Raw genomic sequence first — 72,089 nt, forward strand, 5'->3', positions numbered from 1 at the left:
GTTCTTAACAATGTAATGAGGAGAAATAAATATGTTATATATTCAGTTTTCCACTACTTTTGTTTCATTTGTCTTTTCATTACCTCAGCATTCTATGGTGTGTGCATGTGTGATATAACAGTTAAAAATAATATAGTCATTTCAAGAATGATAAAATATATGAAGATTTCATAGGAAACTTACTGAGTTGATAGCAGCAATTTTTTTTTAATTTTTTGTTTATTTATTTGAGAGCAACAGACACAGAGAGAGAAAGAGACAGATATATATATAGAGAAAATGAGCACGTCAGGGCCTCCAGCCACTGCAAACGAACTCCAGACGCACACATCCCCTTGTGCATCTGGCTAACGTAGGTCCTGGGGAATTGAGCCTTGAACCAAGGTCCTTAGGATTCACAGGCAAGTGCTTAACCACTAATCCGTCTCTCCAGCCCTGATAGCAGCTATTTATGGCTATAGTTAATTTAAAATAAAATAGATTTCAGGTTGCCTGGTAATGTCATGTGAAACTTCAAGTAACTTGGAATTAAAATATTTTCTTCTTAAGGGAGAAGGGAGTCAAGAGGTCAGCAACATGGAAAAGCTAAAACTTAAAGGTTTATAGGACCACTACCAAAGGCTATAGGGACAGTAAACAAGTGTTGAGGGGCAGATTCTGACCAGAGTTGTGTAGCAGTTGAAACCTTTCTTTGAGGCATTCAGAAGGGGAAAATCAGGAGATTCCAGAAGTCTACAATCTGGGAAAGGGTTGCAAGACTCCTTTATAAGGTTATATGAATGGTAAAAACTGCTTGGGAACATGCTTTCCAGCTAGCACAGCTGTCTGCATGTTGTGATGCATGTTCCAGAGATGCAGTTTCCAGGAGTAGTCTCCAGACCTGGGTGCATTTTTCAGTGATGCAGCTGAAACTGAGTCATTTATGCTCTTGTAAGCAACTTCTCACTCTGCTCCGTAAGTAACCCCAATAACCTCATTGGTTCACCAAAACTGGTTTTGGTATAACCATGCTTTAGTCTGTTGTCTGTATCTGGGATAAACATGCTTGTGTTGCTTCAGGTAAAAGTTTCATGTGACTCTTAGGGTCCAAATAAGTACGCAACAGGTAACTTATGATAAGGAATGATTTGGGAAATAAATAAAAATAGTACTAGAAATTAAACCTAAGTCCAGGAAAAAACATGATTTTTAGTCACACAATAATATTGTAGTTAATTCAAAGTTATTTATGGATAAATCCATCCCTGTAAATACATAGAGGTGACATACTGTATATATTTGCATGCCTTAAAGTTTTGTGTTCATAAGTAAAGAAGATTTCTTTATTTGAAAAAAGGAGCTTTTGGGCTGGAGAGCTGGCTTAGTGGTTAAGTACTTGTCTGTGAAGCCTAAGGACCCTGGTTCAAGTCTTGATTTCCCAGTACCCACATAAGCCAGATGCACAAGGTGGTGCATGCATCTGGAATTCATTTGCAGTGGCTGGAGGCCCTGATGTACCCATTCTCACTCTCTCTCTCTCAAGTAAATAAACAAATAAAATAAATTTTAAAAAAAGATGAAGAAACAACTTTAATAAATGAGCTTTTGAGACAAACCCGGTTACTCATCAGAGTCCAATGATGTATCTTTCTCTTGTTGAGATATTTACCAATTGTTTGAGATTACAGATATGAGTAAACCAAGTCATGGAAGAGAAAGAGTCAGTTTTCAAGAGTATGAAAAATGTTATGGTCTGTAACAGTTTTCTCAGAATCCATGAGAAATAAATAACATTGAGGCTTTGTTATTTATTTGAACAATTGAAAACATATGTCCCTCATGTGCTAAAAGCCTTGGGAATCTGAACATCAGTCATGAAAGCAGCTTGGATATGCCATTATCTGTAACCGGGTGTCCTGGTTGCCTGTCTCAAAAAAGACAAAATAAACTTTGATGGAGTGATTCAAAGTGCAGGAGGCAGTGTGACTGAAATTTCTCATGTCTCTAATGCCTGGTATTGCATGTGTTGCAGAAAGAAAGGACACAATGACTGATATGATAATTTAGCTAAACTTTACGAGCTTGAGTAAGCATGGAGTTTTTTTTTTTTTTTTTTTAATTGAAGAGAAATGATCTTTGAGTTAGGGTTTATTTCTTCATTAAAACTCAGGTGTTTTTTTTTTTTTTTTTAATCTTTCCAAGAGAATTTGTAACAGGAGAGGAATTCCAATAAGATCTTATTTCAGAATCTTCCATTATTTTTATTATTAAAACAGTGTTATTTGACTATTTTGTAAGTTTGGAACTTAATAAGCCAACTAATGCCTTCACCTTTTAATGTGAGCACTTATTGGTTCTATTATGAGACAAAAATATTAACTTTTACCTAATCAATAATATATTTTTGCCAAATTATGCTACTTTCATTAGAAAGTGACTAATGAAATATTCATGGACAAAGTTATGTAGGTAAGAAGATTTCAAAAAGTTTAAAGAATATTTAAAATCAAAAAGAAAATGATACAGTTTTTTCCAAAGGCTCAGAAAATAATTGATTTGGATGTTTATATATTTAGTTCAGAGTAAACTGCATCTAAATAAATTAGCCTAAATACCTGCAATGTGTTTTATACTTTAAACTATTCTGATAGTTTGTATATTCCATTCAGGTATATTAGTGATTAATAAATTATTGTTACTGTATTTGAAAGCAAGATATAGATAGGTAAATAGATGATCTATTAAAATAAAATAGATATAGTGATTAAATGATAGAGACTTGGGGATATATTCAATACCATTATTTTACATGTGAAGAATGATTTAGTAAAAAGAAAGATGTGTATAATACAATTGTACAATTTCATTTTATGACTGGTACATCTAGAGTATTTCCTTGCATTGTGCATTATGACTGACAACAAATCATTGAAAACATGCTTTATTTTTCTCTATCCATTAGAGATTTTTGGAAATAACTTGAACTTTAGTGATGTTAAATTTTTAATGCCAGCTTATTGAAAAACTTATATTTAATTATTTTTTCTGTCAGATATAAGCAAAATAAATAATATTCAAGATTAGTTTTGATTGACAATAGATATTAGAAAGTGTGCATATTTGCTAGAAACTAAACTTAAAGAAGGATAACAGTCATGCTTAATTTCACAATGATTATATTTACAAAAATACTTACTTAGCTTGACAATAGAATAGGAAAAAGTGAAACTTTTACAAATATCAGTGTCTTACTAAAGAACAAGATAATTATATTTTGGAAAAAAATACACTATCTAAGGATTTACTGAGAAAAGCATTGTTGTTTGCACATACACAATTATAAGTTTAAAATCTATATTGCCTATGTTCTGGAGGTAAAGGTAGTCATATAATCCAGTTATAGAAAGCTATTTTTCTATAATTTGTTAAATTTTCACATTTTTGTCACATCATGTGATCTTGGTACATTTACACATGATATAATTTTGAAATCAGTTTAAATTACTTTTTCAATACTTAGCATTTTTATGCTTAAAAGATTTTAAATCATTTGCAATAGCTTTTGGAAATATGCAATCAGAATTGTTATTCATAATTACCTTAAGTTAACATGTAAGTGCACACCAGAAGGTTTTGCTTCTGTCAACTCTAACTTAGGACCTGTTGAATAGATTGGTGTAAATTGGCAAGAAGTTTAGGTTTTTTTTTTCATTTTGATTATATGTGTTTTCAGAAAAAAACATATTAGTCTATTTAATTTGTAATATTTCTCCAAATCTAGTAAAAAATATAACCAATGTAAAAGTAACTGCCATTATAATATTTAATTATATGTAAGTATTTCTCTTACCCCAAACTGGTCTCAAATGCAGAATGTTTACCCCATTTTGATGGTGTGTATAATAGTCACTTGGCAAGAATGAAACTGGTTTGGGTAGAGACCCTGACAGGAGAGTAATTAAATTTTCTTTCACTCTTACACATGCCTTGGTTATGTTCAAGAACTAATGTTCTCTCCAGCTTCTGTGCTGGGGAGATGCCATTATTCTTTTAGTCTCCCCACATTCCTTGAGCAGATTCAAGTATTGGGACCTATGCCCAACTGGAAGAGTAGAGACTCCAATGTCATTTGTACATTAAAAAAAAAAAAAAAAAGATATGTGTGTGTGTGTGTGTGTGTGTGTGTGAGAGAGAGAGAGAGAGAGAGAGAGAGAGAGAGAGAGAGAGAGAGAGAGGGGTTAGGGAGAAAGGGAGTGAGGGAGAAAGAGAAGGACAGACAGAGGAAGTAGGGATGTGAGTGTAGGCTGTATATGTGTGTGTATACATGAGTAAGTAGTACACTGTTAGGCAGGTATACTCCCAGGAACCTGAAGGACAGAGGAGGATGTTGGGTATCCTTCCACTATCATTCATTCTCAAATGTTCTTCAAATGGTGTGTATCTCTCTCTCTAAATCTGGTCATGTGGTTTTCATGAGCCCCAGTGAGTCTTTGGTCTCTGCTCCCCACAGGATTTGGTTCACAAACATAGTTGAACACACCCAGAATTTTACATGGGACCTCAGGAATGGAATTCAGGTAGTGTTAGGCAGACTCAGGTACTCATACTTATTGTAAGCACTCTTACCCTCTGAGCCATCTACCCAGCTTATAACCAAAGCTTTTAAAATTTGCAAATTAATAACTTAAATATGAACTTATATTTTTGTAAAACACTGCATCATTTGGGTTACCCTATAAATTCCTATAAATTGGGAATGAAATCAGACTTTGCAATTCACCAAGAAAATGTGGAAGCTTCACAAGTCAGTGACACAAAATTCTGAAGCGACAGGAGACACTCCTGTTCTCATGTGATCTACAGTGCTATTGAATAAAATTTTATTAAATGCGGCATAACTTCCAAACATGGGTAAAATATACTTCCTTGTGGATCAACAGTCAGTTTTAAAACAAGGCAAGCTCTGAGACAGCTAGACATCTATCTGTAGAAAAACATATTGGACAAGTTTTAATAGGATTTACTGCTGTCAAAACAGGCATTTTGAGTGCATGCCAAATTCACACCCTCTCTAATACTGCTGTAACTGTGGGAAAAAATAAAAAAAGCTCTGTGAAGAAAGGATATTTGAATAAGAATATGGAGAGACTGAGGTATGTAACTATGGTGCTGTCTCATATGTTTCCACTATGTTAACCTGATAATGTACTTTTTGGTTATTTCATTCATTTCTGAGGTTTTGTTTTGTTGCTAGATTTTGGTCTCTACAGAGGTTACATTTCAATAAAATTCAAAATTATTGCTTGTCTTCACACAGACTGTTTTCTAAAACATCATAAACTGACCATCCCTTCCTAAAACAAGTTGCAATAAGCCCTGGGCAAGTATCTGCTGCTAACTTCTGTTCAACTTCAATCTGATAAGGTGTCACAGATGTATTGCTAATATGGATCTGAAAGAAGTGCCCTGACAGACTTGCCTGAACAGATGAGCAGTCAGGGAAAGTTTAGAAATTATATAATCCACAATATTTTCATGACCTTTATAAACATCATTGATTAATCATCAGACCTAGAACTTCTTGTGAAGTTATTATTAAAAGTAACTGATCATTATTAAAAGTAATGGCTTCTCTTTAAGAAGTGGCTTGAATATAGCTCACACAAATGCAAACGAATTTTTCCAATGAGTTACTTTTCTGATTTCTGACAAAGAAAATATTTTTTACCAGGATTTGATTTGGCTTATTTTATTTAGATATAATTGGGAATTTCTAGAATTTTTCTTGTTAAATTTCATGCTCCCATTAAAATACATTATGTATCCACTTGTGGAAAATGCTAACATTTTAGAGAATAAAGCAGATGCTCAAAATATGAATTAGAATAATAATTCTCATATATCTGATTTATTTTTTCCTTTTAGAAAACATGAAACACCAAAATAACATTTCTTCTGGATGCTTTAGTTTGCTGTGCAGATTGTCCTATTCCATGTTCCATTCCCACATTGTAACTAGGACAGAGTGTACATATGTAATTTGAAGAATGAATTCAAATGTTTGTTCAGGCTGAAGGCTGTATGTATTTAGATAAGAGGTACAAGTAACAGGGGAAATCATAACCTTGGAAAGTATCTTCCATGTTTGTTAATTCAATATAATAACCTAAATCAAATAACTACTGTCATGTTTTCAATTTCTGCTTGACATCAAAATACTAGGAAGATATACATATACATATACATACATACATATATATATCAGGTGGGAACATACATATATATATATATTTAGTGCAATAAACATGCTATTTTGTCATCTTTACATTACAAATATGAAAATAAGCATAGAGGAGGGCACATACATAATCTATTTTGAAAAAAATTGGAAACATTTCATATGTAGTGTTAGGTCAGTAAGCATTGGTTAGTTTAAGGGATTAACATGAAACCTTTCCTAATACAGAATGAATAATTATTGTGTAACAGCTACTTTGAATTCATTTTAATCCTAAAAAAACTGATTTTAATATAAAATACTTTATGTTGAAGTGCTAAGATCTATTATCAGAAAATTAGAGAATAATTATTATAAGAATATATGCATAACTAACTGGTATTAAATAATTCTGATCAATAATATCTCAAATAAATATTGATGAAGAAGAGCTTAAAATTTAATTAGACTAATTTTATCATCTAAGATGTTAAGATTGTTAAAATTATTCATTGATCAATATGAATATTTAGCCATGTTTTGAACCTGACTCAGAAGAGCAGCATGTCAGTGGCCTTTTCAGTTTAAGATGTGATCTTAATATTTTTATGTTTTAGAGGTGGGCATGGTAGAACTTAGATGTAGTAGGATCTTTTCTTTACTTTGTTTGTAGAGACTTTCCCATGTAAAGGATATGGTTTTCTCTTCAGAAGAGTTATTACTCTTGTGTGATTTTTTTAAATTTTTTTTGTTTATTTTTATTCATTTATTTGAGAGCGACAGAGAGAGAAAGGGGAGAGGGAGAGAGAAAGAGAGAGAGAGAGAGAGAGAGAGAGAGAGAGAGAGAGAGAGAGAGAGAGAGAGAGGAGAGAGAATGGGCATGCCAGGGTTTCCAGCCACTGCAAAAGAACTCCAAAATCATGCACCCCCTTGCGCATCTGGGTAACGTGGGTCCTGGGGAATTGAGCCTTGAACCAGAGTCCTTAGGCTTCACAGGCAAGCGCTTAACTGCTAAGCCATCTCTCCAGCCCATTGTCTGTTTTTACATGCAAGTCTCTCAATGGAGTTATGCAAGTATATAAAGCAAATATTCACTACCCTCATGAAAAGACTTATTTCAATAGCCAATTTCTCTCCAATCTAAGCTAATGAAAAAGCACTGTTTTTATTAAGATAATGTGAGTGATTTTTTTTTCAATGTCTCTTAAATATTTTCAATATAGAGGCCTAAATTAGATTAATATTAATGAGCATTTTGTTATAATTCTTGATGCTGTGTACTTTCAGACTTACAGACAAATTATTTTCTGGTACTCATGCCAATAGGTATTTCATGAAGTATTTCAAGCCATGCTAACTAGCATAATCATATAACTTGTAATAATCAAATGCAACATGCTACTACTTTCAAATACTGTTCAAGCTGGCCATGGTGGTGCATGCCTTTAAATCCCAGCACAAGGGAGGCAAAGGTAAGAGGACCACTGTGAGTTCAAGGCCACTCTGAGACTACATAGTAAATTCCAAGTCAGAATGGGCTAGAGTAAGATACTACCTCAAAAATACAAACAAGTGAAAAACACAAAACAAAACAAAACAAACACACACATACACAAGCTGTGTTCCAATGCATCATTTATCAGACGCCCTATGGGTCCCTTGGTTCTTGGGGCAGTGGTTCCCTGAAGGCATCCAGGCAACCATGTAGAGCAGGATTTTGAGCTGCCCTGAGCACTAGGAAAGAACCATTTGGTGGAGGCATTCTTAATACAGCTCAGTTTGTTAGGGAAATAGGTTTACAAGCAATTGAGAGTGGGAAGAGGGTACTAAGGGGATTGGTGGTTTCAAAAGTTGCTAGCTGATGCCTAGGGATGTTCATTCCAGCATGTAGGGAAAGGGTTTGGTGCAGAACATAGGGAGAGAGTCAGATGATCTACATAGTGGTGGGAAGAGGGTCACAGGGGGATGGGCTGTGTGAAGGCTGCTGGCTGATAAGGAGTTTCCTAGGCAACTGGCCAAAGGCCATAGGGCTATGAGCAAAGCCTAAATTTAGGTGTGCTGGGCTTGGAGAGGGAGTGGCTTCCTGTAGCCCCGGGGTCCTTACCCATGCCTGGAAGCTCAGGCCTTTCTCTTGAAGGCTCTAGCCTGTGCCTGGCAGTGCCTAGCAATGCCATACATGGCTGGTATTTTTTTTTTTTCTTGTTGGTTCAAAGTTAGTAATATATCAACTTGTTTATTTGCTTTTGTATAAAATTAAGAATAATGATTCTATTACAGTCAGCTTTCTCGTTGCTTGGACAAACACCCACCAGAAATAGCTTATGGGAAAAACTGTTTATTTTAGGCTTACAAATTTCAGGGAATTTCCATCAATGGTGGAAGAATCTGGCTCATTCTGTAGATCCAAGCAGAGAGACTCCCCACCAACAACCAGCATCACAAAATAGCCAGCATCAAGAACATCCAGAATTCAAACTGCCTCGGAACACCTATAGTGTTCAGATCTGCCTCCAGTGAAACTTCCTCCAGCCACACCGCTGGAGACTCAAGTTGCAAAGTTAATGTGAGTCTATGGGGCAATATATTCAAAACACCAAAGATGCTATGAGACAAGTCAATGTTTTAGCTCAAGGTGATTTAATAGTGGTGATTTATATTTGTGCAAGGAACACATGGTGTAGATAAAAGGTATCACTAAATACTTATCTCCAGAAATCTTTAATTATATTATTTCTTTATGTTTGATTCCCTCTTAGATTTTGTTACTATTAGAGTTAAAAGTTTTGGAAACATCACAAGTCACTCATTTGATAATGTTACTTGTTGAAGTACATTCCTACATAACTTTGAACATCACTAGTAATGATGACTTCAGGATTTGCTGTTAATTTTTATTTATATGACATAATAAGCACTTACTGTCTTCTTAGGTAAAGGAAATAATCAATTATCAAACATTAGATCATTTAATCAATGGTAATTTCATTTCAGTAAATATGTATTTCAAAGGCATAGAATATGAAAAGTAGACAATATGATGTTCTCTCTTGATTTATTGATACTTTTAACATCAATTTGAAAGGATGCTAGGCCAATAAGGTTTTTTCTTTGATTTTCTTCTCTCTCTCTCTCTCTCTCTCTCTCTCTCTCTCTCTCTTTGTGTGTGTGTAACTAGTTGGCTTAAAATGCAGTACCAGCAATTGCAAACATAGTCTTTAACTTAGTGAGTGTGATGCTGTGGAGGGATTTCCTATGCTACATTCTATTTTCTAAAGAATCAACATATTAGAGTTTCTAAATGAGAAAGAGTAGTCAGTATTAAAGCCCACATTCCTACAAGAAACAATAGTATAAGGATTTCACTGTTATATTTGAAAGCTAGAGGAAAACGAAGTGGGTAAATTATGACTGAGAAATGAATGGAAGTAAAAAGCTCTATGGACAATATAGCTCAGTAAATATGTGTCATCTTTTAAATGTAATGACATTTTTGTCATTTATGTAAAATTCCAGTTTGTTTTTATTGTTCTGTATGTTAGCATATGAATTGATGGGTTTTGTTATCACACACATGATTTTATTTATTTTAAATTTTCATTCCCCTCTCTTTGCTCACTATATCCTTTCCATATTCCCCTGATGTTCTCCTTCTACAGTGCCATATAGAGTCCCACCTTTTTACATGTCTATGCTTCAATCAAAATTAATCTGAAGAAATTACAAGTACTACACAGGGAAAAGCTCACACCAAGATGGGAAGTGAGAAGCTCATTGCTACAATTACTATTTATAGGGTAACAAATGCAAAATTATTCACAATTATTAATAAAAAAAACATTAAGGGAAGTAATCAAGATCTACAAGCAAGGAGTGCTGTGCAAGATGAGGAGATAGTGTTCATATTGTTGGAACCCAAATGTGAAGCAAAATCATTGCGTCAGAGAGTAGACTGGTATTTTGTTTGTTGAGATAGAGTGTGTGATAGAGAGAGAGAGAATGGCCATGCCAGAGCCTCTAGCCGCTGCAAATGAAATCCAGATGCATGTGCCAACTTGTCACCTGACTTACATGAGTCCTGGGGAGTCAAACCTGGGTCTTTTGGCTTTGAATGCATGTGGCTTAACTGCTAAGCCATCTCGCGGCCCCATTGGGACCTTTTAAGCTGCAGGCACATGTGGGAAATAAAAGTATATCTCACAATGTGAGCAACATACTCTAAGCAGCCCTGACTGTAGTAAAAAAAAAAAAAAACAAACAAACAAAAAAAAAAAAAAAAACAGAAGAGTGGTCAGGGAATTAGAGGCTTAGAGGTTCTCACCAACCCTCATCCGAGCCACACCAGAGAAGACCCACAATGATCATAGGAAATCTGTGAAGGAACTCACTTTATTTAACAAAATACAGAAAGAACCAAGGTAAACACAAATGGCAGATCCTCCCAAACAACAATGATGCACTGAAAGATAGAGGAGTTTATTACCCAAGGGCCAAAAGACTTGAGGTAGCCCTCCAAAGAAACTTAGCCCCAAGCACAGATTTTAGTTCCATTTTATAGTTTTCATAACTAAGGAAATGGTAAGGGAACAAACAATATGTGACAATTTGCATATCAATTATTTCTGTAGTCAGACCACCCTAGCAAAGAGCTCTATTTTACTTTGTTTTAGCCAAACTATCTTTTCTTCTTATCATCCCTTTGGGCCCTTTCTGAATAGTTCCTTTTTGCGGATTTTTCAATCTGCTGACAAAGATGAATTTTAGCTCCTAAGCAATTAACTCTTACAGTAACTCAGTGAATCAATTCAACTTTTAACTTCATTTCTACCACATTCCTTCCTGATTTTCATCATAACACTTTATGATTTTGTATGTAAGTATGTAATGGCTGGTATACCTGGTATATCACCTGTATTTTAGTTATTTCTGTTCTAGATTGGATGAACTTGCGCAGAGCATTTAGTACATAGAATTTTTAACATGAGTTCCAGCATAATTATTATAAGAGGTTCCATTAAAGGAGCTAGCCAGTGTCCTCATGTAGTCCACATAGGGATAGGCTCAATGTCTGGGGTACATCAGCTATACTAGGTACATCAGCTATAAAACCTCCAAAGTTTTGAGTATGCATGACCTTGAGAGTCAAGCATGTATCAATTGTCATTAGGAATGCTGACACTGTTACCATTAAATCTTGTTTTTATTTCAGTATCAGGAAATGGTTCATGATTATTGTCTTTGAAAATATGGATGACAACATAAGAATTATTACAATAAAAGAAAGAGAGCCAGGAAGGCCTTTTCTGTAGAAGATGAGTCAGTAGAAGTGACTGTGTCTAATCCTGTTTTAAGGAGGAGAGCACCAGACATTCCTTCAGTAAAGTAAGGGGTTGTACTACATTCCTCAAAAAGAAAAAGATATTTCTGTGGAAGGAAAGGGATGTAATGAGACAATAGTAAAGAGCTGTATTTCTTCATGAAAGACATACATCTTTTAGATACAAAGTTTCTCTATGGATCCCACAAGGTTATTAAGTAAGCTGGTTTGTCCAGCAAATGGAAGGGGTTAGGATCAGCCATGTGTTGGATTTTTCAGGATCTCATTTTGCAGTCCTCATGCATGGATCAGGGCCACATCTCTTTGGCAATGGCAGATATCCTCCAGAGATTGACTTTGAGGGGACCCTCTGGGTCCCTGGTGACCTGTTAACTGTTACAATTGGCTGAGGATACCATCTTCTTGATTCTAGTGTGATGAGTTTATATCACTTGACTGATGGAGAGGGCCAAATTTCTCAAGGGTATGATAGTCTCCTTGTGTTAAAAATTTTAAGGAAGCATCACCAGTGGCAAGAGAACCTGGCTTCCCTCTATAAATATAAGCAAACAGATATCATCAAACAACCAGCACCACTAACATTAGCAAATACAAACAGTCAGAACACTAAATTGTGTTTATGTCTTAGGGCTAGGCTTTATACTTACCCTAAATGTATTTTATGGCTTGGCTCTGAGATCTGTCCTTAGTCATATACCTCCTTTTAATAAGACATGTCAAGGAGAGGTGGGACTACTACAATCAATAAGTATCACATAAATGTAATCAGTGAGGACAATTTTGGATCTTTGATTTAAAGGCAAACAGTGGCTGACTAATTAGGGCCAGGCAGAGGCAAAAGGCATGAATTAATAATTTAGTACTATAAGCCAGCATCAGGCAGTGCAGTTTATTTGTCTGAATATTGATTTCTATTATAATATCTTATAGTTATACTCTCTTACTATGTGTTTAAGACCATATAGGCAGCAAAAATTAACTACGTATTAGGTTTTAGAGGTCACTCATCACTCTGTAAGAGAGACTTTAGGGACCTGTGAGGAATTCTATGACTCTCAGCATTGTCATATACTAAGATAAGTCAAGGCCATGCTGACCAAGTGTCTATCTCTCTTTTGGGAAGTCTGGAGGGCTGATTTTCCTCCAATGTGACTTTCCTGTTGCAGATACATTGATTTGGAGTCGATCTGTGAGTCTCCATGTCTTCCTTGATCAAGAAGATAGTAAGCTTACCAGAGGCTAGAAGTTTGAGAGTGTCTCATCATCTTCTGTGGCCTTTTGACCTGGGAGCAGGAACCAAAATATTGGCTATCCTTTTAACTCCAATGTTTTCAATTGCTCTTGGCTTCTACATATGCTTGTTAACTACATAGAGAGACTATAAATGTCTGATTAGTAAAATGAATTTAGTTAAAAGGGTACAGAAAATATCTGGGAAACAAAGCAGATCTGGTCAGAGTATGGTCCAAGAGTCTAAAATCCTTCTGATTAGCATTTGAGTTTAGTTGTCCAGTGATTGTGTAAGCTATATCTGGAACATAGAAAACATACACATTTTATCTTTTAAGTATCTGGCAGTTATAAGTATAGGCAGAACATGTTAGCAGCCCTAGACATAATATTATATCCACAACTTTAAATCAATTAATTTGATCTAAAATCTGTGTGTCAGGAAAAGGCAAGGCACTATTAAAACTTGTCATCTGTGTTTGAAAACAATTTTGACTAGTTTGTATACCTATGTAGGTACCAATTACCCCACAAACTGGAAGCAGAAATGCAGCACTTAATATCATTTTTCTAGAGCAGGGAACATGTCTTAAGTATCAATATATCTATAAGCAGTGAACTTCAAATATAGGAAATGAGAAAATTACTTTAGTAAAACTTTGACTGAGACTTCCAGCCAAGATGGCAACTGCCTAGCTGTGCTGCAAATACCGGGGAAAGAAAGATGCAGATCCTAAGGAGAGAGCTGCCCCAACATACCTCAAAAGAGGCCTGACTGAAACTAAGGATAATTGGTAAAACAAGCAAGGGTGATGTTTTCCTGATGAACCGGATACCAGCACAAAGGGGAAGGAAACCAGCATAGAGAAAAATCAACTCCTACCAAATCAGAGAGCCAGAGCCTCAGAGGCCCCCAAAACCTAAGCATTGAAGCAGACCAAAAATGAACCCAACATGGATCAGGGAAATTTTGCGGAAGAGGGGGCGGAAAGAAAGTCAGAGCCACATGTTGGGTCATGATATGCAGAGACATTTATCGTACCAATAACTGTGGGCTAACTCCACAATGCACGACCCATTTACATCAACAAGAAGGGTCCATTGGCCTAAAAAATGGTACCAAACTGCCTGTATTTGCTGAACAGAAAACTAATAAATTAAATTTTAAAAAAGTAAAAAAAAAAAAAAAACTATTGTAAACAAACAAACAAAAAAAAGTTTGACTGAGACTGATTATGAATAGCTTAAGAATAAAGTCAAACCTGGCCATTATTGAGCTAAACAAGTCTGATTTTAACATACATTAAAGACATTATGATAGACATACAGTGATATCTTCATCAAAAACCTTTAATATTGAACATTACTAAGTTTAACACAATGCACTATTTATGTCTAGTAGAATATATGAAACTTAGACAAACTATATTAATATTGTGTATTGCAGGCTTTCCAAAGGGCAACAGGAGTTTCTTCAGCTTCCCTGAGAACAAAGTGACAATGACTCAATCATCTTTTATAAGACTTAGACAATAATCTCAGTGATAATCACCCAGTAAAGCAGCATAAAGGAGACAAGAACCATCTTAAGGTTACAGTGTTTTTAAATATAATAACCTTATTAAATATTGAAAGGTTGACCAATAGAGGAACATAGTAAACTTAAACTTGGTTGATAGCTTTAAAGCCAGTCTTTTAAAATCTTATAATTGTTATTATGATCAGATTAACATCAGTAAGTTAAAGTTTCAAATTTACAGCCTAAATATCATAACATCCTGTAACTAGTGAGGACCATCCTTTGTTAGTGGGATATAAGCTCTAAGATAATAGACATCTAATCTCAAGTAGCCTTTACTCTGATTAAGCACTTGAAGACTTAATCAACTTCATCTTTAAGCCTTCTATTTAAGTTTGCTCATACTTCATCTACATACTTTAACCTTACAATTTGTCTAACTATTCTGTGACAATCTTCTTTATCAAACTAATATCCAACATTTAAAGTTTCTTCTTCAGTTTATCCATTTATCTAGTTTATTTCATTATAATTATCAGCAAAACTTTTATTGTCTTATCATTATACCTTTCAATATGATCATTTAAGTATTTATTTCTTTTGCCTTCAAAAGGCTCATTGAAATAATCTTTTATAGAAATGTAGACTAGACTTACATTATTTACTCAGAATATACATATAAATTGTATCATTTGTTGACTTTTGGAGCCTCTTTTTATCAGCTTTCTGAAATACTTATTTTAAAAAATATGGAAGCAGATTAGAACATTATTAGATGTTTTAGAAATTTTCTGACAAATTCAGTATTGAGTGCTTCTCAATCTGAAGAAAAACCTTGGGGCTATTGTCTGTGAGCAGTTTCATAGAAGCATAGAGACATAAAGTAAACTTAAAACAGTTACACATTTCTTATAATAAGTCCACATCTGTCTGCAGCAATTTGGGATTCACCTATCATCATGTTGGGACCAGGACCCTGAGATTCCCTGTGTCTGTAGCTCCCACTGGCTGTGCAAGGCAGGGAAGCAAAGAAAGCAGAGCCATCAGGGATTTCCTTGGGGTGGCATAAGCCCAGAGAGGTTTGTGCCTGGTCTTTCTGTCCTACTCTAGGGCGATCTGGCCATCATTGTAGGTCAAGCCCTGTTGAAAAGGACTAAGTGACACATTGTAATTGCAGGTGTCTGCTCATGTGCAATTCCCATTTTATATTTGCCTTGGAGAGCTGCCCCAGCTGCAGCATGTGAGGAGAGCAAGACAAATGAGTTTTCCCAAGTTTATAGCTCTTGCCTGGGACTGGCCCCCAAATTTAGCTCTTTCTGATTGACCTTTTTGCCCCTGGGAAGCACAACAGAATAGCATAACCCTTCTCTGAAAGTGTGGAGGGGCTTCCCTCCTCTTCGGGTAGGAATACAGTTGGGTTTAGATCTTGAGTGACTTTCATCATATTTATTTAATTCAGAAGCATTTATAAACCTTGCAGTGAGACTTTTATCTTGGCTTGATTTTTCTATCATTTAATGTTTTCTTCAGTGTCAGGCCCCAGAGTGTTGGAATTCCCCAGTAGCCCAGACAACATTATCTCCTTTTACCACCACCACCATCTCCCCTTCTGTGGGCTTGGGTTTTGCCAGTTTTAAGCTCTGCCAGCCAGTGCCTCATTACTGGAGCGTGAGCTAGGAGGCAGCTGTGGGGGGGTGAGCTCTGGCCTTCAAGCTTCGCCTTTGTTCTGACTCTAGTTCAGTGTTTGATTTTTTTTTTTTTCTTTTTCCCTGGAATAGTTTTGGATTCCTCTCTGGGCTACAGGGCAGCTCCCTGCTCTTGCCATTTTTTAACTATTAGGAATAGAATTATCTTGCATTTTTCTCTGTGTATAATCTTAGTTACTCTCAGTTCTTCCTCTGGGGACCATTCAACATTAAAAGCTGGTCTTCCTAATTTACAGAGGCCTTTAATTTTTCTGATGTCATCTTAGTATTATAATCTCCTGAATATTCCCTTCTGAAGTATGATTTGTTTTTGGCTATGCAGCCTAGGACACTGGGCTTGGTGCAGAAGTTCCCCCCCAATTAATTTCCCACTGTGTTAGTGTTGTAGAACAGACACAAAGTCATATGCATAGAGCTCACAGCCCTATGCATAATTGTACACACATTCATATCATGTGCACTTTTCATACAGATTCCAGATGGCCATCTCCCCCTCGCATATTCATTCATTCATTCATTCAGAGTTTCAAGAATATTTCTTATCTAATCCCAATCATAACCCTGATTTAGCTCGTTATAGAGACTGAACTACATCTTAATGTAGCTAGTGAGACCAAATACCATCGGTCAACCTGACAGAAAGAGGGCTGTCACCCTGCAGCAGTATCAAGGCTCAAGGATTCTTCCTTTTGTGAGGATCAATCTGCACTGGCTCCTACGACCTGACTATTCAGTTTCCAGTTTCCCCCAGGAGTTCTTGTCTGGTCCAGAAGTCTGGCTCAGGCACACCTTCTTATAATCAGGAACTCTGGTCTGAGGCTTCACAGTATCCTTGGAGCACCTGGAAGGGGACCCTGCAATCATGTCAGAATATATTTCCCAGCTCCAGGCACCTTTGGAAATCTGGAAGGCCAAGGAGCAGCAGTCCTGCATGACCAACCAGAGTCATGGTGAAGGAAAAATTGCAGGGGCCTTCAGAGATGTTGTAGAAATGCTCTGGAAAGATCATTCCAATTCCAGGATGAGTAAAAGTAAAGGAGTTTATTACCTAGGTGCCAAAAAGCTTGAGGTAGCCCTCTAAAGAAGGCCCTGGACAGAGATTTTTATTTCTATTTCATAGTTTTCATAGCCAAGGGGAGGGGTAAGTGAACAAACAGCATATGGCAATTTGCATATCAATCATTCCTGTAGTCCGGTTACCCTAACAATGTATTCTATTTTACTTTGTTTTAGCCTAAACTATATATCCTTCTTATCATCCCTTTGGGCCTTTTCTGGACAGTTCCTTCTTTGGGTTTTTTTCATCTGCTAACAAAGATAAGTTTTAACTCTTCAGCAATTACCTCTTAAAGTAACTCAGTGAGTCAGTTCAACTTTTAGATTTAACTCTTCAGCAATTAACTCTTAAAGTAACTCACTGAATCAGTTCAACTTTTAGATTCTTTTCTACCACAGACACAGAGAAAGGAAGAGAGAGGATGGACATGCCAGGGCCTTGAGCTACTACAAACAAACTTGATGCATGTGTTACTTTGTGCATCTGGCTTATGTGGGACCCGGAGAATCAAAGTTGGATCCTTAGGCTTTGCAGGCAAGCATCTTAGCAGATAAGCCATTTTTCTGGCCCTTGTTTGTTTCTAATCTTTATTCTCCTCTTGAAAAGCAATATGAGGGCTGGAGAGATAGGTTACTGGTTAAGGCATTTGTCTGCAATCCAAAGGATCCTGGTTTGACTCTGTAGGACCCATGTTAGCCAGATGCACAATGGAGTGAATGCATCTGGAGTTCATTTACAGTGGCTGGAGGCCATTACTGCATTCATTCTTTCTCTGTCTTTCTCTCTCTTTCTCTCAAGCACAAAAATAAATATATTTACAAAAATATAATTTGAAATTTCAATGTTTTGGTTTTTTAATTTTGTATCTACATTTTTTAATTGAAATATTCATTTGTGGGGCTGTGTTGCAGTTAGCTTCATATTGCTGGCAAACAACATCCACCCAAAAGCAGCTTGTGGGCGGAATGGGTTTATTTTGCTTGCAGATTTGAGGAGAAAATTCAGTGATAACAGGCAAAATGATGGCATGAGCAGAGGCTGGACATCACCTCCTTGTTAATTATCAGGTAGACAATAGAAGCAGAGGAGTGTGCCAAATACTGGCCAGAGGAAGCTGGCTGTAGCACCCAATAGTCTGCCTCTAACAACATAACCCTCCAGGAAACTCCAATTCCCAAATTGCCCACAGATGGGGAGCAAGCATTTGGGGGAAACCTAATTTAAACCATGAAAAGCTGTAATTTGTATCTTGTAGAAATATAATTTTATGCCTGTTCTTCCTTTTCTATAAATCAAGTATGTGATATTTCCCCTACTACTTTTCATACTTAACCACATATTTTCCTTCTCATTCTTACTTTATCCCATTTGTATCCCTTTGTCATTGCATCTCCACATTACTGCTAATATATATTACTACTCCTGGCTGTGAAGAGATTAAAACTACATTATTATAACTAGTATCCTGATCATACCCAAGTGAAGTATATGCATCTCCCTCCTACAGAACCACCAGGGCTGTGTTGATAACCATACTTATTATTGCAGTAACATCTCTCTCTAACACAAATTTAGGTAAAGAAAACCCATCAAAAGGCTCTCGTCAAATATATCAAACAAACACAAACAGTGGGAAAATGGGGAAAATTATAAACATGGGAACGTGTACGTCCCAACCAATGTGCAAAATACAACAACGGAATACAAAAATCAAGAGATAACATTTACACCACTACACTTCTGCAAGCTGAATACTTCCCATTGCCTAATACAAAGATAACAAGATAGCCAAATTCCAGAAAAAGATTTCCAATTCCATTTTTAAATAGGATCAATGACCACACCATGTTCTCAAACATTTAAAGAAATCAGTTGAGCACTTAAGACAAGAAAGTTACATGAGCCATTCAGAATTAGATAAGACAGTTATCAAAGTAGATGAAGTAATCAGTAATCTTGGAAAAATAATAATAAAACATATAGAAAAAGTTTCAGCAAATAAATTGATGCTGCAAAGGAACCAAACATAAATGACAAAAAATAAAATAATTAATAACATAAAATAAAATCAGAAAAGGCTAATAAGAAGAAAGAGACTCATGAATGTCAGGCAAAGCCAAGACAACACACACACACACACACACACACACACACACACATTCAACAGGAATGGACAAAACTTTCAGGAACTTAGGGATACTGCCAAAAGAACAAATATAAGTCATGGGGGTGGATGTAAATGCTGAGATTAAGTGTAAAGGTTTAGACAATATTTTCTCTTTTTTGGTTTATTTTTATTTATTTATTTGAGAATGACAGAGATAGAAAGAGGTAGATAGAGAAAAAGAGAGAAAATGGCCTCTAGCCACCAGGGCCTCTAAGCACTACAAATGAACTTCAGATGCACGTTCCACCTTGTGTATCTGGCTTACGTGGGTCCTGGGAAATGGAACTTCAAACTGGGGTCCCTAGGCTTCACAGGCAAGTGCTTAACCAGTACGTCATCTCTCTATCCCTAGACAATATTTTTCTAAAATAAAAAAAAAAAAAAACCAAAAACATTGCAGCCATAAAGTAACCAAACTTAGAGAAATAAACAAACATTCAAACACAAGAAAAAATTAGAACCCCAAATAAATATAACAAGGGTGGGACGTCTTTGATACATACCATGGGGAAAATCTCAAAAATACAAATCAGAGCTGGAGAGATGGGTTAGTGGCTAAGCGTTTGCCTGTGAAGTTTAAGGACCCCAGTTTGAGGCTCAGTTCCCCAGCACCCATGTTAGCCAGATGCACAAGGGGATGCATGCATGTGGAGTTTGTTTGCAGTGGCCGGAAGCCCTGGTGTGCCCAGTCTTTCTCTCTCTTTCTCTGTCTGTCGCTCTCAAATAAATAAATAAAATAAACAAAAAAATATAACTCAAACAAAGAAAGTAATATTAATGTTTCATGGAGAAAAATAATAACTCGGAAACAAGCATAACATACATCTGGAAAAATACACGTTTTGTGACTTCCAGATAACTTGGTAGATTAGACATCTTACCAGTGAGCCTAGAAAAATAAAATAACCAAGGTAACACACAAGCACTTTTGCTGTACATGAGAAGGTCTGTAAAATAACTTTAAGCCCAGTGGGATCTCTGTGGGAAATCCCATGATAGCAGCTGTGCATGTCTGCCTTCCCTGCAGGACAAAGTAATACTGGCCATCAGGAAGTACATTCATCTTAAACACAAATCTCGCAGGTTCAGAAGAATTTGAAGCAGAGAGGGGCCAGGTGGAGTCCAATGGAAACACTAGACATCAGACCATATCCCTTCCCCTATATGCTATCATCACTGGTAACACAGAGACTGTGAGTAAGGCAAAGGATCCCATTCTCCCCATCCAAACACAGCATGGAACTAAAACCAAGCTGAGAGAGCGCTGAGGGAATTGACTTCTCAAGTCAATGCAGGTGGTTTAGACACTGGCCCAGAGAGATGGTTTAGTTGTTAAAGCCCTTGCCTGTGAAGCCTAAGGATCCATGTTGTATCTTTATCCAGATCTCACATAAGCCAGATGCACAAAGGTGGGCAAGCAAAAGGTTGCACATGCCTACTAGGTGGTTCAAACGTCTGGAGTTCGATTGTAGTGGCTGAGGCCCTGGTGGGCCAATAATCCCCCCCCCTCTCTCTCTCTCTCTCTCTCATTTACTTTCACTCTCATTCTCACTCTCTCTAAAAATAAAAGATAAAAATAAAAAAGTAAATGGAGGCCTGCCTATTTTTGCATGCCTTTTGTCCCAGCACTCCTAAGGCTTCATTAGGCATATCACTATGAGTTCAAAGTGAGCCTGGGACTACAGACTGACTTCCAGGTCGCCCCATCCTTCTGGTTCAGTAGACTAGAAATAAAAGTGAAAATTACACTTCTGTTTCAGTGTAATTTGCTAAATAAAATATCAGAGGGTGGGAAAGAATTCAAAATCCACCCCACCAAGGAAGAAATAGGGACCTTATAGTTCTCATTTTTCCACTTTAATGTATGTTTAGTATGCTTTGACTTTTTGTCTGTTTGCTGTGATTAACTTCTGTCATTCTTAGTATACTTCATTTTTTTTAATATTTAAATTTATGTATTTATTTATAAGAGAGAAAGACAGAGAGAGAGACAGAATGGGAGCACCAGGGCCTCTAGCTACTGCAAATGAACTCCAGACACATGCAACACTATGCACATCTGGCTTACTTTGGTACTGGAGAGTTGAACCTGGGTCCTTGAGTTTTGAGAGTACCTTAACCACTAAGCCATTTTACAAGCCCAATGACTGAATTTTGATAGTTTCCATGTTCAAATATGGGTCTATCATGATCAGATTGACCAAGTTTTCACAAGGATCTGGAAGCAGAGATACTTATATGAAACTGACTTCGTGATTTTTAAAGTTGGCAACTTGTTCAGTTAAAAAAAAAAAACATTGTGTAAGCCAAACAAAACATGAATGCAAGCTGGCTTTGGTTCATGGCAGGTCAGTTCATATATATATTTCATATATCTATATTTTAATCTCAACTCATGCATTTTTATCTCATAATGGATTTGCCCTTGCTTGTACATTGCTACATTAAGTTCTAGAGTTTTTCCCAGTCTATAATTCAGCAGTCTACTGGTCCATTTCCAGCACACAACTTATACACTACAGTGTCTCACTCATTCTATCCTATTCCTCTTTCTATTATCCTTATCCTCTTTTTAGATACATAACTAAAAACCTCCATAAGTTACCGACCTCTTTGGATATTTACAGAATCCAGATTTTTCCTTCCCGGATAATTGTTCTTCCTGAGCCTTTTTCTAGGTTAATATGACAAGTCTAGCTTAATATAATGAATTCCTATTCTCACACCCCAATTCTCACACACGTCTAACTTCAGTAACTAAGTTACTAATATACTTCATTCTGTACTAGTTTAATTACCCTCAGTTATTGAAGTCAAAGGGAAAACTCTCCTTAATTAGGTAATGTGACCTTTACTTAGTGAGCTAGCAGCTGTGGTTACTCTTGGATGTGATATTCTACTCTAGTGGTTTCAGGTACTTTCATCTCCTTAACTGAAAATAAGATTTCAAGTCTATGCACCTAAGAATATAGCTAAATAAAAATACAATCAATGGAATAACCTGAGATACATAAATCACAAAGCAGTGAAATAAAAACATGAAAATTCATAAAAATTTGACTTTATAAAACATACTAATTCCACAGAAATGACCTCCATTAACAATGAACTAGATGAAATATCAGAGAATTTGAAGAGACAATACACTGACATATATGTGTTCATTATTATTGCATGAATCCCAAGAGACTATGCACACATGCATGCAAACAAACCAGCTGAACAGCAATGTAAGGAGGTTGATACAAGATATCAAAGAGGGATTCAGTAAAGAGACATAAATACTGGGGGGATAAAATGCTACAATAATGGAAACATAAAACATAGTAAGTAGAAAATAGATTCTAGGGATTAGGCCTCTCTCAGTTGAATATTCAGCAAAGATTTTCTCCCATTCTCTGGGTAATCTTTTGGCTTTGCTTATTGTATGCTTGTTTGTCAAGAAACTCTTCAGCTTCATGTGATCCCATTGGTTGAGTGACTGTTTAAGATCCTGTGCTACTGGGGTTTTGTTTAGGAAGTCTTTCTATATTCATATGTCATGGAAAGATCCTCCTATATTTTCTTTCAGTAGTAGCCAAGTTTCTGGTCTTATATTAAGGTCTTTGATCCATTTGGACTTGAGTGTTGTGCTTTGCGAAATGTATGGTTCAAGTTTCAGTTTCCTGCATATGGTTATCCAATTTGTCCAGTACCAATTATTGAAGATACTGTCTTGTTTTCCAGCCTATATTGTTAGAGCCTTTATCAAATATCAGGTAGCTATAGTTGCTTGACCCAAAGTCTGGGTCCTCAATTCTATTCCATTGGTCTATATGCCTATTTTTATGCCAGTACCATGCTGTTTTTTATTACTATGGCTTTGTAATATAGCTTTAAGATCAGGTATGGTGATGCCTCCAGAGGTATTTCTTTTGCTGAGGATATGATTGGATATCCACAGCATTTTGCCTTTCCATATGAACTTTAAGATCATTTTTTCTATCTCTGTGAAGAACAATGTTGGTATTTTAATTGGAGTTACATTAAATCTGTATATTGCCTTTGGTGGAATTGCCATCTTCATAATGTTAATTCTGCCTATCCAGGAGCATGGGAAGTCTTTCCATTTTCTCAAGTCATCTTCAATTTCTAAATAAACTCAAATCAAAACCTTACCAGTAGAATGGATTTAGGAAAGGACACAATATTTTAGTCTGAAGACAAGATGGAGGTATTGAAATAAGGACAAAGATAAATTAATAAGAAGAGATGAGTAAGATTTTCAAGACATTTAAGACATTATGTCCACATCAAGGAATCATAGGCATTGAAGCAAGGAATTTCATTATACAAGTATAATATAAGTTGTTGATAAAATCATAGAGGAAAATTTCCAAAACTTAGGAAAAGAAAAGTCAATATGGATATAGTAGGTATTTAAAAATAAAAACAGTCAATACGACTTCCGGCCAAGATGACAACCGCCTAGCTGTGCTGCAGATACCGGGGAAAGAAAGGCAAGAAATTAAGGGTTATCAGGGTCTTCTTGCCAGTGGGAGGGCACAGAGTGGAGAAAAACAGGGAAGCATGCATGCCCCCTCGGGTGGGTAGTCTCCCCCCACACATACAGCCGCCACGCAGCGCACCCTGTGCCCCGCACCCCACATCCTGCGCCCTGTGCCCCGCACCACACGCCACGCTGCTGTGCTCCGATCGCGCGCCCACCAGCCTGCTGCACTGACGTGGGGACCTCCACCATTGTGCTCTGATCACGCTCACTGGCCCGCCATGCTGTCCTTGGTTTGCACGCCTGTGGGGGCCACCTCTGTCATGATTAGGCGGATCCCAGACCTTCTGCTGCTGTGCTCCCATCGCTTGCCTACCGGCCGGCCTCTACTGTGTACTGATCCCATGCCCACATCAGCAGCCTCTGCACTACAATTGCACGTGCACTGGGCCCAGTCCCACAGCAAGGGCCACACAAGTCCACACTGAGTCACTAACGCCTGATCAGGTGCCATCCCCTACCTGTCCATCGCCACCCATCCCCCACTCCCCTGAGGCGGAAGAGTTCAGACTGTTTGCAGGTCCCAGTGTTCCCAGCCAGAGTTTGGGCAGCGTCAGGGCTTGCTACCTCAGTCCCCTTTCAAACTCGAAGTCAGGCAGCTTTGGTGCATTGCTGGGTAAGAATTCAGGCAACTTTGGTGCCCCTGTCACGCTTTGGCAAGAGAAAACAAAAACTCAGGCTGCTTGCAAATGCCCCAGGCTGCCTTGGATTCTCATTAAGTTAGATCCCAGGCTGCTCCACCCACCTACCTGCCCATACACTGACATGGGTAGACCACAGCGCAAAAGAAAAAAACATCTAAAATAAAATGCAAGAAAATCCAGACAGATCACCCAGTCCAACAAGGATTACATCTAACCAAAACAGAGAAGAGTGTTTAGGATCAGAACATCAAGTGGAAGCTATGAGCAATGCAACCCTGACCAACCTACTGCTAGAAATTGCAGGAAAGCTACAAAGGACAGATAATCGTGTGGATGCTACCATCACTAAGCTAGAGCAATATGATAAGACACTGGAAGGAATTCAAATAGAGCTAGGAGAGTTGAGGGAGAGTGAAAAAAAAAGAGGACCTTAAAAATCAGCTAGTCATACTAAATGAAAACATTAAAAAATGCAAGAATCATCAAGAAAATAAGAAAGTGAGGTGAAAGGGGAGCTGGACAGAGTAATGGAAGTGATACATAGGAAAGTAGTAGAAAATGCAAACTTAATTGAACAAGTCCAAAACTCACTAGAGGCTCTCAAGAATAGAGTCAGTGAAGTGGAAGATAGAAACTCTAATCTGGAAGACAGGATGGAAGAAATAGTTCAAGAGTCCAAACATTTCAGTAAGTTCAAAAGTTCCTGTGAACAGAACATGAGGGAATTGTGGGATACACTTAAACGTCCTAATCTCAGAATCATTGGAATACCAGAAGGAGAAGAATTTCAGACCAAAGGCATGGAGAACTTATTTAACATAATAATTGAAGAAAACTTCCCTAATCTCTTAAAAGAAAGGCCTATTAAGATACAAGAAGCAAACAGAACACCTAACCAACTAGACCAAAGGAGAAACTCCCCAAGACATATTATCATTAAGACTCTGAACATTGACACCAAAGATAAAATCCTAAAAGCAGCTAGGGAAAAACAGCTCAACACTTTCAAAGGAAACCCCATCAGAATTACTTCAGACTTCTCAATGAAAACCCTGAAAGCTAGAAGGGCCTGGAATTCAAATCTCCAAAATCTAAGAAACTACGGCTTCCAACCTGAACTACTCTACCCGGCAAAAGCCTCCCTTATAATAGATGGTGAAAGGAAAACTTTCCATGACAAAACTCAGCTTTACAATTATATGAACACAAAATCAAACCTACAGAAAGTATTCTAGGAAATTCTCCACAGAGAAGAAACAAATAACCAAACACAAATGCCTACAAGAAGAAGATCACAGCAACCAAACCCAGAGTAGACACAAAAAAATTCAAATTCCATGGAAATGCCAACACACCTCTACCACCACAAGATGGCAGGGATCAAATCAAATCTCACAGTCATCACCCTAAATATTAATGGCCTTAATTCACCCATCAAGAGATACAAGCTAACAGGGTGGATCAAAAAATTAGACTCCTCAATCTGCTGCCTTCAAGAAACCCACCTTACCACTAAAGACAAACCTCCTCAGGGTGAAAGGGTGGAAAACAATATTCCAAGCAAATGGGAATAAGAAACAAGCAGGTGTAGCTATATTAATATCAGATACAATTGACTTCAAACCAAAAACAATCAAAAAAGACAAAGAAGGCTACTTCCTACTTATAAAGGGAACAATCCATCAGGAGGATATTACAATCATAAATCTATATGCACCAAACACAGGGCACCACAGTTCATGAAACAAAACCTACTTGACAATAAAACAGAAATAACCACCAACACCATCATAGCTGGGGACTTTAACACACCATTTTCAATAATAGACAGATCATCCAAACAGAAGCTCAACAGGGAAGTAAGAGAGCTCAACAAAACCATAGAGCACTTAGACCTAACAGACATCTACAGAACTTTCCATCCCAAATCCGCAGACTACACATTCTTCTAGCAGCTCATGGAACATTCTCTAAAATAGACCATATACTGGGGCACAAGACTGCCTCCACCTATTTAGGAAAATCGACATAATTCCCTGCATGACATTAGATCATAATGCCATATTCCTAGAAATCAACAACAAAATGATCAACAGGAACCCCAATGGCAACTGGAATCTGAATACCACACTCTTAAACAATAAATGGATAGTGGATGAAATAAAAAATGAAATTGCAAAATTCCTGGAATTGAATGACAATGAGAACACATCATACCAAAACTTATGGGACACAATGAAGGCAGTCCTCAGGGGAAAATTCATAGCACTCAAAGCCTTCATAAAAAAGACAGAAAGATCCCAAATCAATAGCCTAACCATCCACCTAAAGGCATTGGAAAAACAAGAAAAATCCAACCCAAAGAGCTCCAGAAGGAAAGAAATAATTTAAATCAGAGCAGAAATTAATGAATTGGAAACCAAGGAAACAATTAAGGCAATTGACAAAACAAAGAGCTGGTTCTTTGAAAAATAAAGAAGATTGACAAACCTCTGGCCAATTTGATCAAGCAAAAAAAGGAGAAACTCCAAATTAACAAAATTCGAAATGAAAAAGGAGAGATCACAACAGACATAAATGAAATCGGCAGAATCATCAGGACTTATTTCAAAACCTCTACTCCACAAAACTGGAAAATGTGGAGGAGATGGATAAATTCCTGGATGCATATCATCTACCAAAGCTAAACTCAGAGGAGATTAATCACCTCAATGAACCCATCACACTCATGGAGATTGAAAAAGTAATAAAAATCCTCCCAAAAAAGGACCACATGGATTCCTAGCTGAATTTTATCAAACTTTCATGGAAGAACTCAAACCAATCTTCCTAAAACTGTGCCACACAATTGAAAAGAGGGAAAGCTACCCAACTCCTTCTATGGAGCTAATTTCACCCTAATCCCAAAAGCAGGCAGAGATGCCACAAGAAAAGAAAACTACTGGCCTATTTCCCTAATGAACATAGCTGCAAAGATCCTGAACAAAATACTCGCAAACCGAATCCAACAACACATCAAAAGCATTATCCACCTTGACGAAGTGGGATTTATCCCAGGAACACAAGGGTGGTTCAACATACGAAAATCTGTCAATGTAATACACTACATAAATAAGCTTAAACATAAAAACCACATGATCATTTCGATAGATGCAGAAAAGTCCTTTGACAAGATACAACATCACTTCATGATTGAAACATTGGAGAGAATCGGCATGGCAAGTTCACATCTTAACATAATAAAGGCAATATACAATGCTCCAAAGGCCCAAATAATACTTCATGGAGAGAGACTGGAGGAATTCCCATTGAGATCAGTAACAAGACAGGGATGTCCTCTCTCACCTCTGCTTTTCAATATAGTTCTGGTAGTCCTACTCCAAGCAATAAGACAGGAGAAGGAAATAAAAGGGATACAATTTGGAAAGGAAGTAGTTAAGTTAGCTCTATTTGCTGATGACATGATTGTATATGTAAGAGACCCCAGAGACTCCATACCAAAACTCCTGAAGGTGATTAACTCCTATAGCAAAGTAGCAGGATACAAAATCTATGCACAAAAATCAGTTGCATTTCTGTATGCAAATGACAAAGATACAGAAAAAGAAATAAAGAACATAGTCCTATTTTCAATAGCAACAAAAAAAAAAATACCTTGGAATAACGTTAACCAAGGAAGTAAAATATCTATACAACGAAAATATAAAAACTCTCAAAAAAGAAATTGACGAGGACTTGAGAAGATGGGAAGACCTCCCATGCTCCTGGATAGGCAGAATTAACACTGTGAAGATGACAATCATACCAAAGGCAATATATAGATTTAACGCAGTTCCAATTAAAATCCCTACAGTGTTCTTCACAGAGATAGAAAAAATGATCTCAAATTTCATATGGAAAGGCAGAAGGCCTTGCATATCCAAACATATCCTCAGCAAAAGAAATACTTCTGGTGGCATCACCATACCTGATCTAAAGCTATACTACAAAGCCATAGTAATAAAAGCAGCATGGTACTGGCATAAAAACAGGAGTATAGACCGATGGAATAGACTTGAGGACCCAGATTTTGGGTCAAGCAACTATAGCTACTTGATATTCGACAAAGGCCTGAACAATATAGGCTGGAAAAAAGATAGCATCTTCAACAAATGGTGCTGGACAAACTGGATAACCACATGCAGGAAACGAAAACTTGATCCATACATATCACCATGCACTCCACTCAAATCCAAATGGATCAAAGACCTCAACATAAAACCAGAAAGTCAAATTCTACTGGAAGAAAATTTAGGAAGTACTTTCCATGATATAGGAATGGAAAAAGACTTCCTGAAGAAAACCCCAGTGGCTCAAGTTCTTAAATAGTCACTCAACCAATGGTATCATATGAAGCTGAAGAGTTTCTTTACAGACAAGCATATAATAAGCAAAGCCAATAGAATACCCACAGAATGGGAGAAAATATTTGCAGGTTATCCAACTGATAGAGGCCTTATCTCTAGAATTTACAAAGAACTCAAAAGTCTAAACAATAGGAAGACAAACACCCCACTCACAAATTGGGGCACAGAGTTGAACAGGCAATTCACAGAGGAAGATATACAAATGGCAAACTCACACTTAAGGAAATGTTCATCATCTCTAATCATCAGAGGTTCCACCTTACCCCAATAAGGATAGCCAACATGAAAAAATCAAATGAAAATAAATGCTGGCGAGGATGTGGAGAAGCAGGGACACTCATTCACTGTTGGTGGGAATGCAGGATGGTACAACCACTTTGGAAAGCAATATGGAGACTCCTGAAAATCTGAGTATAGAAATACTAACAGACCCAGTTATACCCTTACTGGGCATCTACCCTAAAACCTTCAAACCACAGGACAGAGAGATTTGCTCAACCATGTTTGTAGCGGCTCAATTCATAATAGCTAAAAGCTGGAATCAACCCAGATGTCCATCATTAGAAGAATTGATAACAAAGATGTGTTATATCTACACAATGGAATTGTATACAGCAGTAAGAAAAAACGACATAAAGAAATTTGAGGAAAAATGGTTGAACCTGGAACAGATCATTCTCAGTGAACTTACCCAATCACAGAAAAAAAATCGACACATAGTCTCACTCATCTACAACCTGAATCTACCCAAGATACCTTACCTACCTAGCAAGCACCTCATGGTCTAGACAATAGGATGGATGGGGAGGGCTGGAGGGCATCGAAGGGTGGAAAACAGTAATCTGGACCCAAGCAGCAATGGTACCATAAAATTCTACTTCCTAAAAGACAGACCAAATGGCTGAACCTTCACTAGACCCTTACAGGAAACACCTGAACCACAAGACACTGGAGAGGGTAGGATCAAGACTAACCTAAATCTTCTACATCTTCCCTCCCTCTGACCCCCCCATCTCTCTCTTCTATAACTGTTGTATATTAGTTATGCTTTTCCTCAATTTCTTAGTGGGCACTGACCTGTAACCTCCACTTCCAGCTAGGGCTACTATCCACAATGAGCTTTTGATCAGAGAAACTTACAAGGTTTCCCAAAACAATGACAGACTTCTGTCAGAGTACTTGATGACCCACCAAAGGCCAGTGGTAAGACCCTATTGCTGAAGACTCCATACGCAGCTGACACATGAAATGGAATGGCATGGCTGGAAGCCAGGAGAGAGTTAGTCCCCAGAGAGTCAGCGTGTCTAGTGCCAGAAGGTGCTACATGGGCGACTGGAGGAAATGACCAATATCTGTCCAAGCAACTCATTGTCTAACCTAATTAGCAACAAATAATCTAATGTGATGCCCACACAAGTGCAATAGTGGCACACAGCCATGGTGAGGAACCAACTGCTCTTGATTGGGCTAACTGATACCCTCAGTGGTACTAGACCCATAGCTGGAGCTGGGAAGCAAGTCAGAACCATATCCAAACACAAGCCCACTCTACAATATCAAGCTACCATCAATCATGGGGTACAAGAGGGCCTACACCTATCAAACTCTCTATCAACAAAGTAAGTGTTTTCTCAATTTTCTGGGTGCTAACTTACTCTCTGTTGGAGAATCTGCTTTTTTTTTTTTTTCAGATAGATGCAGATCCTAAGGAAAGAGCTGCCCCAACATACCTCAAAAGGGGCACAACTGAAACTAAGGACTATTGGGGAAACAAGCAAGGGTGATGTTTTCCTGATGAACTGGATACCAGTACAAAGGGGAAGGAGACCAACACAGAGAAAAATCAACTTCTACCAAATCAGAGAGCCAGAGCCTCAGAGGCCCCCAACAACTCAGCACTGAAGCAGACCAAAAATGAAACCAACATGACTCAGGGAAATTTTGCGGAAGAGGGGGCGGAAAGAATATCAGAGTCACATGTTGGGTCATGATTTGCAGAGACATTTATCGTACCAAGAACTGTGGGCTAACTCCACAATGCACAACCCATTTACATCAACAAGGAGGGTCCAATGGGAGGGGGTAGACCATAGATGAGCCTAAACAATTTTACCAAACTGCCGTATTTGCTGAAAAGAAAACTAATAAATTAAATTTAAAAAAAATAGAAAACAAAAAATAAAACAGTCAATACCAGTAAAGATGTTTCTTTAAGGATACTTATTTTTTGTTTATTTGCAAGGAGAGAGGGGAGAGAAGGGAGAGAGAGACAGAATATGAGCATGCACCAGGGCCTCTAACCAACAATCTCCAAATGCTTGTACCACCTTTTGCTTCTGGCTTTATATGGGTACTGAGGAATTGAACCTGAGTCATTAGGCTTTTCTGGCAAGCACCTTAACCACTGAGCAATTGTTTCAGCATTCTTTTAGGACTTAGTGTATTTATAGTTACTACTACTAAACATATAGAACAGGGGAACTATTGAATGTTGCAACAGAAAAAAAAAAAGTCTCTCATAAAGGTAGGCATATTCAGTAACAACACACTTATATTAGAAAGTTTAAAGGCCAGGAATCATTGGATTGACATATTTCACATAGTGCAAGACAACTACCAACTCATACTGCTATATACAGCAAAGCTATATTTTACAATAGAAGGAGAAAAAAACGTTCTATGATAAACCCAAGCTAAAGGAATTCATGAGCACTAACGCACATTTCCAAAGAAACTTGAAGAAGGGTTTAAACTAAAGAGATTATAAATCCAAAGGAAATAATACACCACTCTGATATTACATGGTGAATTTCAGGTCAACCTGGGCTATGATAACACCCTGCCTCAAAAAACAACAAAAACAAAAAATGAACAGATGCAACCTTACAATATAACAATGGAAGATAATATATCAAGAAAATAAAGTCAGAAAAAAATCAGAACTTGTTACACTGATAAATGGAACAACACGTAAGGAGGATATTGTAATTCCAGGTATATATTGACTGAATGTAGCTACACCAAAGCACATAAACCAAACATTATTAATATAATGTCATAGACAAACCCTAGTGCAACAGTAGTGGGCAACTTCATTATACAGCTCTCACCTAAAAACATACAATCCCAGCAAAAATAAATAAATAAACAGAGGAACCCATCTATATTACTTCTGGACATATACCCAAAGATCCTATATTCTATTAATATACTTGCACAATAATTTTCATTACTCTTCTACCACAATGGCTAGGAAATAACATTAACCTAAATTGTTGTGTTCATTAAAGCTATGTCTTAAAACAGGAGAAATAGGAACATTTGTAGACTCTATAAATTAACACAATTCATGGCACCCAAGAAAATATATAAAAGAGTCTCATAAGTCAAAGAAGAAGAAGACAGACAGTGTCTTCAATAAAAGCACAGGAAGTAATATATGCCATGACATGACTAAATGAAACATGGAGAGATAAAACTGAATTATCATATCCAATATTGTAATCCAAAAGAACACAGCAAAACAAACTAAAAGTATTTAGAATATTTAGAAAAAGGTCAGACATGTTAATTAAATGAGCAATCCATTGAGAACATAAAACCATTATAAATATTTTTTATAAATTATAAATATTACCCCATAATTTAAGACTCCTAATTTTATAAAATGAGCACTATAGAGCATGAAAACTCACACAGGTTTTGAAACAATAATAGTGAGACATCAGCATTCCACACTCATCTTTAAATAGGTCTACAAAACTAAATATCAGCTAAGAAATTATAGAGATTTATTAAGCCATAAATCAAGTGAACTTAACAAATATATATATAGAATATTCCAGTTACCAGATGAGGAATATACCTGCCTACAAATTTCTGTAAAGTTTTTATATTATAGGTAACAAAACTAGCCCTACCAAATACAAAAATGTTGAAATAATGTCTTGTATTTTATTAGACCAATGTTGAACTAAACTAGAAATCAACAATAATAAATTCAAAACTAAACTTGGAGGCAGAAATATTCACTTTGAAACAATCACCATGAAGAAACCAGGGAGGAAAAAAGTTCTCGAGTCAAAAAAAAAAAAAATGTTGGAGATATGGATTAGCAGTTAAGGCACTTGCCATAAAAGCCTAAGGACCCATGTTTGACTCTCCAGATACCATCTATGCCAGGTGCACCAAGATGAGGCACGTGTAAGGTCATATAGGCCCACTACGTAATGCATATGTGCGAGGTTCGAATTTAGTGGTTGAGGCCTTGATGTGCCAACTCTCTCTTTTGCTCTCTCTCTCTAAAAAGAAAAGAAAATGCTAGCATAGTCTATCAAATCCTCTGGGATAAAAATATGATAATTATAAGTGGAATTATTTTAGGAATCTACAAAAGGCAAAATTGAATTGAAAGCATAAGAAAATTGATTTTAAAATCACAATAATATATCTGATAACCCATTGAAACAACAAAATGAATGTTACCAAATTGTGACAAAAATTGAGAATAACTGGGGTATTCATATACTAACAATGGGAATACAAAATAATGTGAATGATTTTAAATAAAGTGACACTTTCTCATAAAGTTAAACATTTAGATCTTGAAACATCGCTTTATTCACACTGAACTCTGCAAAATATTGAGTGCATTGTATAAAGAAATGTTTACAATTGTGCACTCTCAGCCCCTATCAAAATACAGCTCATCACCATGTCCACAGAAAATAACCTTGTGCCTCTTTTCCATTAATATTCTGCAGTTGTCTAGCATGAATGAGGCTATGGGTTCAATCAGCAACACAAAGCAAAGCAAAACCATCAAACAAAAATCCTTTAATATTATTTTACACAGTAATCATTATAGCAAGCTGTCTCTGTAATGATCAATATTATAAATAATCCTGACCATCAGTAGAATGGTTCATCAAATTGTTGTATATTTACACTTTCTCAAGGCATTGAAATGACTAACATTACAGGCATAGATAAATCAGTATTTTCTGGAAGACTAGTAAATAAAAAATGTACAGGTTATATGAATCACGACAGATGATGTCTTAAAGAAGAAAGGCTTACATGTCATCAAAAACAGTCAAGAAAAACAATGAGCCTGTGGCTGCCATTGTGATGACAATGTCTCTCTCTGTATGTGTGTGTGTGTGTGTGTGTGTGTGTGTGTGTGTGTGTGTGTGTGTAGACAGAGAGGGAGGGAGAAGGAGAAAGAAAGTGTAAATGCATGAGAACTAGTCAATTAGCTCTATTCTGGAAACTCTCCTGGGAGAGAAGAAATGCTACAAGATTTTTATGGCCTAGGATGATAAGCAAATTCTGAAGATTAATAATTAGTTAAATGTCTAGATATATACACTGTATGTAGCTTTTAGTGCGTTAAAATATAAATGTTTTTACCCAATACTTGCTTTTGGGGGCCATTGTTTGAATCATTAGTATTCCACAAAGTCCAATGTGCTATGAGTTTTGCTTCTGACAACTTTGAGCTATTGGTAAAAGACAACATCTCTAGGAATTGGGGCCTAGTGGGAGCTTTTAGGTCACTGGTGGTATGTCCTCAAAGAAAATGATGCGAACCTAGTCTATTCCTATTTTACATACACACATGAGGTAAACTGCTTGTCTTTTTCCTCCTTTCTATGCCTGTGTCCCTCCAAGATATTTAAAGCACAGACCTCAAACCAACAGGGTTATCAAATTCATGGATTAAATCCTTCAAAACTGTGAAAAAAGTAAGGTACTTTTTTTTTCTTTTAAAGTTAATAATTCTCATAGTTTTACAGTAATGGAATGCTAGCATAAAGACTATTTACAAGTATATTAATGTTAATAATTGTCCCCCAGAAGAACATTAATGGGAAATAGGCAAGAGGTTATTTTCTGTGAACATGGTGATGACCTTCATATTGATAGTGGCTGAGATTACATGATTTTAAACATTTCTTTATATAATGCACTTAATATTACAAAGAGTTCAATGCCAAATTTCCGTCATACAAAACAAAACTGTGTATAAACACTAACATTTAGGTTATTGTTATATTCTGTGAAGTGATTGCATTCTAAAGATAACTTACTTGCATCATAGACTTCACCAAAAGTTATCATTATAATGAGAGCTATAGTCTTCCTGTTTAAAAATAAAATTACTTTTGTGGAAATAAGAACATTAGAATATGTGCTATAGTAGTGGGATACAATTGATATCATTAATAAGAATTCATATTTGGGGGTGGAGAAATGGCTTAGCAGTTAAGCACTTGCCTGTGAAGCCTAAGGACCCCAGTTCAAGGCTTGATTCCCCAGGACCCATGTTACCCAGATGCACAAGGGGACACATGTGTCTGGACTTCATTTGCAGTGGTTGGAGGCCCTGGTACACCCATTCTCTCTCTCTCTTTCTGCCTCTTTCTGTGTCTGTTGCTCTCAAATAAATAAATAAATAATAAACAAAAAAATAAAATAAAAAAGAATTCATGTTTGGGTCTGGATGAGCACGTTGTAAGAAGTTCTACCCTTCCTTTGGCTCTTACATTCTTTCCACCACCTACTCAGCAATGGACCCTGAGCCTTGGAAACTGTGATAGAGATTTTGCAGTGCTGAGCACTCCGCTGTCACTTCTTTCCAGTACCATGATGTCTTCTGAGTCATCCCAAGGTCACTGCCATCTGAAATGAGAAGGTTGTCTACCAAAAGTGAGAGTGCCATTAACATATGGGTATGAAAATTAAGAGAAGTGCTTATTGGGCAGTTTGATGAGCATAGTATATACATTTAGCCAGACAGCAACAGACGCTATACCCCTAGGGCTCATGACTACCCCTGTTGTAGGTTTTCAATATCAAGGATGTATTCCCTCCTGTGGAGCAGGCCTCCAGTCCAATTAGAGGGTAATAGTTTTCTACCATGACAGATGTGCTACTATTGCACCTATTGGCTCATTTGGCCTGGCTGGCAAAATATAAGGCTTACAGTGTCCACTGTTGAGTATCTTCACTGGTGATTTCTCTCTCTCTCCCACTGAGCTGAATGCAAAATGGCTTCTTCCAGCTTTCTGTCAGCTATTCTATATGGAGGAGGTTATCAGCTCAGTTCCAGCAGGATTTCTCAGTCACCTTGAAGCCCAAGTATGTGGAGTCTTCAGCAATAGGGTCTTACCATCTTTTCCTGGTGAGAAACCAAGGGCTTTGGCAATGTCCTGTAATGTTTTGGGAACATCATGGACCTCCCTAGCCAAAAAATCACTAGAAGATATCCCATCCCTGGAACTGAAAATTTTCTAGTAACAATCTATGGCTCCTGCGTGTTCCCATTGTCCAAAAAAGTAGGTTTCCATATGATTTATTTACAGCCTCTTATTTTCACAGTGCCTACACTACCTACACAAGACAATCATAATAGGAGGAAAAGATCATGACATCAAAATAAAAGAGAAACTGCCTTTAGCGGCCATCCCCATAGTGGTAGCTGCCAAAGTGAACTTCAATCACTTTGTGACTTCTGATCGAAGCAAGAACCATAAAAGACATTTCAATGCATCTTCCCATGTCCAGAGGAAGGTTATGTCTTCCCCTCTTTCCAAAGAGCTGAGACAGAAGTACAATGTTGTTCTATGCCTATCTGAAAGGATGATGAAGTTCAGGTGGTACGAGGACACTATAAAGGTCAGCAGATCGGCAAAGTAGTCCAGGTGTACAGGAAGAAATATGTCATCTACATTGAACGGGTACAGAGGGAAAAGGCTAATGGCACAACTGTCCATGTGGGCATTCACCCCACCAAGGTGGTGATCACAGGCTAAAACTGGATAAAGATCGCAAGAAGATCCTGGAACGGAAAGCCAAATCTTGCCAAGTAGGAAAGGAAAAGGGCAAATACAAGGAGGAAACACTTGAGAAGATGCAGGAGTAGAGCCGTCTTGTGTACAGTTTTCACTGAACACTTAAGGTTAAATGATCCTGGCCATCAAAAAAAAAATAACTAAATAAAAGAGAAACTGCTTGAGAGGGGGAGGGGAGATGATGGAGAATGGAGTTTCAAAGGGGAAAGTGGTGTAAGGGAGGGTATTACCATGGAATATTGTCTACAATCATGGTAGTTGTTAATAAAAAAAAAATTAAAATTAAAAAAAAACTTCCTGTTTGACTGAATGTAGATGAAATTATATCAATGAATTTATAAATATAGAAAGTACATATAAGGTTATCTGATGAAAGTATCTATTAACATATCAATCAACAAATTAGTGTTTATATCTTGTCTTACATATAATACATGTAATGTAAAGAAATAAGCTTTCAAATACAGCTACTTTTAAGGATAACATAATGAAATTATGAAATCAAACTTAGACATTGTTTTGAAAGAGAAAGAGCCCAAAAATCACACACTTATCAAACAAGACATGGTGGTCATTCAGAAATGACTCTTGAGTGTTTAAACATTGATAATGGAGCTAAGAAAAATGTAGTGTGGCAGTCATAGATTAAAATTGAAATAAAAGAATAGCACATCATTTTACAGGGCATACTTATATAGACACACACACACATATATGAATATATTAGTTGATTAAGGAATAAATAAATGAGGTAGAAGGAAAATGCTAACTTCAGAAAAGAGACTGATATATTTAGAAATCATGACAGATAGCAATACCAGTGGTTAAAGTTTAAGAAATAACTGAAGTCTACATAAATAAAAGTTATCTCCCAACAAATTAATTACAAAGTAGAAATTAGAAAGCAAGTAGTTTTTCAATGTAGAAATAACTATAGAAAGTGGTTGCTAACATTTCTACTATTTTGAAAAGACTGTGTACTGTATTTCCTAGTAAGACGGTGGGAAGATTAAATTCATTCATTATTTATTTTAAGCATTATTACATCATCTAAGACTAACAAAGAAGAAATGCTTAGTTTTGCAAAAGCATTATACAAATTAACCAACCAAAAACTCTACCAACATACTAACAAATGCAAATAAATAGCATGAGATACCATCACAGAGTAAAGAATATAAGATTACAAGGCATCTAAATAAGAGTTATGATGACATACTGGAAACAAATTCACAAAAATCAACAGCTACCAACAAATTTAAAAGATAATAATTCAGGCTGGGCATGATGGCACATGCCTTTCATCCCAGCATTTGGGAGGCAGAGGCAGGAATGTCGCCATGAGTTCTAGGCCACCCTGAGAATACACAGTGACTTACAGGTTAGTCTGGGCTAAAGTGAGACCTTACTTCAAAAAACAGAACAAAATAAAAATAAGTAAATAAAATTACTTCACCATCCATGTATATAATAGCAAGTGTTTATGTGACAAATCTCTTTAATGTCAGGATTCATGATTGTATAAGGATATATATAGGTTGATATTGCTTATGCTCTGTCAGAATAAAAAGAGATGGAAGTGGCAACTAGGAAGCAAAGAAGGAAGTATGCATTTATATGCCTACGGGCAGTTAATGAACAGCAGAGACTTTGTTAAACAGCATAGTAATCCCACACACAGATACACATCTTTTTAGATAGGTGATTATGTTTTATGTGATTTCAAAGCTAGTTACATACATGGATGTCTAAAGATTGACTATTCCAAATAATTCTCATGTAAATAGTAAAGATAAGAAATTTGACAATGAATTTACAACAATATTTCTTCACCTAGTTTAAAAACATTATAAACATAATTATATTTATTAGGAAATGCCTATATATGTATGATTGTTTGGTGTGATTAATTTTCTCTGAATGACTAAACATTTTCTTTTTCTGGAAATGAAGCTTTTATATTAGTGACATCTGTTATGCTAACCAGAAAGACAGTCTCTAGACTATGGACATGATGAATACTTCATTACTTCATTAACTTCAGTGCTAAATAGATTAGTTTTACAGACACTTATCAAATTTCAAATAATAAAAATACAAATATTTTATGATAATCACAAGATTGTGTTCACGGATATGTAGGAAAAGAAATTTTACTATTTGCAGGAGAGAGGGAAGACAGATAGCATTAAATATTAAAACTCAAAATCTCAGTTCTATAATTAAGATTTCATGTCTAGTGCCAGAAGGTGCTACATGGGAAACTGGGGGGAAATGACCAATATCTGTCCAAGCAACTCATGGTCTAACCTACTTAGCAGCAAATAACCTGTTGTGATGCCCACACGAGTGCAATAGTGGTACGCAGCCATGGTGGGGAACCAACTGCTCTTGATTGGGCTAACTGATTCCCTCAGTGGTAAGAGACCCCTAGCTGGAGCTAGGAAACAAGTCAGAACCATATCAAAGCATAAGCCCACTGTCCATTATCAAGCTACCATCAATCATGGGCTACAACAGGGCCTACACCTATTAAATTATCTATTAAAAAAGTAAGTTATCTCATTTGTCCTGGTGCTAACTTACTCCCTGTTGGAGAATCTGCTTCTCTTTTTCAGATAGATATAGATCCTAAGGAGAGAGCCACCACATCATACCTCAAAAGGGACCCAGCTGAAACTAAGAAAAATTGGCAAAACAAGCAAGGGTGCTGTTTTCCTGGTGAACTGGATACCAGCACAAGGGGGAAGGATATCAACACAGAGAAAAATTAACTCCTACCAAATCAGAAAGCCAGAGACCCAGAGGCCCCCAACACCTCATCACTGAAGCAGACCAAAAATGAACCCAACATGGCTCAGGGAAGTTTTGCAGAAGAGGGGGTGGAAAGAATATCAGAGCCACATGTTGGGTCATGATATGCAGAGACATTTATCTTACCCATAACTGTGGGCTAACTTCACAATGCATGACCCATATACCTCAACAAGGAGGGTCCGAGGGGAGGGGGTAGGTCACGGATGAGCCTAATATTGGTACCAAACTGGCTGTATTTACTGAATACAAAACTGATTAATAAAAATTTTTTTAAAAAATAGTCACAAAAGAACCATATAGAGTACGTTTTAGCTACTTTACTCATTTTTGTGACCAAATACCTGAGAAAAAGCAGTTTGAGGAAGGAACGGATTTATTTTGGTTTATAATTTTGGAGAATACATTTCATCATGGTGTGGAAGAAATTCCATACATTGCTCACTAACAAGGCTGTTAAACCTAAGGTCCAGAAAAACTTTGAACATAGTTCATCATAAAATCATAAACTTACTGAAAATGTTATGGAATATGGAATGATTTAGTGACTAAATTTTACAGTTCTAAACTGAATTTGTGATAGACAATGCCATGTACCAGTTTTACACAAAATAAATGTGTATATGCACTTTCAATTTGTTCACAGGGATGGTTTAAGTTGCATGGTGGTGTGTGGATTCCATTGTGTTATCTTCCCAGGACAGACAGTCAAATTGGTGCCATCAGAGGGTACTTATGTTCATGGTGACTTGACTAGTGACATGCAGAGATTATCAATATTGTGATAATGTGCCACAAATAATAGGTGTTTAATGCTGCTTGGAAGAAAGATAACTGTGTTTGATTAAGAGTAATTCCACATTATGTAATAATGAATAGATATATGATTGAATACATGCTAATTAGAGAATATTATGAAAAGATCTATAGTTTTTAATTTAAATATATGCTGCAATGGCATTATGTGTCCTGTTTCTACATGGTCTTTTAAAAAGATGGTGGCATATGTTCATGTTAAAATTAAGCAAAGCAGTCATTTCATTTAACTATTATAAGATGATAAAAAGTATCATGTTATCCTTCTATAATACATTACAGCACAGTGGGAAATTGCATATGATTTAATACTAGATAATCATTATTATTTGAAATTAAAATTTTAATGCAAGTCATTATATTATGCCTATTAAAGTTTAACATGAAACATAAAATTTTTAAGACAGGAGACAATCTGAAATAGTTCTCAACTTTTGGTATCACAAAATGTGTTTGTAGGTATCAGAAAATAATTGAAGAGAAGCTCAAAACTGGCAGGAGTAGAGCTCCACAGAAGATATCAGACTAGGTTTGGTTTTCCTTACCATGGTGGTTTACTCGCATTCAGAATTATACCTTTAGAAACAACACCCCTAAGTGAATCTTACTATATTCCAGAACACAAATACTGCCATGTGCTTGAAAACATGTACAGCTGCTGGACTATTTTATGTTCTTATGTGTAAGGACATGGAAATGCTTCTATCATACATGAATTAGTCATATGTAACATGCATGTGCTGTGCTGAATTATCACACCATATTCTACAAATAGGTATAATTAATATTTTTTGTTTTTGGTCTTGAGAGATGAGTTATCAGTTAAAGGCACTTGCTTGTAAATCTTGCTGGCATGAATTTGATTCTTCAGTACCCATGTAGAGACAGCTACCACACAATGTGGTGAATGTCTCTGGAGTTCCTTTGCAGTGGCAAAAGGGCCTGGCATGACCATACTCACAGCCAGTCTCTCTCTATCTTTTCTCTTTCTCTCTTCTCCATCCCTCTTTTCCTCCAAAATGAAGCTATGGCATCTTAACCTTTCACATATTCCTCACAGTGGTTAGAAATGCATTTATTGCCTGAATATTTCAGGCATATTCAAGTATGTGTTGAACATTTTCTAAATGTGCTCTTCATTCCAATTCTTGGTTCCTATAGTGTTAATTTATCATTAATTTGACTTCTAAGTTTTTTCCCAATGTTTTATCCTTGCTTGGCAGATATGATTAACTATCCACTTTATTTGTCCTTGTAACTATTTATCTGCATTATCCTTACCAACAATCCTACTTATTTAATGAGTTAGCTCATTGAACCTGAAATCCTTGTTCCATTAGTTGTACTTTACCATATTCAACTGATCCTTCCTCAAACCACCCCATATCTGGACTAGGATGCCAGAGAAGAAGAATCCTGATGTTGTTATGACTTGAGTGAGTTAAGTAATTTTCACATACTACTAAATACTGCAAATAATAAAGTTGAACCTTATGTGCTGCATTTTCTATGTCTTTATTTATTTATTTTCATTATAAATTATAGTAGGTTATTCTCATTCATCCCCTTGCCCCAGCTTGCATTATCCTGGAGGCTTACTTCAGTGGGGTTATGATATTCTCTGTGAGGCCATGAAGGCCTCACATTTCCATATGTTTAACAATAACCGATATAAGGAAATAAGACTGAACAAGTGGTGGGTAGTAAAAAACTAAAATGTACTCATTTTATTCATGGTAACAGATGTCAGAATAAGCCAAGGCAGAATAAACATTGAACAAAGTATAGGTAAAATAATATTCATAAAATTTTGCTGATAAAAGTATATTTCATTCTATTTACTCCAAACTGCATCTAGAGTCAATAAAACTGAAGCCTAGATTATTATTTAATTTACCCCAGTTAAAAGGTGAGTGAAACTTAAAGATATTTCTTGAAATCAAGAGAAAACTTAAGGTACGACATGAAAGATTCTGTGGGGTTTTTCCTCTTTGGTGGTGGGAGGGAGTAGGGTGTTAGCTACACCTGTCCTAGAAAAACTCACTTCTGTAATGAAAGTAATCAGCTCTACATAGGGTCCTGAGAACATATTCTCTTATCTGTGCGAAAGTGTATGGAATGAAATTATGGTCACAGTTATAAACAATGAAGAAGGAAAAAAAAACATAACAGGAGTCTAGAAATCTATTAGGAGGAAAACTCAGTAGCAGAGGCCAGTAAGCTAGAAAGGAGATATAAAGAGAATAGAAAGGGAGGGAGGGGGGACATAATAGGATGGTATTGTATATATGTAAGTAGAAGAACAGATTAATGGGGTGAAAAGGCCTAAGTGAGGTCAGGGGAAGAGAATGAGTAAAGGAAAGGTGGAGGGAGGGCTAATCAAGATCTAAGAGGATATAAATAATTCACATGGAAACCTACCTTTTTGGACAATGGAACAATCAGGAGCCATAGATTGTCACTAGAAAATTCAGTGTCAGGGATGGGATACCTTCCAGTGGGTTGTTGGCTAGGGACATTCCTAATGCTCCCAAAACACTACAGGCCATTGTTGAGGCCTTTCATTTCCCACCAGGAAGAGATTTCAAGACCCTATTGCTGAAGACTCCACATACTTGGGCTGCAAGGTCATTGAGAAATCCTACTGGAATTGAGCTAAAAACCTCCTCCATGTGTACCAGCTGAAAGGAAGCTGGAAAAAGCCATGCTGCATGCCATTCAATGGGACAGAGAAAAATCACCACCAGTGGAGATACTCAACATCAGACACTGCAAGCTTTATATTTTTCCAGACAGGCCAAATTAGAAAATAGGTGCAACAGTGGCATGTTTGTTATGTGGGAAAACAACCACCCTCTAATTTGACTGGAGGCCTGCTCCATGAGAGATAATAGATCCCTGATACTGAAAACCTACACCAGGGGTAGTTATGAGCCCTAGGAATGTAATGTCTGCTGGTGTCTGGTTAAATGTATATACTATGCTCACCAAACTGCACAGTAAGAACTTCTCTTAGTGTGTTCATACCCATATATTAATGCTACTCTCACTTTTGGTTAGAGACCCTTCTCTTTTCAGATGGCAGTGACCTTGGGATGACTCAGAAGATGCCATGGTGCTAAGAAGAAGTGATCGAGGAGTGTTCAACATTGAAATATCTCTGTCATACCTTCCAGTGCTCAGGGTCCATTGCAGAAGAGGTGGCAGAAAGAACGTAAGAGCCAAGGGAAGGATTCCTTAAAAGTGTTCTTCCAGGCACCAAATGTCCTGGATATCCATGACCACACAGTGCCTGACACTGCCTATACAAAACCATCATAATAGGAGGAAAAGATCAGGAAATCAAAATAAAAGAGAAAATGATTGAGAGGGGTGGACATATTATGGAGAGTGGCATTTCAAAGAGGAAAGTGTGGGGGGAGGGGGGCAATTACCATGGAATATTGTTTACAATTATGGAAATTGTCAATAAAAAGCACACAGGTAATCGGTGCAAAAGCTAAATAGAAATTATTCATTCTTCAAGTTATATTTGTAATAAAAACATAGAAGGGGAGATTTAAAGATGTTAACAAGAAGATAAACCTAGTCTTCCTTTCTATGTGCTATAGATTAGGCATGCACTGTATGGCTCTGGGAAAGGAGAAGAGTATGTGGGCCTTAAGTTGTCTGTGCACCTACCCTGAGCTCACTATGGAAATGCTTTTTTTTTTTCAAAGACATCATAGATTATTTTTCTATACTGTTTCTTGGTATCAGTTAGAGGCATAACGATGCAAAGCTATATGTTAGGTCAGTTTCCTTTTGTGTTAAGAATCTTGTCTCTCCAGGCTCTCAAAAATAATATACAGATGAATGTTCATCTGGTACAGAAAAAGCAGAGGGTCAACCACTTACCAAATCATATTCAAGAGTACATCAAGAGTGAAAGAGGGTACAATGAGAACAAGAGCCCTGTAGAATAAAGAAAGAATAAAAGAAGAGAGAGTCATGGTTCAAAAATCAGATACTCAAAGCCATGAAATCATGATACCAGAAGTTAGTAATGCTGAAGCCAGAGACAGAGGCCCTATGTCAAATAATATGTCAGAAGCACTATTGTACTTTTATAGTAATCCATTCTTGCTTTAAGTAATGAGTGCATAAATACAAGCACAGAAAATCAAAGTCACTAAACATAAATGTTTGTATATTTTAGTTTAATCTGCTCAAACCAGACACTTCAGTGAGCATATATGACAAGGTGTTAGACAACTCCTAGTATATTTAAATATGTAATATTTGAGTCTATATGGAGCAGATTATTTTGTCTTTTTGTATATTTTCATTTGTATATTTTTCCTGTTTTAGTTTCTAGGAATATCTTATACAAAATTAATTAGAAAATTCTTATGTAATTAGTACATGTTAATTTTTATTTTTCAGGATTTCATATAATCATCTGTTATGACCATATTTAGCCCCCATTATCCTGCCATTTATCTCTCCCACTGAACACTTTCCTATTCCCAGCAACTCCACTGTCTACTCTCATGTATTTTTTATTTGGTGAGGCAATAAGTTTAATTAGGGTGACTTGCAGGAGCTAAGAAGTTATTAACAGCAATCTACTACTGTTGTCATAAAATCCAGCTGCTATAATAAAATTCTATTTAAATGGTTTTGTTAATGTGAATTACTGGTACTACCAGTAGACCTAACAAGGGGCCAACACTAGTATGCCTTAAGTTGTCAAGATGACATCCTGGTCCTTTTATTATTTTATGGTGTCTACATTTTCTTCCAAAAGGAAATTGTGGAAAGGGCACAGTTATATATGAGGAAAATGCAAAATTTTATTACTGTGCTGTAGTAAATCTAAAAGAGTGCTCATAACTTAAGTACAATATTAACCCTTGTCATTGCTATAAAGTTGTCTATGTACTGTACAGGTGAAAAAAAAAACTATCTTGAATTATGTCATCAATAACATATTATATAGTTATATGATTGATTAAAATTGCATACTGGAGAGGATTCAAACAATAAAAATATTAGAAGACGTTTCTTAAATATTTATCTTTTTAATTTAACCTTTTTCTTTTTTTTTAATTTTTATTTATTTATTTTTTTATTTATTTGAGAGCGACAGACACAGAGAGAAAGACAGATAGAGGGAGAGAGAGAGAATGGGCGCGCCAGGGCTTCCAGCCTCTGCAAACGAACTCCAGATGCGTGCGCCCCCTTGTGCGTCTGGCTAACGTGGGACCTGGGGAACGGAGCCTCGAACCGGTGTCCTTAGGCTTCGCAGGCAAGCGCTTAACCACTAAGCCATCTCTCCAGCCCATTAACTTAACCTTTTTCTTAAAGAGCATATGTTTTCCATAGAAAGTATGAAAATATATATATATATATATACATATATATATATATATATATATATATATAAATTTATAATGTTTTTAATAGTAAATGAGTCTTCTATTTTTTTTTTTTTTGCATGTGTGTGTATAGTGTATTTGTATATGTGAATGCACATTCTGCTACTTGTGGGTACCCATAAGTTTTGGTGCACATGAAGGGGTTTGTGTGTCTGTGTGTCTGTGTGCATGTACATACACACATGTCCACATGCATGTTCATGCTGTAAATTGATGTACAGTGTCTTCCTTGCTCACTATTCACTTTGTTTATTGAGCAAATGTCTTTTTCTTTTCATCCCAAAGCTTTCCAGCTTGACCCAGGATTCTCTTGCTTCTGTCCCCCAAGAGCTGAGATTAGAGGGAGCCACCACATATACCCACCTAACATATATGTTGGTGCTGGTTCTCATGCTTGCATGGCAAGCACTATTTCCATGTATCCATTTCCCCAGTTCCATGATCATATTCTAACATCATTTTAAATATATAACTATGCTATTCTGCATGCATTTGCGTAGTGAACATTAATGACAAGTTGCTAGGCAAAGCTTCAGTGAGCAAGATATGCCAATGCACTATTAGAAAACACATGACTCTAAGGTTTGGGAATGATGGAGAGCACTCGGAGGCAAAGATGGAAGCTTTTATTCAGGGAAAAGCATAAGCTGCCAGGACTGATGCTCACCTGTGGAGCACAGTCAACTTGGAGATTACAGATAGTTGGTTGTATAGACCTCTTTAGTTGAGGGAAGGTGAGGAAGGAAAAAGAACTCCTTTGTTCTTTAGCCATATTACATAGCTAGAGTGTGAGACCAGAAGTGACTAGATGGGAGATAAGAAGGCAGGAAATCTAGACCTGGGGCATTGTTAGGTAAGCAAGGGATAATGGCTGGGTGGTTTCTTGAAGAATGTGGATGACCAACTTCCTTATATGTCTCTGTCGCCATCCTGCTGTGACTCCATTTTGTTCTGACCTAACAATGACCACCAAATATTTTCACTGTGACAGTTGTTAGGCTCAGATGAGGACAAGGAAATTGACCTGTTGGTTGAACAAGAGAAAGAGATGGTTAAAAATATAGAAAAAAAAAAAAAAAAAACTGAAACAAAGGCTAACAACATGTACTAAGACAATGAAGTGGAAAAGGACTGTATTTTAGAACAAACTGAAAATCTCTCTAGTAAGGACCTAGTTTTATAAATAAAAAGAGATCTGCTCACATTAGGATGTATTTATTGAAACAACAATTTGGGAAAATTGAATTATAATGTATTTTCAATTGATATTCCACAAGTATTATTCACAATTTAGCATAATAAGTTGATTAGAATATAAAAAAAGTCCCATGAAAATCTTAAGACATTTTTCAGTGATTCTGAGTGGAGATAGTCGAATATCTACTATCACTTTGATATGGAGATTGAGCAAAATGGTAGGTGAGACAGACTTGTAGTTCTATTTAAGAAGAATTAATGATAACCAAAATACCAAAGGTGGGAGAGGAAGAAGAGCAATATTATATCTCTTGGCTTTGGTAAAGTGGAAGATAGAATAGCTCTGGAAGGGAGTAAGACGTCCTAATAAAGCTAAGCATAGCCTTACCATATGATACAGCAACTATGCCTCTATTTACCTAATACATCATAAGTTAAAGTCTACATCAATAATGCACCAAAATGTTTATGTCAACAACTACATAATTGCCAAATTTTTACAGAAAATGCTTTGTTATTAGGAATAGATTGAATGTTCATCAATGAAGTGAAATTTCATTCGGTTTTTAAAAAATATGAGCTATTAAACTATAAGGAACATTAAAATAACTCAAATACATTATGTAAATGGAGCCAGTGTACAAGACTAACATGCTAAATAATTGCACATGTATGATATGAAGCAGCAATATTGCAGGTGCTAAAATAGAAACACCTTCAGACAGGGCTAGGACCCTAGGAGGATTCAGAAAGCTTTGAATGGGTAGAACACAGGGAATTTCACCAAAGTAAACTATTCCTTAAGATACTACAATAGGGCTGGGGAGATGGTTTAGTTTGTAAAAGAACTTGCATACATGAGGGCTTGAGACCACCTAAGTTCTATTCCATAGGACCCATGTAAACAACTGAGAATGGTTGAGTTTATCTGTAATCCCATTTATGTGGTGACTTAAGACTTGAGAATCACAGGCTCCTGAAAACCAATTACCTGCATTCAGGGAAGAGTCTGTGGCAAGGAAATGCATAGTCAGTCAATACAGGAAGAACACCTGAAGAATGTTCTTCTATATTCTCTGTGTGCCTACCAGTGCATCTGCACATAAATGTGTGTGCACACACATATGCACACAAACACACATACACACACAAACACACACTGTCACCAGCTGCAGCAGCACCAAACTTATTACACACACACACACATTAAAATATTGTAATGGGGACAACATGCTTGTAACAGCTAAACAATGGACAATACTATGGTAAATTATGAACTTGAGGTAATAATAGTGTTTAAAAATGACATCATTTAATTTTTACAAATATTGTAGCACATATGCCTACCTAATGGAAGGTGCTAATGATAATAAAACTGTAAAGTAGGAAACACATAAATATTAAAAATTGAGGCTGGAGATATGGTTTAGTGGTTAAGTACTTGCCTCACTCTGAAGCCTAAGGACCGTGGATTGAGGCTCAGTTCCCCAGGACCCACATTAACCAGATGCACAATGAGGTGCACACATCTGGAGTTCATTTGCAGTGGCTGGAGGCCCTGGCATGCCCATTCTCTCTGTCTCTGTCTCTCTCTCTCTCTCTCTCTGCCTCTTTCTCCCTCTGTTGCTCTCAAATAAATAAATAAAAATAAACAAAAAAATTTTAAAAACAATTGTGTTTCCTTATTAAATTTTTGTAGGCTTAAAAGAAGCATAAAGGATTTGGGAGATAGCTCAGCAGGTAAAGGCATGTGTCTGGAGTTCATTTATAAGAGCAAGACATCCTGACATGCTTATCCTCTCTCTTTCTCTCTCTCTCTCTCTCTCTCTCTCTCTCTCTCTCTCTTTCTTAGCACATAAATAAATAAAAATATTCTGTGGTCTTTAAATTCTTCTAAAAGGAGAAGGAAATATGATTTTCCCTTTCTAGGGCTTTCATATTTCATTAATAATATTATTCAGATATTAAAGTAGTGTGTTGTTCTTTATGCCATCTGTCAGATCTGGCATTGCTGTACTCAGATCTCATATTCACAGTATTGGCTTTTATGTTTTCTACTAAAACTTTGTAATGCATTATCTATAGTTCATATTTGTGTGCAAAACACATTTATTAATCCTCTATGTTTTTCATATAAAAATAAAATGAAAAATTAATGCAGGCAATTAATCAGTTTTCCACATTCATTTAGAATCATGATTCTGAAAGCATCACTTTAATTTGCTCAGGATAGGTACTCAGTTTCATATCATGCTTACAAGGCTCTTCACAGTCTTAACAGTCACTGGCCAAAACATTTAATACTTCAGGTTGTAGAGTCAAAACATATCCTGAACTTGGAATCACCTTAATAAATGAGATAAGGTTTTCAAATATCTCCAGGAATCATCACAATTACTTCTTAGGCTGTGAATAGGTTTCATACTTCCTAGTTTAAATCAAAGCCTAGGCACTAGTTGTATATTGTTGCAACACAGATGAGTAAATATAGCAGATCAAAACAACATCCATTTATTATCATTTAGTTTCTGTGCTGAATAGCTTGTATGTATTCTGCCCCAGTTCTTACAAAGCTGCAATCAACATGTAGCTTTATGTGCGGTTCTCTCAGTTTTGTTGAGCACAGATCTCTGTTAAGCTCCCACAGGTTGTTTGGAAGAATTTATATTTTACAGTTGAAGAATTGGGTACCACTTTCTTGTTGTATGTTGGATAATAGTCACACGTAGGCCCAAGGGACTGTGAAGAGTTTAGTGTCATATGACTACTGTTTGCTTCTTTAAGGCATCCAAGAGAATATCTTTAGTGTTCAGTTGAGAAAGCATCTCTATCACCAAACATACCTCAAGGTAGTGATGTATATGTTCACTGTCTTTCTTCTAGAAAAGCTTACCTATCACTATCTATTATGCTCTCAGGTGATTTCAAAGAATACAGATGCTTCCTTGCTTGCCATAGGGTAATATCTCAGTTTATACATTTCAATTGAAGACATCATTAACCAAAATGCATTTAATGAGCCTAATGTACTGAATGGTATGTCTTAGCCACACACTATACTCTAGAGTCCTACACAGTCATCTTGTGGGTTGCAGAACGGGGAGCTGCAGTGTAGGACAGCTTGCTATCCCACAACATAAGAGGGAATCTTGCTGCAGGACATTTTATGTGATAGAAGATGAATGAATAAAAATATAAGTTAATAATCATTTATAATATGAATGGCCTTACACAAATCTAAGAGTTTCTAAATTCAAAACCATATGATCAGGTGTAAGGAATATATTAAGACTCTGGAAGAATCCAGTAAAGATGACATTTATTTTTTTCTATTTTCCTTACTTGACCAAAAATCACATGACAACAAATGTTGGCGAGGATGTGGGCAAACAGTAACCCTCATTCAAGGTGTGTGGGAATACAAACTTATATAATACACTGTGGAAATCAATTTGAAGACTGTTGAAAAATACAAGAATAGAATTACCAGCACACACAGTTATTCTCTCAACTGGTACCATAGAAACCTTTATCTTTGAAGATTTGAAAATTGAATCCTCACCAGGAGATGGAAAGAGCATCTGAAAACATGGGCCTGAAGGGGGGCGGGCATGGATGAAGCCTAACATTAAAAACATGGTGCGGGGTGCTTTGGCCTGTAACTCCCAGTATGAGAATGCAATTGCTACCCACAGTGAGCTGTTGATTGGAGTGATCTACGAAGTCTCCAAAACAAGACAGGCTTCTGTCAAACCACTTGATTACCTGCCTGAGGTAAAACGTAAGACCCTATTGCTGCAGATACAATATGCTGCTGGCACAAAACATGGAGAGCTGAAATCCAGAAGGGAGCCAGTCCCCAGTTAGTTCCTCTAGTGTTGGAAAACACTACCTGAGCTACTAAGGAAAAGTGGCCAACAATGGTCTGAGCAACCAAGGGTCAAAGCTGCTCAGAAGCAAGCACAAAATGTACACATAAGTGAATGTTGACACATATGCTTAGTGGGTAACCAATAGCTTTCTGATTAGCTAAGAGATCTTTTCATCAGAAAGGAACCCATATCTGGAATTGGAAACCAGGTCAGAATCCTATGGACACAAAGATTATGCTATCCAATGTCAAGCACCCACTAATCTCAGGCTAAAGAAGAGGCTATATCCATCAAATTCTCCCTAAATTAATAAGACTTATAGCATTTGACCTCTGCCGACTTCACTCTCCATTGGAGAATCTGTTTTGTTGTTGTTTTTCCATGATGACAGCAAGACCTGCCTTTTTTTGTATTTCATTTTATTTATTTGAGAGAAAGAGGCAGAGAGAGAGAGAGAAAGAGAGAGCCACATGCCAGAGCTTTCAGCCACTGCAAATGAACTCCAAACACATGTACCACCATGTGAATTTGGCTTACATGGGTCCTGGGGAATTGAACCTGGGTCCTTTGGCTTCACAGGCAAATGCCTTAGTCACTAAGGCATTTCTCCAGCTTGAGGATCTGTTTTTCTTTTTTAGAAGATAGCGAGACCCAAGGAGACAAACTATTCCTCCCATTTCAGACAAGCCTCAGCTGAAACCACAGAGAAATTGGGGAGATGAGGAAGAATTCAGCATCCATGACTAACCTGATAATCAGTATAAGGGTGCAGGAGACAGATCAGAGGATATTCAACACCTACCAAAGCAGAGATAGTAAGCTCCTAAGAGCTTATCAGTGAAGTAGACTTAAAATACATCCAACATAGCTCAGAGTATTTCACAGAAGAAGGGGCAGAAAGATTGTAAAGATTGGGACAAGAAGCAATATCACTCCCCAGTAACTGACTGCTGCTCCCACAACACATAACCCACAACACCACTGGGAATACCTGTGAACCCAGTAAGGAGGGTCCCTGGCAAAATGGGAGCAGGTGCAGGGTAAAGGATGGTGCTAACACATGATGTATCCCTCCTAGGGATGTCTGTAAATAATAAATAAATAAATAAATAAATAAATAAATAAATAAATAAATAAATAAAATTTCATCACAAAATTTTTAAAAAAATGAAATGTAATGGGGCTACATTAGAGCAAGAAATGCAGTTAAACCAGCTTATTTTTGCTAATCTTTGCTCTCACACAACACATATACTGAAAATTTAATATAAGGAAGAGTTGACACATCACATTTCTAATTCAGCAGCATTTTCTACAGTGTAAACATAGAATTACCTACAGAATGAGTGAGAAATGAATTGTAATTCAATTAATTCTTTAAATATTCAGAGTCTACCGAAAACTCAATACTAAAACAAAGTGCTAACACTTCCCTCAGGTCTTGGGGACTGTTGGGGTAGAGCGGGTGCAAAGGCTGTAGGAGCCTCAGTGTGGGTAGACATATACTGAGGCACAACATACGAATCACAGACTGACAGAAGTCCTCACCCACAATCAACACCAATGACTCTATTGAAGAGGTCTCTGAGGAAATGGAGACCAGGGGTGAAGGCTTACAAGACTATAACCTATGTTTAAAATTATATTTTTTTCAAAAAAAATTTTAATGGATATTCAGCAATGTGCTTAGAACTTATTTTAACCTGTTTAATCTTTTAGATTTGATTTGACCTACTAAATTTATGGTAAGATACAAAAATTCCAGTAGGTAGTGATTATGAAATAATAAACATTGGAAATTTCACAGAAATTACCACACATTCATCCAACTTGATAAAAAAATGATTACTGAAAATTTACACATTTTTTCCACATCTGCAAATTCAGCAGTTATTACCTGCTACTCTTTGCTTTACAGAATAGCCTAATCCTGACAATGAGATAAAATTAAAATTGTTCATATTCAAGTAACTATATCTGTAATGCTAGTATGTCATTTGAAGTCTGGTAATTACTATATGCAATGAATCATGATCTTTTACCAAGTTACTTTTTCTTTTCTTTATGTGAAAACAATTTTCAGAGAAATATGTTTTGCTGCTCAATGAATACTGCTTCTGTTACAGGCATAAACCATGTTCTTAAGAAAATAATGTATTTTCTAAAATCCATTGTGTATTATTCATAAAGCAGAATAACTCTATTATTAGAAAGCATTTGCAAGAGTACAGTTCTATAATTTGATTTTGAAATAAAACACACCAGTAAAATTATAGTTAGGTTCAATGTAACATTTTCCACTTCAAAACAAATATCCTTTTAAAAGTTTTTATTCCTTTAAAGGTGAAAAAAGTACTGCTAAAGATAAACAATCATCATAGACATGGAAAATAAAACCAAAATAGAGATGGGCTCAATTTCTGTGAAGATGGTTAGATATGGTAAATGTGGGTGATTTGTAGAAATTGAAACATTATCGATGCCTGTCATGAACATAGAACACTCACACATTTTACTTGACAAACAAAACTAATAGAAGCACATTAAAAAGATAGCGAGTATATGACATTTATGTAGCCACTTTGGAAAATCATAAAGGGTTATCTTACATAAATGTATGACATATGACTCAGCAGCACAGTTCTAGGCTTATAACAAAGGAATTAACATCAGGATCTAGGAGAGATAAGTGAGCCCATCTATCCCTTGTAGAATTATTATACTAGTCAAAATGTAGAAACAACTCACATGTCCTTGAATAAATGAATAGTTAGGATGTGAAGCTAGCAGGCTGGACAAATTTAATCCCAATCACTTAGGCTAGCCTCAAAACCATAGTGAGTTTAGAGCAACCTGGCTTATATCAGCTCTTGCCTTCTTTCTTAAAAGGTATAAACCTACAATTCATATAATAGAATATAATTCAACCTTTAAAAAAGACCATTTGCAACCATATGTAGAAATCTAAATGACATTATGCCAAGTTAAATAAGCTTGTCAAATAAAAACCAATATTAGATAAGACTTGAAAGTTTACTCAACAGTTAAAGCACTTGCCTACAAATCCTAAGGACCTGGGTTCAATTGTCCCAGGACCCATATAAGCTAGATGCGCATGGTGGCACATGCATCTGGTGTTTGTTTGCAGTGGCTAGAGGCCCTGGCATGCCCATTATTTCTCTCTGTCTCTCTCTCTCTCTCTCTCTCTCTCTCTCTCTCTTTCAAATAAACAAATAAAATGGGCTGGAGAGATGGCTTAGTGGTTAAGCGCTTGCCTGTGAAGCCTAAGGACCCCAGTTCGAGGCTCGGTTCCCCAGGTCCCACGTTAGCCAGATGCACAAGGGGGCGCACACATCTGGAGTTAATTTGCAGAGGCTGGAAGCCCTGGCGTGCCCATTCTCTCTCTCTCCCTCTATCTGTCTTTCTCTCTGTGTCTGTCTCTCTCAAATAAATAAATAAATAAAAATTAAAAAAAAACAAATAAAATACTTAAAAATATATTAGATCATTTCCATAAATAATAAATATTGACTTATATAACAGTGGATAGAATGATGATTGCTATGACCTGAGAAATGGGAAATAATGAATAACTATGGTGTGAATGTTGTGTTATTCATGATAAATAATTTCTAGGGGTCTGATAAGACAAATAGTTTAGAACACAATATGCATTTAGAATTTGAAAAAAAAAAAGTATGTCTAATCTTGTGTTTATACTAAGCAAACTGAAATATCCCAAAGTACATGACCCTCCTATAGATTGATATACAAGAAGAAGCCTGGTGTTCTTCCAATGAATTCAGCCTAAGCCATAGCTAGACTGCCATCCAACACCCTCCTTGATCACAGCTGACCAGGCCATTCAACACAGGCTCCACAAGAACTGCTTTTCCTGCAGTCTCACAAAGACAGAAAGCTATATTGAGATGGGGAAACCTCAGTATAAAACACAGGAAATAACACAAGAAACCAAAGCAAATTATTTCTATAAAGAATGCCTATTTCCATACTAGAAGTCTCCAGTACAAATTTAGAAGAAACTTCAGACATTCAATCCAAAATACAACCATGATAATTATATTCAAGACTCTTAAAAAGGCCATGAATAAATGGCTACATGAAATGGAAGAGAAACAATAAAAAGAGTAAAAGAACTTTATAGATGGCTGAATAAAATTGAAGAGAATCAAAAGATCTCCATAGATAGCTGAGTGAAATAGATGAGAATCAATAACCAAATCAAATGAGCTCAATGAACAGTAGAATAAACTCTTGAGGACAGGATCAAATGCAGGATTGAATTATAAGAGATAATAAGAAAGTTAAATTAAGAAATAAAATAGAATATTAAAAAGAGATGAAGACACTGAAGAAAAACCTAATGGGAAACAAAAATGAAATAACCATTTTAAAAGACTCCCAGGAAAGCCTTGCCAACATTATAGAATGTGTGGCATTCAAATTGTCATAGCTTGAGAACAAGATGAAGGAAATATATCAGAAGTCTAACATCAATGAAAAATTCAAAAAACATGCAAAGGAAAATGAGAGGAATGCAGAATTCCTTAAAAAGACTAAATATTTGAATTACCAGACTTTAAGAAGGGAAAGAACCACAGGTCAAGGACATAGAGAATGTCTCCAATAAATCTATTCAAGTATATTTTTCCTACTCTTAGAAAAAAGACATCCATCAAGGTACAGAAGACACACTGAACACCAAATAGATAGGACAAGAGAAGAAACTCCACATATCATAGTATAGTTAAAAGAATAAACACAGAAAACAGAGTACTAAAAGCTGCAAGAGAGAAAAAAAACAGCTCTTCATTTTCAAAGATGACCTTGTAAATAAGGGAGACTCAAGACCCAGCTATATGACAAGAGAAGAAAGCTGAGTCCCTCACAGAAGATGAATTGTATCCATCACATCCACCAGGGCCCAGGAGGCATTACAGAGGAAGTGGTGGATTTTATATGATTGCTGCTGTTAGACACTGAGGAGACTCAAAATGCAGTAAAGCAGAAAATAAACCACAGAGAGCTCAATACTCAACTTTAATGTAGCATACCATACTTTCAAAGGCTCAGGGAACACAGCAGAGGAGCAGATGGAAACAATATATGAGCTACAGAGTGGAAAGTTCTTTCTGTAGGCATTGCCCCTCTCCCACAGAGACTGACTGGTATATTTATGACCCAACAATTATTACCAATAACCCTACTGAGGAGAGACCTCAGTGGAATGACTGATGGGAGAGGGAGCTTAAGAGTTTAATTAGATGGAAATATGACCATTATGCAATATGTTCATACAGTAAAGTTCTCAATACAAATTAAAAATACCATAATAATGCTTAAATCATATCTTGCAGTGTAGGAAAATCTTAAATGAACCTAATGAATCTTTAACACCTAAATTGCTTAATAATAAGAATAGTTAAATATTATCAACTTCCTTAAAATCTTTCAGTGCTCTAATTACAGAAGATTCACCTAGTCTTATCAAGTTGCTTCTGCTCTTCCTTTAACTTTCTCCTGATTTCCATGCAAAAATGACAATTACCAACTTCCCCTAAATCAACTTGCAGAAATTATGTGAATTTTATGTTAATAACTTTACTACCAAAAAATAATATTCATTTTGTAGCACGATAGCTGTTTCATGGGGCTTAAGGTATAACACAGTGTTAGAGCCTAGCATAGCGTTTGTAAAAAACAAATTTCATTCTTTAGCCTCTCTTTTCACCAAATACATAATATTTCTCTCTCCCTGGCCCCAGGTTGACTATAATTCTTTTTAACTATAAATTGCAATATTATTTTATAGTTTCAGATGTTTGTAACCTGTGTCCTGTGGATCACATTAGCCAAATGCAGCCAAAATACAAAACTGCAAAGCCATGTGAAGCTTTATGAGTTCCTATTTTCTATTTGTTAAATATTTTATATTTACCTAGCTCAGGGTAAAGAAGACAAGACTTTTAAAATCTGTATAACAATTTATCATTTGGATAAAGATTGTTTCCAATGCTAAAACCAATAAATATGATTCATTGTTAATAGGATGAAGAAAAATTATTATCTCCACAGGTGAAGGAAAAAAAAATCATTTGTTCAAGATCCATTCATGATAAAAACTCTCAACAACTGGGCTGGAGAGATGGCTTAGCGGTTAAGCGCTTGCCTGTGAAGCCTAAAGACCCTGGTTTGAGGCTCGGTTCTCCAGGTCCCATGTTAGCCAGATGCACAAGGGGGCGCACGCGTCTGGAGTTCGTTAGCAGAGGCTGGAAGCCCTGGCGCGCCCATTCTCTCTCTCTCTATCTGTCTTTCTCTCTGTGTCTGTCGCTCTCAAATAAATAAATAAATAATTTAAAAAAAAACCTCTCAACAACTTATGCAAAGTCATGAATGTGACAAAAAAACATAAAGGTTAAAGACTTTTCATGTAATCTCAGAAATAAAATAAGGTTGCTCACCCATAACTATTGATCAACATATTATTGAAAATTCAATCCATGACAACTGGGCAAGAGAAAAAAAAATAAATGCAGCTGAATAGTAAAGATTAAAAGAAAACCCATCTTTATTTTTCTAACACAATCTTACATATAGATAATTTTAAATATGATATTAACAATCTTTTAGAACTGATAAATAAAAACAGTGATATTCATTGGTATAGAATCAGATAACAATATTCAGTATCATTTATATGCCCAAAAATAAGCCGTCTAAAAATAGATATTAAAAATATACTCATTTGCAATTGCACCTGAAAACAACATAAACTGGTTATAAATAAAGTTTACCAAGTAAATTGATATACAGAATTTGAAATGACACAAATAAATTGAAAATGTTTATGACATTCAGTAGGCAATATTTTTACTATCTGTATGATTCACAGTAGCCCACATATTCAAAGTATATGGCTAATCTTTAGAAATACAAGAAACAGAGAATTGACATGAAAATATTCATCAATACAATCTTGTAAGACTTCTTGACATAAAATAAATTTTCATTCCCTACTCTATATAAACAACTTTGGATTCTTATACATGTTATATAACTTTAATAGAATCAATCAGAACTCTTATTTGAAAATAATGGAAATCCAAATAAAATAAGTGTAGGTAAATTATACATGTATATGGATTGTTTATGCAAGTGCAATATATATAGTCTAGATCTATCTATCTATCTATCTATCTATCTATCTATCTATCTAATATAGATATAGAAAATATGTACATATGCATATGTTGCAATGAGATTCACATTACTGGCAGAAATCACTTGACCAATCACTTGGGGGGAAAATGGGTTAATTTTGGCTTATAGACTCAAGGGGAAGCTCTAAGATGGCAGGGGAAAACGATGGCATCAACAGAGGGTGGACATTATCCCCTGGCCAACATCATGTGGACAATAGCAATAGGAGAGTGTTCCAAATACTCGCAAGGGCAAACTTGCTGTAATACTCATAAGCTCACTCCCAACAATACACTGCCTCCAGGAGGTGTTAATTCCCCAATCTCCATCAGCTGAGAACCTACCTTTCAGAGTACCTAAGTTAATGGAGGACATCTAAATCAAACCCCCACATTCTGCCCCTGCCCCCATAATCTGATAACCATCCATGATACAAAATGTAATGCATTCAGTCCAACTTTAGAAGTCCCCATTTTTTTTTAAATCAATCCTAATAATGTTCAAACATCTCCATAATCCAAGGTCTTTTAACTGAGCCATAATACCAAAAAAGTTCCCCCAAACTCCATAATGACACAGAATAAACACTCATACTACAAAAGGTAGCACTGGGTACAGCAACAAAATATTCAACCAATACAAGATTTAAAACAACCAAGGTAAACATCAAACTCTATAGCTACAAATCCAACAACTTTAGTCAGACTCCAAATCCGATAATTCTAAACCAGTAAGTCTTTGGAGTTCCAATTCCATCCCACCTACTAGGCTACTCACACTCCTGGAAAACTTTATCCCTGGCTGGCAGCTTTCCTAAGAAGCCATCCTTTAGTCCAAGCATCTCCACTGGGTCTCCATTGCAATCCACCTTTCATCTTCATGACTCCATTGGGTCTCCATGCAGGTGTCCAGAAAACCTGCTTCACACTGCCCATAGCCATTTCCAAAACACAAGAGCATGTGCCAACTCAGTTACCCACTCTTTCCTACATTTATTATACTCCACAGTACTAGGTAGGGGGGCAACTTGTTAATCCAGAGGGGAATAAAGCAGACTTTGAAGAACAGGACACTCCTTGAGCACTCAGACCCCTTCAAAAGAGTCTACATACCTTCTGTTACCCCAGTGCAGTTCAGCTGGCCCAATATCAAAGGTTGTAATCTTACACATAATTGCATCTTAAAGGGCAGAAGTTTCAGCCCCAAAAAATCATTTCTATGCCATATATCTCTGCTCACACCAGTCTGTTTCTATACAATACAACCATGCACAGCTCATGACACAGCCATAACAGCAAGTCTCTTGCACAAACTGCTTCTAGCCTAGTACAGACAAAGCTCCTTTTCACCCTCATAAGCCAAACATCATAGTCCATAGTTCTTATAATATTCCTATATTTTAAACCTGGCCAGAATTGTCCTTCAAGCTGTACTTACAGCACTGCAGGGCATCTCTTAGGTCAAGGTTCCAAATCTTCCCACATTCCTTTGAAAATAAACTCCAAAATGCTAAATCCACACAGTCAGGTATCTAGCAGCAATCCCACTCCTTGGAACCAACATTACTGTTGTAGTCAGGTTCACCTTGCTGGCAGAAATCACCTGACCAAGAGCAGCTTTTGGGAAAAGGGGGTATATTTTGGCTTATAGAATCGAGGGGAAGTTCCGTGATGGCAAGGGAAAACGATATCATGAGCAGAGGGTAGAGATCACCACCTGTACAACATCAGGTGGACAATAGCAACAGGAGAGTGGGTCAAACACTGGTAAGGGGAAACTGGCTATAATACCCATAAGTCTGCCTCCAACAATACACTGTCTCAGGAGGCATTAATTCCCAAATGTCCATCAGTTGGAAGCCTAGCACTCAGAAGACCTAAGTTTATGGGGGAATACCTGAATAAAATTACTACAGCATGCACAAATATATGCATATTATATATATATATATATATATATACACACATATATATACATATATATATACACATATATATATACATATATATATATATATTTATATAATGTTGTTACAATATATATTTTATACTTATATAAGTAATCCATTGCATTGCAAACACACATTGAATTCAGATTTCATTATGATTAAATTTGAAGTAATTTTCACTTTGACTTTTAAACTTGTAATCCTTTATCTTGCTACAATATCCTTACGTTCATTCATCTTTCAAAATTTTGCTATATTATTACAAAATAACTGCAAGATTTAAAAACCATGTATTTCAAAGGCTTGCTGCCATAAGCCTGGACAGGTTTTATATGCTGAGGTGAGGAAAGCATTGAAAGATTCATATGGAAATAAGAAACTGAGGGGGAGAATTGTGGACACAAGTTTTCTATTCATCTTAAGATTTAAAATATGATTTGAGCTCCTTCCCTATCCATTATATTATTACTCATGGTGAAGCACGCAAGCTGGCTTTCTCAATATCTGCTGGACATGTAGACAATGGTCAAATAGAACTGAATCTGGTTATGGCATGTTGAATAAAAATCAGGATACAAGGGACCTGATGAAAGAAGAGAAGTAAGTGATGTGTAGTTTAGGATGTAAAGGAAGAATTTGCTGATAAAGTGATCTGTGAGAACAAAAATATGAAGAAAATGATGAGCATATGGCTGTCCATATGGCAGGAGTGGGAAGAGATAGGAGACAATCTTTCAAAGAACAAGTACTATTCCAGCTTGTACTGGGAAGATTCCAAAATGATAATTTGAAAATGCCAATTTATATTGCTTTTATTTTCCTTCTGTGCAATTGAAACATTTAGAATACCATGCTCACTTTTTTTTACTCTTAAAGTTATACTTGACATATATAATATAAGAAGTATTTGTTCTCTGATAGCTTGAAAAATGTGTGTACTGAAAAGTAATTTTGATGTAGCACTTAAAACATAAAAAAATTAAATTTACTTTTCCTTCTTAGAAGGTATATTGTAGTAGAATATGTGTATATATCCCTATATATTTTACACACATATTTCATATATCTGTGCATATATTTATATGAATATATCAGTCATAGAAAATATAGTACCAAATAAAAGGACCACAATTATATAATTCTACTATGACTGTTTTATCTTATCCTTGGAATATCTCATGTGATGAAGGTAGGTACTGATTTAATAACTGATAGGAAGTCCTTTCTCACTCTAAAATCAATAGTTATTTCTGTGTATTTGGAACCTTTCTTTGAATACTTTCCTATACATGTAAATTTTCATTAAATGTATTATAAATTAAGGTTGGAGAGACAAATGGAATAGCCTCTCCTCTTTGTTTTTAATTTCATAGAGAACTTAAGTTTACTTAATAAAGAAAATTCCCTTGTGGGTTAACTCTGTCCTTGTTAATGAGTCTTAAAGTCCTTCTTTTTACATTTGATGTTTTATTTTTTAAGATTGGTAAGTATATATAGAACTATTTTTTTGCATTTTTAGTATGTGTGGTGTGGTATCTCTCTGTGGGTATATAGTATGTTATGTATGGTATATCCATGTATGTTTATAGATTCGTGTGTGATATGTGCATTCTTGTGGAACCAGATGAAAAGTTTGGGTGTCCTCCTCTTTCACCCATCCATGTTTCCTTGAGAGAGTCTGTCACACACTGTGGTTTTTGGGTGGCTGATCAGTGAGTACTAGTGTTTCTAATTTCTGCTCCCAACAAGACAAGGGTTATAGGTATACAGAACATAGGACATACCCCACTGTTTACAAAAGTGCTGCAGACTCAAATTCAATCTCAGGCCATCCCAGGTGCTTGTCCTTAAGCAGAAAACATTCTTGCCTATTGAACCATCTCCACATGCTCTTTCTTTTGTTTTATATTTTAATTTTTTACTTTTGAAACATTCATACATGTATACAATGCATTTTTATCACACACAATCCAGTATTCCTTCCTTTTCCCCTGTTCTTCCCACTAAAACACTATTGTTATTAGGTCCCAATCATACTTTATGTACCATTTTTGTTTTAGTTTTAGTTTTTGTTTATTTCTTTGGTGGTTGGTTGTTTTTTTATGAATCATTGAATTAAATTAGATTTGATTGCATGATCAAGGATGTGAGATTATTTACTAGAGAATGTATAGTCCACCTGTTATAGTTATCTTTTCAGTGATAGAATAAAACACTTGACCACAAGCAGCTTATGTGAGGAAAAGGTTTAATTCTGGCTTACAGTCCTGAGTGGGAGCTTCATGATGACCACAGAAGTATGACACAAGAAGAGGCTGGACATCACAATTTTGCCACAACAGGTAGAAACTAGCATCAAAAGAGTGTGCCAAGCTCTGGCAAAGGGGATCTAAATATAACACCCCAACATCTGCCCTAAGCAGCATACCTTCTCCAGCAAGGCTTCACCTCTCAAATTGACACTATAGGAAATAGCTATTCAAAATACATGTGTCAATGGGGACATCTGATTCAAATCACCATGGTCCACCTCTGGCCACCACAAACTCATAGCCATCTCAAGATGTAGCAAAGCATTTAGTACAACTTTAAAAGTCTCCATAAAGTCACCAATCCCTCTTCCCCCCAAAAGTTATAAACACATCGTGGCAACAGAACAAAATTTCTGACTGCAACAGAAGGCATTGCAAGGAGAGTGAACCAGTGCAAGATGCAAGACAGGCAGGGCCTACATTTTCCTTTGTAGCCAGTAACAAAGTCACCAGGGTTCCAATTCTACCAGTTCAGCTTGGCTGCCCACAGCCCTACAAACCCTCCATTTCAAGCCAGCAGCTCTCATTGGCAGCCATCTCATAGTCTTGGCATTTCTTACACCCTATACTTCCATTCCATGTCCTTCTAGGACTGCCATTCAGGGACTTCAAGAATCCTGCCTCACATTGCCCAGTGGCCATCTCCTGAACCCTAGCAGAAACAAAACAAAACACATATGTTACAAATAAAATGAAAATCTCTTTCTCGCATTTATTGCACTTCCATAGCACCATATGACATCACAAATTTGCTAATAAAGGGAATAATAATACCAATGTAGAAGAGTAGAAAACACTTTTAAGCATCCTGTTTTCTAGCCCCTGCCTTTCAAAAGAGCCACAGACTTTCTATTATCCCATTGGAGACCAACTGGCCCTGTCTCAGTGGTGGTAGCCTCCCACACAACTGCAGCTGAATCAGATTATAGTTTCTGGCCAAACTTTTATTTGTTTCTATGCCACACCCTTCTGCTCATACCAGTTAACTATGATTACACTCAACTTTGCTTAAGTTCTGAGGATAGGGAGACAGTGAAGCCAGCTTCTCACACAAATTGCTTCTAGTCTAATTCTGCTAAAGCTCCATTTGCTTCATATGCCACATCTCTATAATCCATGGTTCTTTCTCCATTTTGGTCTTTCAAATCCTCACCAGAATGGTCCATCATGTTCTGCTTATAGCACTATAAGGCATCTCTTATTCCAAAATTCAAATCCTTCCATATTATTCTTGCAAACGTATTTCAAAACAACAAAATGCAAATAGTCTGATTTATATGAGCAGTTACCCCACTCCATTGGTGCCAATTTTCATAATTAATCAGACATAAGAAGGTATGCTTTAGTGTCAAGTTGCCAAGAGGTGGTATTGTGATTGTTAAATTCTGTTGTCTACTTTATCAGGTTAGGAATCAAGAGACATTCTTCTTGTGTGGGGCTGTAATGTTTCCTGGAAGGTTTAGCTGAGGAAGGAGGGCCTTCCTCCAAATGGGTAATCCTTCTGGTGTTGGACTGGAAATAGGGAAGCTCTGAGAACACAGGACTTTATTTCACCAGGCAGTCCATTCTACTTGCTGGTGTCTTTTTTTTTATCCCCCCCCCCCACATCCCCCTGACTGCTTATACTATGCCTCTGTCCTGCTTCAGCTACCTTTCTTTGGCATTGGAACAGTTTCATTAGTCTTCCAGCATGAACTGAAACCAAGCTTCTCTTAAAGAATCCTTTAGGATTTTGGTGTCAGATGGGACGCTGAGGTATCAATCCATGTGGACTGAGCAGCTACTGGGTTCCTCAGTGCTGAAGCTTACAGATAGCTGTGGCAACATTCCCATAAACTAATCCAATAAGCATCCTTTATAATATTAATTCATTTTACATATTAGTTCCTTTACACCACAGAACGCTAACTAATACACTATCACTGACTATACCACTAAAAGACAAGATTTCACCTCTCCCACAGATCATCCATCACCACTATTTATTCTGGTAGGTGTAACGTCTCATGGATCCCTCCCTCATCTATGATGAGGTATAGATAGGCTTAATCTTGTGCATGTTACGTCACCTATTGTGATTTCATAAATGTAACAATTTGTTGTATACAAATGACAACATTCTGTAGCCATAATTCCCACACTACTGCTTTTTTATTATTTATTTCACTTATCAACTATGAAGTTCTCAGACCCTAGGAGGGTTTAGATATAGTCTCAGATTGAAGGCTCATCACATGCTAATTGCTTAATCTTGGTGAAGACACCATACACTGGTTGCAGTACATAAAGAAATAATAACTTAGATCTGAGCTGGATATTTCCTCCCTGAATACAAGATCTTCACAAATTTTTGTGTCCTCTATTATTTATTCTCTTTGGTTTAATTTTTTGGAGGGAGTGGTTGAGCAAGTAGTGCTTGTGACTGAACTCATTGCCTTATGTAGCAATAGGCCAGGCATATGCCACCAAATGATACACTAGTGCTGTAATTATTCTATCAATGTTTTATAATATTCATTGTACTGATAACTCCTCTCCTTGAGGAAATTTACACCTAAATAGTTAGCATTTTGTAACTAATGCAAAAGGTTTATTTTCTTTTTGTTTTCTAGCCATCAAATTATTGATATATAAAAATGTTACAGTTTCTTGGGTTGAAGGAATGGCTTAGTGGTTAAGGTGCTTGCCTGCAAAGCCAAAGGATGCAGGTATAATTCCCCAGAACCCCCATTAGCCAGATGCATAAGAGGGCTCATGCATCTGGAGTTCATTTGCAGTGGCTGGTGCCCCTGGGATGTCCATTTTCTCTTTCTCTCTCCCCCTCCCTCTTCCTCTGTCAAATAAATAAATAAATGATAAATAAAAATATCTCTTTTAAAATGTTACTGACGGGCTGGAGAGATGGCTTAGCGGTTAAACGCTTGCCTGTGAAGCCTAAAGACCCCGGTTCGAGGCTCCGTTCCCCAGGTCCCACGTTAGCCAGATGCACAAGGGGGCGCACGCCTCTGGAGTTCGTTTACAGAGGCTGGAAGCCCTGGTGCGCCCATTCTCTCTCTCTCCCGCTATCTGTCTTTCTCTCTGTGTCTGTCGCTCTCAAATAAATAAATAAATAATTTATTAAAAAAAATAATAAAAAAAATAAAATGTTACTGTCACTTATGTATTGATATTCATCTTAAAACCTTAGTAAGTATATTTATCAGTTCTAATAACTTTTTAATATAATATTTAATTTTTTCTAAGCAGAAAATCATATGCTCAACATATGTAATTTGGATTTCTCCATCCCAAACCAATGTCTTAAATTTATATCTGGAGACAAATTTCTTTGCTAACATTTCAAATATTATATTGAATAAGGAGGTGACAGTATACACATTTATTTTGTTTTGGATCTTTTCAGAAGTGCTATCAGCTTTCCCTATTTGTGGTCTTTGGTTATGGATTTTTTTCACCAAAACCCTTTAGAATTTTGAGGCATATTCCTTCTGTACTTAAATTTTAGAGTGTTTTTTAACATCATGAAGCAACAATGTGACATAATAGTTGAATTTTATGCATCCATTGAAATAATCATGCTTTTCATTCTTCTCACTATAGATGTGACTTATTAGGATTTTGCAAATGTTCAACAATCCTTGAATCCCTGGAATAAACCTCACTTGTTTATAGTGTATGATATTTTTCATGTGCTGTTGAGTTCAGTTTGCAAGTATTTTGCTAATATTTACAATGTATAATGAACTCAAAAATTTAACAGCAAGGAATATTAGTACTATAATTAAAAATGGACAAAAAACCATGCATGGTGGTGTACTCCTTTAATCCCAGCGCTTGGGATGCAGCAGCAGAAGGATGTAGTAGGATCTTTTGTTTGCTTTATTGGTAGAGAATTTCCAAAGTAAAGGATGTGGGTTTCTCTTTAGAACAGTTATTACTCTTATCTGATTTTTTTTCACATTTTTTTTACATTTTTCACATTATAATTGGGTAATGACATTAAGTAAATAAGGTAGATATTTCTCAATATAGTAAAAATAAAGCTCTGATGTGACTACCCACCTTCATCTAGCAGTAATAAAAAAATACTGCTGGTGCCATTACTGAGTCCACCTCCACATCCACATTTACTTCTTTATATCTTAGATGAAGAGGATTTCTAATTTAGTTAGCTGAAGATGAAAGATATAGTTCTAGCATGCATAATATTCTGTTTGTAATTTCTTCTATGTTATTTTGTCATTCCAATTGGTATAACAAACTTAAAAAGTGACTTTCAGTTAATGGCTTTAGTTATATAGCCTAGAGTTACAATTCTACAGAGAAAATTACATGTTCACTAATACATTAGGCATGAATTATATGGATTTTTTATATAAAATGGACATTCATGTTTTCTTAAATTTTAATTGTTTGAGCTATATGTAGTTATAAAGTCCTTTCAACTGTTTTTCCAAACTATTTGGGATATCTGAAAGGAAAATCAATTGAGCTTGCACTAAGCTTGTGTTAACAGCATACACTATTAAGATCAAATACTGTATAAGTGCAAAATTTTCAACTTGATGTATTTATTATTTTCACAGGTATATTATTAAATTTCAGTAAATTAAAAATTTCAATATTTTCCTCTCATCTAAGTGCAACAAAATCATATTGCTTACCGATTTTCAAGAAATAACACACTTTTATTATATTAACTTGAACTTTTCATCCAATTGAAATTTAGTATAAGCCTATATTTATTTTGACATCATTCAAAGCATTTTTCAAAACTCTGGGATATATTAAAAGTGAAAAATTAAGCCTCAAAACAACAGGCAAAATGCAAAATGAAACTCTATAGAAAAATTCTATGACATTTAAAACACTGAATTTCTTGACACATCCATATGGTCTCATCTCTTGGAATTAAATAACTTGGGAGTTTTAATTTCATTCAAAAACAAAGAATGTTGTTGCATATGTATTAAAATCATTTTATTAGTTGTTAGATTTTTATAGAATGATTGATCTCCTGAAATTAATAAGTAACTGAAAATGTTTCCTAATGAGCATAATGCATCAAAAATATACTGACATTAGGCCTAAACAAATGAAGCAGTTGTAGAGTGCATGCCCACAGCTCTGTGTTTGATCTCCACCACCTCCATATATAAGATAACAGAGAGTTAATATAGGTACATACTGGTATAAATATATATAAGTTCTCACATGTTTTGAAAAATCACATGATTTTAAATAATATAATTTTCACCATGATGTTAACCTTTTTAATATACCCTCTTCATTTCCTCAATATTTGTTTCCTTTGTTTATATCTATCTCTGTCCATGTACTCTAATACTCACTGTACACATAATCAAACAGACCCCAAACAATTGATGGACTCTAATTCAGCCTATATAAAAACTGTAATATAATCTCTAAACTCATAACCAGCCATGAAAATGCATAACTAATATCTTGATTGTAAGAAGTTTTATGATAAAAAAAAACATTCCAGAATGCATTTTATCTTCTTTTTCAAGGCAAAAACAATCCTATGTATTCATATTTCACCAATATTTCGTGGAATTTAAGTTACAGCTTACCTACCTAATGGCAATCAAGTTGTATTTTATTTTTATCTATTTCATATTCAAATTTTATGTGCAACATGCCAAATATTTTCCACAAACTATAGTTTCAGAGTCACAAATTTCAACTATCCCCACATCCAGACTTCCAGTTTACCACCTCAATAGAAGAATTTCACCCAGTACAGTTCAAATCCCTTTCCTCAGATTAAACATTGTAGATTATTGATTATTAAACTTAATTGCATTTCTCAAATTAAATAAGGGAAACAATAAAATAAAAACAGAAGGAAATTCCACTGCTGGTGGGAACAGTCTTACTTTCCTGTGCCCAAGATGTCAATGTTCCTTCATTCAAGGCTCTATTAAACTCTACTTTGTAGCAATTGTCTTCCAAGGGAAAGTCTATATTTTTTGAAGAAAAAAAAAATCATACCTTGTTGACAGATAGTAAAGTTAATTATATGCACATCTATAAGTATATATAAAGACTTAGTCCAAAGTAAATGACTTCTATACTATAAAAGTGTAAGATGTTGATGTTTTCTTCTAAATGTTGAATATTGGAGGATTGAATTTTAAACCTCAACAGTGGTAGACTGTAGTGGTATTTCTAAGTGAATTAACTAATATATACACACAACTTGCTTATGGATTTAGGTTGAAAGTGTTTGCTCTTAAAGTGACACTTTAAGACTTAGTCATGTGCCTGAATCTTGAATTCAATTTCTCCATAAGTTAAATAAGAGTATAAATGCTTAGGTAATTCTTGATGAAATTTTTAGTACATTTAGTATGTAAGTTAATAAAAATACTAGAAAGATAAGAATGTTGGATTTATTATGTGAGTTACAGATACCTCCAATACACAATACATACACCATACACACACACTACCTATATTGCTTTATCTTGAGGATGTATAGAGTATTTCCTTCACTGAGACATTTAAGAACATATTGGTAAAATGAGCATAAGTATCATTCAAAACCTAGTTTCAAAACTAGGCATGGTGACCAACACCTTTAATTCCAGCACAATAAGGCAGAGGTAAGAGAATCAACTTGTGCCCAAGGCCACCCTGAGACTACATAGTGAATTCCAGGTCAGCATGGTCTGGAGTTAAACCCAAGCCTGGAGAGGTTGTGGGGTGGGCGTGGGGAGACTAGTTACTACATCTTGTAACACTTTTTAAAATCACCAAGTACATTTAATTACATTATCTTTTATCTATTTATTTATTTACCTAATTGAGAGACAAAGAGACAGAGAGAGAGAGATAGAGAGAATGGGCACACCAGCTCCAGCCACTGCATGATGATAAGCATAAATCTCTCCAGCTCTTATATTACCTTATTAAAAATATTTTTTATTTATTTATTTGCAAGGGGGGAGAGAGAGAGAAGGAGAGGGAGAGAATGAATTGGTATACTAGGGCTCCCAGCCATTGCAAATGAACTGCAGATGCATGCTTCACTTAGTACTTCTGGCTTTACATGAGTATCTGGGTTATTAGTCTTTGCAGGCAAGTGCCTTAACCACTGAGATATCATTCCAGCCCACTACATTATTTTTTATTATAACATAGGAGGCCTATGTTACCTTTGAATTGGCATCTCATGCTTAGTCACCAGTTAATACTTCCAAGTTTGAGAAAGTTTGCAGAAGAAAACATTCTGCATGAGTTCAGCCCTGGTTCTTATGTCCAGAATATTTCATTTTGGTTAATTTTTCTTTTCAATTAAAGATGGTACAAAGAATATCTATCATGTACAGATAAAAGTAGCACAGTAAAAACCTTTAAGGTTTTTGAAGAAAATCTGTGCCTATTTATATTGTGCAGATAGCTACATTTCCTTTTGAAAAATGAGCCATGATTAGATGCCCACTAACCATAAATATGGATAGATAAATCCAACTAAAATTAAATATCAACACAATGGCATAGAACTGTACTTGAGCAGGTCTGAAAGGTCATGTTAAATATCTAGACTAACTTCTAATGTCTTACATCCTTTGACTTATTGATTTTGTAGGTTTAATTGAGTATCATTATCACAAAGAGAAGAATAATTAATTGTAGCATGGTTGACTGATAGCTGTACATAACACATTCCCACTAACCAAAAATGCTGAAGTTTCTATCATGAAGGACTCATTTGTAGAAGAAGAGAGTTAAAAGCAATCCTTACAATGTAGAACTTGAGCTATACACATATTTGAGGAACTTTTGGCAAATAAATAGTCTGAAATAAGGAAGACTTATAGTTGATTTGGCTTTAATGAAAGGGTTTTATGAGTGCTGTATAGTTAAAAGAATTGAAGGCAACTTTAACTAAAATACTGCCTTTTAACTTTGATGTAAAACTTGTAGAATCTTCTTTAAGGCTCTGGGGTTAGGACTACTGAAACTACATATCTGCTTTGGCATGTGAATTGATATTGACTATGGTAACAGAAGGTTCATCTTTCCACCATTACTGTTTTGCTGTTCACTCCCTTGTTCTGTTGATACATAATATAATTCTATTTATTTTTCTGGGATCAATGGCCTTTGTTTCGCCTTAATTTGCTATATTGCCAGAAATGTGCCAGATGTGGTCACCTTTGATATAACTAGAAAGTTTGAATTGATGGGAAGAATGTAGGAGTTCTACAGGTCTGAGATATGAGCTAGCTTTCTATGGCACTAAAGCCCATGTCTGAGGCTTGTCATCATATTATTGCTTTTAAATATGTTACTGATATTGTATATAATATTGAGTCAATATGATAAAATTGCTTTTATTTAAAGAATAATTTCACTCTCCCTGGTCTGGTTTCCCTGCACGGACAATGTGCAGGCAGGCACAGCAGTGTAGAGTGAGTAGGCCAGACCCCTGTTTCATGGCTCTTCCCACCTCCCTGGCATGGGTTCCCTGCACAGACAGTGTGTGGGTGGGCCTGGCAGTCTGGAGTGAGTAGGAAAGATTACCTTTTCCCTGCTCCTCCCACCTCCCTGCTCAGGGTGCACTGTATGACAGTATGTGGGTGGGAATGGCAGTCTGGAGTGAGTAGGATAGACCCCAGTGTCCTGGTTACTCTGACATCCCTGGCTGGGTTCTCTGTGCCAGTCTTTGTGCAGGTGATTGCAGCAGTGTGGAGGAAGTAGGACAGACCCTTCCTTCCTGGTTCCTCCCAGCTCCCTAGTCCAAGTTCCCTGAGCCAGTCTTTGTGCTCAGAAGCCCATGGAACCTTCTCCAAAACTGACCATATATTAGGCCATAGTGCATGCCTTCATAAAGTTAGGCAAATTGAATTTACTTCTAGCATCATGTCAGATCACAATGTTTTAAAGCTAGAAATTAACAAGAGACACATCAAGATCTCCACCAGCTCCTGTAGACTGAACAGCACACTTTTAAACAATTAATGTGTCATGGAAGAAATCAAAAAAGAAAGTGTAAAACTCCTGGATTTGAATAATAATGAAAACACAACCTACCAAAACTTATGGGACCCAATGAAGGCAGTTCTAAGGGGAAAATTCATAGCCCTAAATGCCTTCATTGCAAAGACAGAGACACCCCAAATTAATGACCTGACTGTCCACGTACAGGCACCAGAAAAACAAGAAAAATACAACTCTAAGACAGGAGCTCCAGCCAGAATGAAATGATCGAGCTTAGAACAGATATTAGTGAATTGGAAACTAATAAAACAATTTAAAAATCAAATGAAGAGCTAGTTCTTTGAAAAAATAAACAAGATTGACAAACTGTGGCTAATTTTATCAAGCAAAAAAGAAAAGAAGTAGCAAATTAACAAAATCACAAATATAAAGGAGAGATCACAGCAGACATCAATGAAAGTGGAAGAATCATCAGGACATACTTCCAAAACTTCTATTCCACCAAATTAAATAACCTGCAAGAAATGGAAGAACTCCTAGATACATACCACCTACTAAAACTAAACTTAGAGCAGATTAATCTCCAAAACAAATCTATCACATTCATGGAGGTTGAAAAGGTAATCATAAATCTCCCTAAAAAAAAAGTCCAGGACCAGATGGCTTCTCAGGTGAATTCTATCAAACTTCATAGAAGAACTGAAACCAGTTGTTCTCAAACTGCTCCACGTATGTTGATGATATACCTGAGTAGCATCTCAAGACTTGGACAATAGGGAGGATAGGGCTTGGGGGAAAGGAATAGGGGGGTATAAAACTGAACCCAAATTTAACTAGTACCATAGAATGCTATA

At 36.3% G+C, this 72,089-nt stretch overlaps 1 pseudogene; it reads left to right on the forward strand.

Moving 5' to 3' along the window:
• The first annotated feature begins 16,848 nt into the window (after positions 1-16,848).
• On the forward strand, positions 16,849-36,787 carry LOC101596817 (annotated as a pseudogene).
• Positions 36,788-72,089: the final 35,302 nt, after the last annotated feature.

This window comes from Jaculus jaculus, chromosome 1 (genome assembly GCF_020740685.1).
Source record: "Jaculus jaculus isolate mJacJac1 chromosome 1, mJacJac1.mat.Y.cur, whole genome shotgun sequence".
In the NCBI taxonomy this organism is placed as follows: Eukaryota; Metazoa; Chordata; class Mammalia; order Rodentia; family Dipodidae; genus Jaculus; species Jaculus jaculus.